The 60,591-nt window shown below is 43.1% G+C and overlaps 5 protein-coding genes across 11 annotated transcripts; 2 read left to right on the forward strand and 3 right to left on the reverse strand.

Annotated features, from left to right (window-relative positions):
- Positions 1-2,010: 2,010 nt before the first annotated feature.
- On the reverse strand, positions 2,011-8,742 carry PSMB1 (proteasome 20S subunit beta 1). The gene is made up of 6 exons (XM_032985198.2): positions 8,535-8,742; positions 7,391-7,498; positions 5,899-5,980; positions 5,328-5,457; positions 3,687-3,793; positions 2,011-2,287 (listed from the first exon to the last, which is right to left on the reverse strand). Exons 1-6 carry the CDS (start codon positions 8,633-8,635, stop codon positions 2,102-2,104), a joined length of 714 nt encoding a protein of 237 aa, XP_032841089.1. The 5' UTR covers positions 8,636-8,742; the 3' UTR covers positions 2,011-2,101.
- On the forward strand, positions 8,743-19,828 carry LOC104367400 (TATA-box binding protein). 5 transcript variants are annotated; one of them, XM_032985195.2, is made up of 8 exons: positions 8,743-8,838; positions 11,573-11,816; positions 12,447-12,778; positions 14,071-14,158; positions 16,197-16,288; positions 17,246-17,413; positions 17,707-17,801; positions 18,639-19,828. In XM_032985195.2, exons 2-8 carry the CDS (start codon positions 11,763-11,765, stop codon positions 18,716-18,718), a joined length of 909 nt encoding a protein of 302 aa, XP_032841086.2. In that variant the 5' UTR covers positions 8,743-8,838; positions 11,573-11,762; the 3' UTR covers positions 18,719-19,828. The 5 variants fall into 5 exon arrangements, with proteins under 5 accessions (XP_032841086.2, XP_042652071.1, XP_032841088.2 ...); XM_042796137.1 differs by lacking the exon at positions 8,743-8,838 and adding an exon at positions 8,946-8,979; XM_032985197.2 differs by lacking the exon at positions 8,743-8,838 and adding an exon at positions 9,416-9,486.
- A 1,380-nt stretch (positions 19,829-21,208) lies between these two features.
- PDCD2 (programmed cell death 2) lies at positions 21,209-27,465 on the reverse strand. Of its 2 annotated transcripts, none has more exons than XM_042796135.1 (6): positions 27,025-27,465; positions 26,684-26,938; positions 25,337-25,474; positions 24,193-24,308; positions 22,328-22,441; positions 21,209-21,646 (listed from the first exon to the last, which is right to left on the reverse strand). In XM_042796135.1, exons 1-6 carry the CDS (start codon positions 27,320-27,322, stop codon positions 21,467-21,469), a joined length of 1,101 nt encoding a protein of 366 aa, XP_042652069.1. In that variant the 5' UTR covers positions 27,323-27,465; the 3' UTR covers positions 21,209-21,466. The 2 variants fall into 2 exon arrangements, with proteins under 2 accessions (XP_042652069.1, XP_042652068.1); XM_042796134.1 differs by having other exon boundaries at positions 25,337-25,522; positions 27,025-27,462.
- A 342-nt stretch (positions 27,466-27,807) lies between these two features.
- On the reverse strand, positions 27,808-48,903 carry LOC104355779 (dihydroxyacetone phosphate acyltransferase). Its single transcript, XM_042796133.1, has 16 exons — positions 48,798-48,903; positions 45,550-45,738; positions 43,613-43,789; positions 42,632-42,761; positions 39,236-39,363; positions 38,712-38,787; positions 37,947-38,098; positions 37,726-37,856; positions 36,817-37,040; positions 34,221-34,466; positions 33,444-33,523; positions 30,847-30,987; positions 29,860-29,959; positions 29,680-29,773; positions 28,428-28,489; positions 27,808-28,106 (listed from the first exon to the last, which is right to left on the reverse strand). Exons 2-16 carry the CDS (start codon positions 45,727-45,729, stop codon positions 28,063-28,065), a joined length of 1,965 nt encoding a protein of 654 aa, XP_042652067.1. The 5' UTR covers positions 45,730-45,738; positions 48,798-48,903; the 3' UTR covers positions 27,808-28,062.
- A 143-nt stretch (positions 48,904-49,046) lies between these two features.
- On the forward strand, positions 49,047-56,606 carry LOC104356548 (uncharacterized protein C1orf131 homolog). Of its 2 annotated transcripts, none has more exons than XM_042796143.1 (7): positions 49,047-49,175; positions 49,349-49,641; positions 52,169-52,225; positions 53,349-53,444; positions 54,149-54,235; positions 55,202-55,254; positions 55,913-56,606. In XM_042796143.1, the coding sequence occupies exons 1-7, from the start codon at positions 49,115-49,117 to the stop codon at positions 56,040-56,042; spliced, it is 777 nt and encodes a 258-aa protein (XP_042652077.1). In that variant the 5' UTR covers positions 49,047-49,114; the 3' UTR covers positions 56,043-56,606. The 2 variants fall into 2 exon arrangements, with proteins under 2 accessions (XP_042652077.1, XP_032843029.2); XM_032987138.2 differs by having other exon boundaries at positions 55,205-55,254.
- Positions 56,607-60,591: the final 3,985 nt, after the last annotated feature.

A 60,591-nucleotide genomic window follows, 5' to 3' on the forward strand; every position in this document is an offset into this window, starting at 1 on the left:
ACTGGCACAGTGTCAGGAAAACTCATAACCCTGGTACCTTCTGCTGCATCTCTTCTGAGATTGCAAATGAGACCTGAACACTCTGATCACCTCGTATTCCCCCTAAAACAACTTACCGGGATAAACCTAGATGCCTCAAACTAAACCAAGTACTTCCTAGAATCTGTTGGACATGCATTTATCTTGGATGTAAAATTTACCCTTAAATATAAAAGCATTCAAATTTATCATTTTTTTTTTTTAAATTGAAACACTGCAACGCTTCTGTATGTTTGGCATCCTGTAAGCACATTCAACTAATTCAGGTACAAATTAGGTAGTTCCCCTTGTTTATTGCTTTTCCCTTTGCTGTTTAGGTCATGCATATGGCAAACACACCGGTCCCAAAGGCAGGCATGTCAACTTGTTACCCTCAGCTGCTTTTCTTTGCAACTTAAATACTATTTAGTTTCACTAGACTTCACCAACTTTGCATAAAGCTGTAACAATCTGTTGTGAAACACTTGAGGAATTCAACATCAATCAAAGATAGCCCAGCTTAAAGTGCTTTAATTGAATTTTATAGAAGTAACAGAACATGTATTTCATTTGGTAATGCTGATTTGTACTTTAAAATAGACACAAACTTTCTGTTCATAGAATTATTGCACCGTGTGCAGTTTGCTCAGTACAGAACAGCATATAGCTACAGTCATTTATACAACTAACCTAGTCCGTTTAAGATGACTTTTGCAAATCAGGTTAAGAATCCCGTTAAGACACCTGAACGTGTCTGGAAGTTCTGACTTGTGCAACCAACGACTTCAGCTGCAGCGTTTCTCAGAGAGATGCTTCGCCCCTGCCTGGCTGCCCAACCGCCCAGGGGTGCGGTGTTCCCCCCCTGACTCTGCCCGACAGTGGCACCCAGCGGCCAAATGTTATCACGAACCCTTTGGTAAGCGGCTGCTGCCAAGTTCCCAGCCGCTGGATTTCCTATATACACAGCTAGAGTCAGTTTAAGACTACTGAGGTTCAAAATGCTACTCACTGTTGAAACTGTCTAGAAAGCCTGAGGCTGCCACCGCTGGTGAAGGCTAGGCAAAGCTCAGAAAAATGCACAGCACCTGAAAAGCTGCACAGGAGGCAGCAAGGCACGTGCAGACAAGAGACCAGGTTACTGTTGGGTTAAACACATCGGCAAAATCGTTCTTTTCAGAAAGGAGTATGCCACCTCAGGCAACAAGGTACTTTATATGTCCTTTTCTAAATAGCTACAGACTGTGAGAGGATTCCTGGGCAAGATAAGATTATCTTGCCCTCGATGATGCAGCTCTACTAGTACTGAAGCCAATTTGGAAGAGTGCGATACAGCACATTAGGCAAGGAGTCTACACTTGATGCCGTTTCCCCAGAACCAAAAGCAGTAGTAGGGCTAACAAAGCCCCCAGACATTAAAAGGCAATCAGGAATCTCCATACTAAATTATTTTTCATCAGTAGCCAGAAAAGGATGATGCTTCAGATTTTGGGCATTAACTGAACACACACATGTAGAGGTGAGCCCAAACACAGGATCCAGGACCAAACTCTGAAAGGTTTCATTTAACATTCTTCCCTCTTACACAGAGAGACTGTTTTGAGGTGACTCGTATTTATAGCCTCTGTAAGTAAGTACAGAGAGGTCAAATGTCAGGACAGCATGTCAGAGATAAAGGAGAAGATAGGAAAAGCAAGCTATGACGTGCAGAGAAGACAGCATGAATAGAACAAACGCTTCACTAAACCAAGGCTGAACTGAAAGAACTGCCAGAAAAGTCTGTGAACCTAAATTTTAGGAAATTTAAACACCCCCATATCGTAGCATAAGGGATTGCGAGAGGGGGATTAAACAGACATTGGAATCAGATTGATTAAGATGAGACAAATTAAATTGGCTTCTGAGTCTTAGCCATTCCCTTACCATGAACTGCTCTGGTTTCTAAAAAAAACTATTACTTCTAACAAAGATAGAAAATATTCAGCATTACAGTAGTTTAGCTCCTTGAAAAAATTTAATAAGACAAATGCCTTAATAATACAGGGAAATTGTACATCATAGATTACATGTTTATAAGTGAACTGAATTAGTCTTTCCGTAATTGGACAGTTTCCTCTTTGATTCCATCCTTTGTGACAATGCAAATCTTAAGTGCATCCCCAGTGTACACATCTCTCTCAGCAGCAGAAATAAAGACATCTTTAACCAGCTGCAAAGCCTTTTCCAGGGTCAGAGGTACATGTTCCACATTTTGCATGTTCTTGAAGCCAATCTAAGAAAAGACGAAAATGCATTTTAAAGGAAGTACGATCCATCTAGCAGGAAAGCTGTTTGAGTCTCTGCACTAGAATAAGCGGATTTAGACAACTTGAAGAAATGGCTGGTCTGTTTTAGAAACCCAAAGCTGAAAAAAATATTCCTCCACACAGTTTACAGCTGCATGATCAGATCTCTGCCAATGCCAACACTCTTACAAAAGTAACTGGAAGCAGATCCAGCATTCAGCCAGCACGGCTCCTCCTGCTCACTCAGCACACACAAGATCACAATGAACATTCAGATCGAAGCTGATCTAATTCTTCAGAAACTTCTCACTGGGTTAGCAGTGTCAGAACTGCACATGTGCCTTTTCTCTAGCCATTTGTAGTTAGGAACATTTCTTAAAAGCAAATATACCTCAATATACATAGAATTCAAAAATAACAGGCTGGTGGAGCATAACCTGTCCTATTAAATGGTACATTTTAGCTGATAAACTTAAGTGTCCACTTAAGCATCAGAACAGGAAAAGGAGGGGAAGAGTCACTTTGCCTCAAACTCATAAGCCACAAAAAGCTACTTATGGCAACTTTGTTTCTGTAGAAGGTATTTTATTTTCTTCAGTTAATAAAATTCAAAACTAAGTCAAAGCGGAGAACCTGGAGTTGCTTAGGAATAGAATCTTTTTCTTTTTTCCATTCTCAGCTAATGAGAACTAAGAGCGCTTATTGCCGTTTTTTTAAGCACAAAAGTTGTGCTGACATCAGGCTCAACTGATGAAATACCAACACCAGTGTCAGAGAACGAGTAAAACATGCTTTGGTATTTCTTTTATTTCAACAATTAACAGCTTCAATTAAATACGAAAATACTCTTCAAGTATTTTTAGACAGATTTAACTGAGTAAGTTTCCAGCAGTTTTATGTAAGAACATTCTTAGAAAATGTTGTCCAAGTTGTACAAAACTTAAAGACTTTTAAACAACTATATGTTAACTGATAAAATGTATTACATACACCTACTAATTCTATCTTCTTAATTTAGCATTATTTCATGCTAAGTAACAGGCATATTTATGTCATCAGTTAGGAAAAAAAAAAAGGAAAATCAAACAGCTTCTATGGGAAACATAATTCCCCAATTAAAACATTTACCTGTATTTTACACAGGCAGTCCACTGTTTGTATCGTATTAAAAACCTGAACATATTCTAGAGCAAAACTTTGATTTCTCCTGAGAAGGTAAAGCCACACAATTTATAAAGGTATGGATTAACAGTCCTACCTGTAATAAATTTAAAACTTCTCTCAAAAGTAATATTCCCCAGAAGTAAAGGTACATTAATTTGAACATCACAAATGTTTACTGAGATAATAAGGAGAAAAAATTGAAAAAAGAACAAACTATTTTACCTGGTTATCAAGCAAGGGTTGCAGCATGGCACTTGCTGATCCACCTGCTTTGAAAGAATCTCTCTGGTATGAGCCCACTGGATCAAAGCTATATACTGCTCCCTTCCCTGAAAAAAGGAAAAAAAAAAAAAAAAAAGTATGTAATCACAATCCAGAAGGCTTCTCAATACTGATAAGCATTTATATCAAAAACTAGCTCTCTCCATAAACAGTCTTCGGAGTACCCAGCAAGCCTTTACCAAGTAACACTGCAGTGTGTTCAGACGATGCTTTGTACAGTAGGCCCATTATGGTTGTGACCTGGTACTAGATGCAAGGTTATTTCCAACACTGAAGCTATAATCACGCTCTAATGGATATTTTCTACAGTACTTATCACAGAAAAAAGTGCTGATGCAGAATAATCAAAGCAGGAGAGTGCGCTAGAGCGCAGTGCTGCACAAAGAGCTCTGCTGGTTCTAAAGCCAGCACAAAGAGGCCGTTTAGCCACTGTTTTGAATGATACAGTTTGTGAATTACCTCCAGAGAGAGTGCTTGGATGCCTCTGCATCGCCTCCCCAGAACCAGGGACAATGCTCTGGTCTCTTACGCACTTCACTCTGGAGGCAGGCCAGGCTTGCGCCAGCATCAGAGATGCAGACGCGCTGTAGCTCTGAAGCATCGGGGCTCGACAAAGACGTGCTAGTCAAAACGCAGCACCTGGCCAAGCTCAGCCAGGCTGGGCCTGGTGTGATGAACTGGCCAGTGCACTTGGCAGCACGGCACAGGTCGCTGAACAGCCCTGAGAAAGCTAGCAGAGATCCAGAAAGTAACACTCCATCAAAACAAATGAATCATGCTGGCCTCAAATGAAGCCCATGCACACAAACCTGCACTCTGATTCTTACCAACTGCTACAGAACCCTCACGATCCGAGGCCTACCATTCCACAGGGCCGACTAGTCCCTTTTCAGACTCCATGCACCATAGACATGTCTTAGTAAGACTGGGAAAAGCAGTATAACTTAACGGTAACAACAAATTGTGGGGAATGACTGAAATTATCCAAACAAGACCACCTCTGAGCTCCTGCCCAAAGCCAAAGAACACAGTATTTTAGCAACTCAACCAAATCATTGGACAAGAGCCCCGCAAGCCCTGGAAGGGCTGTATGTTAAACTACAGCTTCCATGTAGAAGTCATGATTTTTGGTAAGAGTTTAGTTAACATTTAAAAATATCTTTGTAGAAACCTGTCTCCGGAGTAAGTCTTCATATTTAATAACCTCTACCACATTCAAAGGCCTGACTAAAATATATACAATTTTACTGCTAACATCTCCTTTAAAGACACTGTCTAGAGTGAAGTGTGAGAGGTAAGCAATGGTAGCAGATTTCACTTATAATCAAATAATTATAAGATAGCTTTTAGACTTCCAGACCTTCAGAAATGGAAGATCAAGTTAGTAGTGGAAAGTAGGAAACAACTCAGATGCATAAAAGGCATCTGACCTGTGTAGGTACTGCAATGCCTGAAGGCAGGTGTTAGGAATAGGAACACAAACTTTGTTATTCCATTGGTACACCTGAGATGTAAAAGGATAGCTATTCACCCACAGAAATTTAGCCGCCTCTTTTTTTTTTTTTCTGGTTCAAGCCTTACCTTCTTCATCAAGTCCACCAATTATGTTGTAGACATAGTAAGGAAAGAAACGTCGAGAATACAGAATTGTAGACAGCATTGCTGCAATAGCCCCAGTCGTCATGGTCTTGTTATTGGAATGCTTGTACATCTGCAAGTGGTACAGCATGTCCAAGAAGAAAGTCAAACACTAAGTTTTACATTCAATCAGAATTACATTCTCTGTTACTTCACTACAGAGGACTCTGATGCTAAGCAAGATTATTAACGAGCGCGGTAACTGAAAACACACCGGTCTAAAAGTAAAGCCTTCTTACACATCAAAAATTAACATTTCTCCAAATTTTTGCAACCAATAGATGTTGTCTCATTAACACTATCCTCTCCAGCTCTTCCATTCTTTAAATTTGTGATGTTACACTTAAGAACACAGCATCAATTTCTCCCTGCCTGATCTTTCACTAGCAATACAATTAGGATACAAACACTTGAAGAAAAGCAGCAAAAATTATATTAAAAACATATCATATTATTGGTCTCACACATGATACTAAGAAGATAAGTTTCTAAATATAATAAGAGAGTTAGCTACCTTTAATCTTGCTTCAATAATTTTAGTAAGGGTAAGGCAGTCACCATGGAAACCACTGCATCCAATGACTGTTTGTTCTGTTCTGTAAAACAGAAAATTTTTTTGTGATTTTAGATTTCGTATAAACTATACCACTTTCTTACACAATAGATTATTATGAAAACACCAAATGTATTTTCATTTTCTTTAATGCTATCAAAACCAGTTACCTCAAACATAGTAACATACTTTGTGGACAAAAGGCAACTGCAACCTACATCTTGGAGAAGACTCATTAAGTGCAGGACCACACAGATGTCTGTCTTCAATTCACTGACTTCCACAGCAAAACTGACAAAAAATGTTCTTAATTTTTTCATGCACCCCTAACTAGCTATTACCACGCAAGTCGTGCTAGAGGATCTGTTTTGAGGTGGTGAGCCTGTTGCATCATATCACTCAGCCCAGTTTTACTCCATCCAACCAGAAGACCGCATTAAGATTGTATGATGGTTATGCAACATTCATGCTGTAGGTGGTTTCTGCATCAGCACAACAAAAGTTGTTACCCATTGCAGGGGCATTGCAGAAGGTTAGCTCTTTGCTCAGTTTCAAAACATTTCATGAACACTAACTATAAGAACGCACTTCTGAAATTTAAATTCTGGTAAAATGGTGAGAGTCTACCAACAGTCTATCACAAAGCAGTCACACAGAAAACAGTTTAAACTGAAATCTTCTCTCAGCCTGTCACTAGAATTACACAAAGCCATGATGTGCAGTATGCTGATTGTACCACAGTAATTTCCATTTGAATGGTATCAGAGCATCAAAGAGCAGTAAGGAGTTAGCCAGGAGAAATGCAAGTTCATATGATCTTGCGTCACCAATAAAAAACAAAACAAAACAAACTGTTTACATAGCTGATGGCAGCTTACTAGGTAAGCACCTGCTACAGTCAAAATTACTGTAAACAGTATGTATTTTTAAACCAAGGGGATGATATCTAAGTGAGTCAAGATAAGCACAAAATGAGCAGAAGTTCAATAAGGGAGCTACTGAGAGGTTTACCACTCCTAAAACAAACACCTCATTGAAGTGCCAATTGGTTGACTAGAGAGACAGTAAAACTGGCAGCAGCAGGCACACTTGTGTACTAACACCCAAGTTACAACAGGATTGATTAAGTTTTGCTACAGTTAAGACAAAAGTTCTTACAATTATCCAGCCAAAAAAACAACTAGCTTACAGTAAGCCTTGTCTCATGCTAAAAATGTTCTGTAATCAGCTAATTTCAACAGCATGCAACAAGAAATCTGGCTGTATTTACATCATCACATCACATCTTGCATTACAGCAAGAGTCGCCATGACTTCAAAATAAATTTTGTTACTATCCGTTTTTTTCTGAGAATTCTGCTTAAAGAAAGCGATAGATCATTCCAGGCAGGTGACGTGCTCAGCAATACAAAAGATCTTTCATCCGTTTTAATTCTTACGAGACATGGACTTACAGTTTGTAGCATTTTGGACTGTTCCGGCAGTGAATTGCATAGCCTTCACTCAGTCGTGTGTCAGAAGCAACAATGGAAAAGTCTTCTCCGGCAATCGCCAACACAGTCCTTAAAGAAGAATATTCACATAATCATTACTTTTAACACAAATATTTTCTCAGGCAACTGAGGAACAGACAAGATAGTTCTATATCCAGACTCACGCTTTGTCAAGCATCTTATATTCCTTGTTATGTTTCCAACTATGCATATCCCTACGTGTGACTCAAGGCTGAAAGAACATACTAGACACACTGAAGAAAATATATGCAAACAATTCTCTACTTTGACTAAAAACTGTAGCGACTTAGTAAAAGAGTTTCTATATAACCCAATAACCAGACTCAGTGGACTAGTAATTTTAGATGCCTGCTAATGAAAAATTCACCCTTCTAAAAGTTTGGTTTTCCAAGCAAAAACACTCCAGCCAAGTACTAGGCATCATTATCGTTATACTTAAATTATCATCACTTTTCAAACCTGATGTTATCCTATTTGATTTAATTCCCAATAACTAGTGTTGTGATTGCCACATGTGTGCTACCATTAAGTAACAAGCAGATGTACTTTAAAAATCAGTTGGGCATTATTAAAAAAAAAATCTAAATAACACTATCCTGGCCATATTCTGTCACCAACTCAGAGCAAGTGTCTCTAAAACATCACCTTCCTTTAACGGTTACGACAAGGTAGCTTTCAACCCAGTTACAGGTTTAAAAGCTGGTAACACGACCATTACACAGTTTTCCTGAGCCACTATAAAGAAACAACTCTGCGGGAAACAGAAGCGGCTTATTTTGACCCGTAAAAGTTCAGGGAGCCCGAGCGTGCCAAAAGCCACGCGGACACGCAAGAACACCCTGACGAGCTGCAAAGACCCTCGGAAAGCTCATCCCGGGGCAAGGCCGAGCCCATCTCTCCCCCGTGCTGCCACCCTTTCTCTACAAAGGAGGGCCTCGCAAGGGGGAACAGAGTGCCGGGGGGGAGGCGAGAGTAAGAGGAGGAAGACCCAACTCAACCCGACCCCACCGCCGCTCTCCTCAGGGCCTCCTCCCCCAGTAAGAGGGTGCCTCAGCTCGCCCCACACCCTGCCGCGACTCCTCACCCTCCGTTAAAGGTGTAGGGCGAGAAGCGGTGCTGCAGAGGCGCGCCGAGTTCATCGCCCATCTCAGGCCCGGAGCCCGCGTAACCAGCGGTGGACAACATCCCGGCGACCCGGTCGGCTGCTGTCTCACGGCAAAATGGCGGCACCGGAGCCGGAAGCGGCGGCCCACCGCTCTAGGAAAGCGGCGGTCCCTCCTCTCGTCTGCCCCGGAGGACGCGCGGGCGGAGGCGGAGGGGCTGCTGCCGCCCCTGCCTCCCGAGTGAGCGCCCGGCCGCGGGAAGCGGGCAGGGTGACCGCCGCCAAGGTGAGGCGATCCAAGAGCCCCGTGCGCTGGGGCAGGTGGGGAGCGGGGTGCCCACTGCTCTGGGGAAGGGGGGGGGGGGTGGGGAGCGCCCTGACAGCCACTGTGGAGAATAAGGGTCGGGAAACACCCGAGGGCCTTGAGGTGGGTCGTGGGGTGTGTGACACGAGTGGGAACAAGCAGGAAAGGCGGCGGGGGTGGAGGGGGGTGGGCGGGCGTGTGGCCGCGTCCCCCTGAGCGCTGCTGATTTCCGGATGAAAGACTTCACAACTAAGGGTTGTAAAGCAGGTATGTTTATTCGGCGCCGGGCACGTGGGCGATCGCTCCGCCACAACAAGCGTGATCGCCCCCCTGCCGCGCTAGCCTTGCTTATATGTTACAAAGTGTTGCATATTCATGAGACGCCTATACATATTCATAATCTATCCCCGCCTGCTCTCCCTGCTTATTATAATTAGGTCTCCTCCTCCTTGCGGCTGCGCAGTGAGTTCCTTTGGTCCTGGGCAGGGGTCGTGGAGAGCTGGGCAGTGGTCATGGGAGGAAGTATCTCCTCTACCTCACTGCCGAACTTTTCATCCTGAATTACTGCGCAGTCTCTGTCGCCTCCTGGACCCGGGCCAAACCACAGAGCTAGTTTGTGCTGGTTGTGAGGTGATCTTTTGCTAATACACACTTATTTAAGGAAAGAAAGGGGGGGGGGGGGCTTTGTCTTGAACAGGAAATAGAGGTAGAGCAATACAAACAATGTATCTTGTCTCGTGCAAGCATAACACCAAATTTGGTTAATATCCCATTTCACTGCTGCCGAAGCCCTTGCGGGAGCCGCGCACAGAACCGCGGCGGGGCGGCGAGTCGCACACCTATAAAGCGCGGCACAACCCCCTAGCGCCGGGAGCCGCCACCGAGCGCTGCCGTGGAACAGCAGCCCCGCCTCACCGTCGGCTCTCACTGATAGATGGCGGCGGGGGAGGTGGAGCGGTCGCGGGGCGGAAGTGACGCGCTCAGAACGCGCCGGCGGGGCGCAGCTCGGCTCCCGCGGGCGCTGCGCGGCGGGAGCGGCAGCGGCAGGTACCGGGCTCGCCCCCTCCAAGCACCCACACCCCCCCCGCCCCGCCCCTCCTGGGGCCCGCCGCACGTCCCGCGGGAGGGGACGACGGGTGCTCAGCGCCGATGGGGCCGCGATGGCGCGGGCCGGGCCTGGAGGGCGGGGGCGGTGCGCGGGGCCGAGCTCGCTCCGCACCGCCGGGCCGGGCCGCGGGGGGCGGCGGCCGCCGCCCGCCCTCCCCCCACCCCGCCCCATCCTCCTTCCTCTTCGCGGGTCCCGGGGGCGATTGCAGCGGTCACCGCCTTCCGCGTGGGCGGGAGGGGGCGCCGCTGGGGCCGGTCTGCGGGCGCGGGGTGGGGGGGGGGCCTCTGCCCTAGCGCTGCCGTGTGTTAGGGGAGAAATGCTGAAAGGGGGCTCGGATCGGGGCCTTCTCCGGGGCGTCCCCTGCCTCCTGGCTCTGGTCCCCTGAGAAAAAAGTTCCCCGGCGTTTGCGGAGGGGATGCAAGCAAGGAACGAGCCACTGTTAGGTGGTTACAAGATGGAGCTCTGCGTAAGTGGTGTCCTCACCGCGGGTTCTGGCCTGCCTCGGGGAATCGAGGCTTCTTACTAAGCAGCTGGGCTGTCGAGGGGTTGATTTGATTTCTACTATGGTCATGTTTAGGCTTCGAAATTACCCCCCCCCCTCTGTCTTCAGGTTGTAACACCTTTGTGCTCTGGTTGATAACTTTGTTGAGGATAAAGATAATACCAGCTTACGGTCGCGGGGGGAAAAAGTATGCCTTTTCAGCTGCAGTATAAATATTAATGTAATTCTGAACACTAGTACCTTAAAAAAAAAAAAAAGGCTGAATAGGTTTTCTTCAGATTTTGAGGTAGTCTGCTTCTGGCCTTAAAATGACCTTCAGTATTTCTGGGCAATAGGTATCTAGTTAAGAAAACTATAAATTCATGGAAAAATATTTGATATCAAGGTATAACATTTAAATTTTCCACTCGTGGTGTTTATTTTCATAACAACAACACAGAGGTATAGTTCAACACAACAACAGAGGTATAGTTAAAAAAAATGTAATCATGCATACAGTTCACTTGTGTACCTGAAATTGGCTTTCATGTGGTTTTTTTTGTTTTGTTTTGTTTGTTTGTTTGTTTGTTTTTTTGTCTTATAAAGCACATATCAGTTGTTTGAAAACTGTTAGTGTTTTATATTATGGAAGTGGATGGAAGAGGGTTTCCTAGTTTTGATTTGATCAGTGATGCTTTTCCCATAGAAGAAAAAATATTTTTGGAAGCCCAAGCCTTAAAATTGCCAGGAAAAGACTTACAAGCAATGTGTCGGTAAGCTTGTTGGTTAGTAGTCAGGGGAATTAAATTCTAAAAATATCAGTGCTTTTCCAGCTAAAGCAGAGCTTGGAGTAGAATGAGCATTAACGGTTTGTGTGGGAGGATTCAGTTAGACAGAGGCCTGCTTATTTGAGTCAGGTTACCTGCCAGGGCCTGAAGCAGAAGTGTGCTCCAAAGTTTCTAGAGTGTGCCTGAAAAAGGTTATTTTTATGGATTGTGCACATATGTGTGACTGTTCTTGCATGTATTTGTATGTGGGTGTCTGTTATCTAACTCAGCAGCTGATAGGTTTGCTTTTGGTTTTGTGTTTAGACGTTGTTCTCAAGATACTACTTTTTCTCTTTTCAGGCTTTGATTAGTATTTTAGACTTATAACACACATTTCTCTGGAGCTGATGTTTTCCTAACACTTTCAGCTTGGCTTAAAAAGCTAAATTGCTGGAATGTTTTAAAGGGTTAAAAACTCACTAGGATTTGAAGTTAATTTAAATTAATCGAAGGAATTACTTCTGGCCTCACCAAAGAAATAACTGGAATCATGGATCAGAACAACAGCTTGCCGCCCTATGCTCAAGGCCTAGCCTCCCCTCAGGTAAAAACAAATTATTTAATATGCAATTATGATCTGATTTTTTTGTGTGTGAAAGTGCTTTCCGTTTCCTGCATGTAACTTCAGGTTTTTTGTTTGCAGATCTGAAAAATTCTGCGCAGTATCGAATAATACTAGTATAAAACAGAATTTTAAAACTGTCAATTTGTATATCCAGAGGTGTAAAAAACATGAAGATATGTGGGGGTCCTGTAAATTGAAACATGACTGATGAGCTAGAAATACTAATTTAATTTTGGTGGCTGCCCTTTATCACACATAATGGACTGTTGCTGTGCTATGAATGCATTTGATACGATGGACACAGTCATTGTTCAGACAGTTGCAAGTTAAATTGTGGGTCAAAGTTGAGACACACTTGCAAGGTAGCATGAAAAGCATGTCAGCATCACTGACTGGAGATGAACAATGCTGGAACTGACAGATCCCTAGAGGTAATATTTCACCCTGTAGAAGAGCTGCATTTTCAAGGGCACTCTGTTTTTAGCAAGTTGCTACTATACGCCTCAGGTTTGATATGATCAACCTACGTTGTTTTATTTTTAGACTCCTCTTGAAAACAAAACGGAGTCAACAGGATCGCTGGTTTCTGTTTCATGCTTTCTTCTGCAGGGTGCAATGACTCCAGGAATTCCCATTTTTAGCCCAATGATGCCATATGGCACAGGACTGACACCCCAGCCTGTCCAGAGCACCAACAGTCTGTCCATCCTAGAGGAGCAGCAGCGGCAGCAGCAGCAGCAGCAAGCAGCACAGCAATCTACATCACAGCAAGCAACACAGGGAACATCTGGTCAAACTCCCCAGCTCTTCCACTCACAGACTCTGACCACAGCCCCTTTACCAGGAACCACACCTCTGTACCCCTCTCCAATGACTCCAATGACTCCCATAACTCCTGCAACACCGGCGTCCGAGAGCTCTGGGATAGTGCCGCAGCTACAGTGAGTGTCCGGTGTATTAGTGCAGCATGTCCTTTCTCAGACAACCCTTTAAAGGCTTAGGACCAAAGCCACATCAGGAATTGGGTACTGCCTTTTGATGGGAAGGAAGGTCCTGAGAATTTATGGGTCTCCTCTAGCAATATGAGTAATTTTTGCTGTTATTTTTAGCTTAGTTTCATTACTAAACTGCTTAGTAATATAAACAGTTTCTCAGCGATTTGTCAACTATACATCTTTTAAGCATACCGGTGGAGGATGTTACATATGACTTCATTTAGCACCTTCGTAACCTGGAGACATATTCTCATTTGTAATTTACTGGATACTTGTGACCTCTTCACAGAAAAGCAAATAATAGCTCCGCTTTGCAAATAGCTCCACTTTACTGTACGTAGTTCCTGTATTCTGCTTTAATATTTCACTAATAAAGTTCTGTCACAGCTGAGGGAATTAGAAGGGTAGAGAAGAAGAAATTGGTTGCTAATCTAGGAGCTAGAGCTGAGTTGTACTTAATATTCCATGTTCCCTTTTCTAGTTCATGGCTACAGCTGAGTTTGTAATAAGGGGAAAAATCCCTAGAATGAGTTCTAGGTTTAGGTATCAAAATATTTTCACAACACTCGAGTTTTAAAGAGACTTTTACAGCAATTTACAGATGGCCCAAAGAGAAATGATTGATAATGTGACTTTTTCACTGAAAGAGTAGTTCCTCATATTTCTTTTTTTTTCCTGTTGAGGACCTTTAGATTTCAGGGGTTTCCCAGAAAACAAGCCTCCAAGGAAATTTTGCACCTAGGAACTTCTCTTGAAGTTTCTAGAGACCTGCAATCCTGTCACCGGGCAATGAGTTTACTTCCTGGGTCATTCCCACTTAGTTCTGCACCTCTTCTTCCTCCCTGTAGGCCATACCAAGGAAGATTTCAGATGGTACTATTGCTGTTTCATTTTCTCCTGTTTCCAGCAGCTTCCCTGATTGTGATGGGGGCTCTTAGCATCAAGAATTTTTCCTGCCTAACTGAAATAGAGATTCTTCTCATGAGACACTTTTCATAATAGCTGGCAGATAAGGAGTCATCAGCAATCATGCCTTAGGAGCTACTGCCCTACAGAATGATGCTGCTGAGCCAAATCACTGCTCATTGCTCCTGTTGGTAGGAATGTTGTCATTCAAACTGACTTGGAGAAACAAATTTAAAAAAAAAAAAATAAAAGTAATCAAGATTGGTTAACAGTGAGGAAGACACGCGAATTCTTTATTGTCTTTTTAATGTATTTCTCTGAACTGTCTTCAGGAATATTGTGTCCACCGTGAATCTTGGTTGCAAACTTGACCTAAAAACTATTGCGCTTCGTGCCCGAAATGCTGAATATAATCCCAAGGTAAGAGAAAAGTGTTAGAGTTCATCCCATAACAGTTATGTCAAAGGCACAGGTTGTGGGCATAGTTTGCTGTAACAGGTTGAAAAACCTTCTTGCTAGAGATGCAGTTTTATACTGTAGTTAAAAAATAAATCTTTAATAAACCTAGAACATTCTGTCAAATTAGTGAAAAGCATTTTTATACTGATGTAGTTGTGTTTAACACGAGGTTGTAATTTGCTAGATTTAGAAAGAACACAGCACATTTAGGAAGAACCTAACCAACTGTGTAATCCACTGGCCAAGTATTTTGTTGTAGAACAGGTCTCTGCTACTACTCATATGGGCATGTTTCTAGTGCACAGAAAGTTTCTTTTTCATATTACTGTGAAACGTCTGATGATGAAGTCTTGTTCCCTGTCTCCCAACAAGGAGGAAGGAAGGAAGAATTCAACTTCAGGGCTCCTGCCGGAGCCACAGTTGTTCTGTATATCCTGTAGCTTCCTCCACCTGGTTGCTGCCCTGGAATTCTTGTGGTTGCAGTGCAGTCACTCATTTTTTACAGTCTTGCTTCCCCTCTGAGCTCTGTTCCTTCATGTTGTCCCCCAGCACTCCTGCCATCTCCTTGCTCCCAATGACTAGGTTTGGTGGAAAAGCAAAATGAAATTGATGGTTTTTTTGCATGTTGACTTCTAAATTGGCTGCTGCTTCTGTATAGCAGTCTGTTAAACCATGGGGGATTTTTTTAGCTTGGGGAAACTTTCAGCAACAGCAGAGGACCTGGAGCGTTGAATCAGGAAAATTATGTCACTTCATTTTTCTTTTGGGTGGCTCCTCTTGGAAATGTTATCTTTTCAACCACGGTAGTTGGACACTGTTTCTAATAAAAGTTTAGATGTTGTGTAGTTCAATTGACTTGCCCTGGGAAGGTTTTTTTGTTTTGGTTTGTTTTTTTTTGTTTTTTTTTTTTTTTTTAAGTATTTGAGATTTTGCTGCTGTTTACCTGAACTCTGCTCTCAAAGATTAAAGCACACATGCAGGCATTTGTGATAAATAGCTGTTACTGTATGTTTATGTCAGTGATGCTGTTACATAATTATATGTGAGTAAGGTAGTGCAGCAAAAGTCTGAGCATGCCATGGTAACTCTTAAGGTAGGGGTAGGTGGCTGTGTAAAACTTGTAGGCTAGAATGATCAATACGAAATGCTGTTTTCCACAGCAGAGAGAGTTATGTAACACACTCCTGACTTTTAGTCAGTACATTCATCTATCAAAGAAGTTGATTGCCTGTATTATTTAAGCCATATTTTGACAAATGTGCTGTTAGGTAACCCACGCTACCGCCTTGGTTATGTCAGCAGAACAGTTTATGGGACTGCATGGTGAGCTGGTCCAAGTTAAATATAACAGGCAAACAGGGGTTTGTGTGTATGCCCATGCCCACAGCAGTTTCCAGTATCTCTTGCTTCAGAGAGTTTAAGAATATTTGGAAATGCAGGAAGAGATGTTACAGTACTTGAAATAAAAATCTAGAGCTAACTGGGTGGCTGTGTTCTGCTGTGGTAGTTGCAGTGGCTTCTGTTTACGCAGAACTTTGATCTCCAGCTGTTCTGGTTTGCTGGTATTCTAACACTGATTTTTTTTTTTTTTTTTTTAAGACACAGAAACAAAACATCATAAAATATTTGCAGATAGATAGTCTTCCGTCCTCCTTATAACAGATAAAATTTCAAGACATGGAGGAAATTGATTTTTTATTTAAGATTGTCTCTATTGCTCTGCTGCAAATATTAGCATAATTTATATGTTGCATATACAGTAATGAGAAGCATAGTAAATTAGGAACGCAATGGTAGAAATGCTTCCTGTCTGGCACTAGCTCTCAGCGTGTGTTTGAAGCTACTTATGATTTAAGCATTTCAAGTAAATCTTGAGTGATCCATGTTTGAATTTAATATTTCTTTGCAATAGTATTACTTCCTAGTTAGATTATGCAAATTTGATTTTAATGTAATGATTACAGCAGTGTCTCACTAAGTCTCAATGTTTACATTTCAGCGTTTTGCTGCTGTTATTATGAGAATAAGAGAACCACGTACTACTGCACTTATATTCAGCTCTGGAAAAATGGTGTGCACAGGGGCAAAAAGGTATGTTTAGGCATTACAAGCAAACTAATTCAGGCTGTTTGTATTCCCTACAAAAGGGGAAATTGTAGTTCTGTTTTTGAAGTTCTTTAACACAGTCTGATGAACTGGCTTGCAGAGGTTGTTAAATTAACTTTTGGCTTTGCAGTTATATTTTTTTTCCTAATAGTTTAAAAATTTCAATGACTACACACTGGAACTGCTTAAACTGTAGGGGTGGTGGTAGAGGAAGTGTGATTTTACATTTGAGTAGTTTCATTCATCAGAGGCCAAGAGCTCGAAGTCTCTGGTCCCTGTAGTCTGATGTGTTCTTAACATGTGCATTGAAGCATAAGAATTGAAAACTAAATATAAACCTAACTCCAGTAGGCAGAAGAGAAACTGCTCTGAAGAAGTCTGTTAGGCATCCAGAAGAAATAAGCTAATGAGCAGAGATTAATGAATAAAGCTGTGCAGGAGGAAATGCTTTCTCTGCCTGGTGACACTTGAAGATCCAGTTGCCTTATGCTGCACTAATAGAGACCAGATCCTCAGCTGTTGAGTTCTGCAACAGCGTGTAAGGCCGTGCAGCTGTGTTAGACCCAGGTTTGAATGCCTGGGCTGAATCAAGCAGAGGATTTGGGCAGTTTACAGATTTTTATAGAAAGACGCATTTTCTAGCAGTAGTAGTTCAAAGTTTTTTCTATACTGAAAATTTAAGAATGTGAAATACATGGATTTATAATTTACTATTTTCTGGCTCATGAACAGTGAGTACACCATTAGTGGTGTTCAGGATCCTAGTACCGAAATTAGTGTGCGTATCAGTGCTAGTTGTCAATTTTGGACATAAGAATTTTTCATGTGACCTCCTCCTCCAACACACATCTTTTTCCCAGTTAAGTATTTGTGGTTTAATGCTATTTGCTTCAAGTAATACTTAACTGAAAAAATAATATGGATATCCTTTTCTCTCTTCAGTGAGGAGCAATCCAGACTGGCAGCAAGGAAGTATGCAAGGGTTGTTCAGAAACTGGGTTTTCCTGCAAAATTTTTGGATTTTAAAATTCAGAACATGGTGGGCAGCTGTGATGTGAAATTTCCCATCAGATTAGAAGGACTGGTACTCACACATCAGCAGTTCAGCAGGTAAAAAAAAGTCTTGCTTGTGTTTCATTCTTGCTAGCTTAGAGAGTGACATCTCTTTAGATTCTTCCCTAGCACCAGACGGAAACCTGCCCCTTTGTTCCCATCGCTGCTCTGCCTTGGGTGTAACTGAGGTTGCCCAGTATGAATTCATCCGAATGATCTGCCCTGCTACTCCCTGCAAGCTTCAGTGAAGTCTGCATCTGTTCTGCCCATTCCTGTGCTCTCCTGCAGGTGAAAGACTGGGACGTGTGTCTGCAAGCACATTTAAACACTGTCACTCCCTTCTCTTACAGCTACGAGCCAGAATTGTTTCCTGGCTTAATCTACAGAATGATCAAGCCAAGAATTGTTCTGCTTATTTTTGTTTCTGGAAAAGTGGTTTTAACTGGTAAGTGAAGACAGTATCCTACTCCAGTAGGTTAGATGTAGCCTGTATTGCAGAGAACACGCAATGGTACCGGAGGTATGTGAGCTGCTGGGTACTGTCCTTCAGAGATGACAGTGCTGCGAAAGGACAGCACAGTGTTCTGTGGATGAGAATGCACAGAGCAAACCCCGTGTTTGGCTAAGTCAGTATAAGCAGTGATTGTGAATCCTAGCCAGGTGCATGGACGCCCGCATGCAGGTGCCCCAGAAGCCGTAAGAACGCAGGTATGTTTCTGGCAAAATCTGGAAGCCTGTTTCTGGGTGCTGGCTATGTGTGACTGGGCAAACTGTTCTTTGACAGCTTGGCCGGCGGCTGCTGCCACTCTCCTTTGATACAGCAGCCAAAGAGGGAGAGGTACCCCAGCTCTAGCGTGGCCCTGCAGTATGGCAAGTGGCAGCCTCTGCAGCAGTCTCTGCTGCTAGGCCTTGCCCCCCCAGGGGTTCACCCTCCCAGAAAAAGCTCCAGCAGTTAGACGTTTCCTGTAGAAATGGGGCTGTGCTTTGTAGTTGGCTCTCCTGCGGGAATGAGGTAGAGGAAAATGCTGTTGGCAAGCGTATCATTAGCATCTTTGTACTTATGCAAGTTTTACCACTTCTCGGAATAAACAGTGAGGAGGCTGGTAACATGTGCTCTGTAGGAAATGTGTGTTTAAAAAAACCCAAAAAACACCAAAACCTAAAAATAGGATTTATGGAGACAGGGTTTTTTCTAGAGTTGCATTCAAATAAACATTCTGAAAGCTTAAATTAAGTATCTGGCAAAAGGTACAAACTAACTTAATTTCCTCTCTTTCTCTAGGTGCTAAAGTACGAGCAGAAATCTACGAAGCATTTGAAAACATCTATCCTATTTTAAAGGGATTCCGAAAGACAACGTAACAGTTTCTACATCTTTCAGAGAAATCGGGTATATTTTAAAAGGTATTGCGTATGGCACAGCAGTAACAATAAATGGACTTCCAGTGAAGCTGTAACACCAGGTCTTGGACTATTTCCCAGTCAGTGCCTACTTCCCTGATGCTCAAGGGGATCTGTATTCTTGATTATGTCTACTGAGTTACTGTGAGTTGCTTTACTGGGCTGTTCCTGGAGCAGTCCCTCCAAGTTTTATTTATATTTTAGCTTTCGAATAGTTTTAATGCCAGTTCTATTAATAGAAAATCCGTAAGTTGGTTTAAAAAACAAATGCAACTGTGTCACTCAGTGTATAAACCACTTAAATGGCCATGTATATATGTTTTAACTTCCTTCCATATGACCATAGTTTTTATAATTTTCAGAACTTAAGCTTTTAAATTTTTTCAATTTTAAATTTCTTTGGTGCCAGACACATTCCCTCTTTCCAGTATTAAGCAAGACACAATAAATTTATTAATGAAAGTGGCTCACTGTACATATATATATATATAATACATACCTTCTCTTTCCTCCTTCAGCTCCACATGTACAATAAACCCTGTTTGTACAGTTATGGGACCTGTCGTAATGAATTTTAAAACTACCCAGCTGGTAGAGTGAAATACATTGAAAACTTTTAAATTTAATCTGGATTTTTCAATAGCACATGCACTACTGTAAGTGACTTGTCATTTTGAGAGAATCGGAACAATGCTCTGGCTTGCTTACCAGCAGTTGCATCCTTGGCAACGTCTAGCTTGACTTTCTAGTACGCTAAAGCAAAAGCAATGACTGGTTAAAGAAGTGTGTGTTCAGGCATGTGTTGCCTTGTGTTCAACAGCTGGGATTTATGCAAGTCTTAAATAGTTACACCTGACTGAATTGGAACAAAAGATCCCTGCTTAGCTTCTAGAATGTCTTCAAATTACTACTTTTGTATTTTACCAACTATGACAGTCTCACTAGATTAGTGTTCCTGTAAAATGTCAAAGCCCTTATGATTACAGTCAGTTTGTACATAATCTTCCCGCTGAACTGTCCTTGAAGCGGAACGAGCTGAGAACTAAAAATAAACTTTTTTTTTCTCCAGTACATTTCCAGTGATAGTCACCTCCTTTCTATGACTTGCACATTCTTTCAAACAGCTTTTACCTAAAACTAACCCAAATGCAACCATGGTCTATTTACTAAGTTGGTGTGTCATTCCAGACAGAAGTTTTGGCTGTTTTTCTACTGCTCCCTTTGGAAATGCTGAGTGACCTTAATCCTTACTCTTCTCTATTCTCCCACAGAGGTGTACACTGGTGTTTCTCCACGCATTGTAGTAATTGGTTTCATGGCTCTTATCAGAAAGCTGCTGTTTAATAACACAGCTTTGCCAGGATCACTTCCAGAGACCCAGACACCACATCCCTTCAGTGCCTTCCGCTGTGAGCTAGCAAGCGTTCCTGAGTGCTGTTAAACACGCCTGCAGGACTGTCCGTGCTTTTGCATGACCCTGAACTATTACCAACTTATCTGCAAAACTCATAACTCTGCAGGAAAACCTGGAGCCTTAAGTACCTGTGGGATGGTTTTCAGTAAAAATCAGTCAAACTGTACTATAGCGACTTAAGATACTGCTGGCTTCTCCATGACCTACCAAGGCTTAAAATGACCCTTTTAGAAATTAAATTCTGTGATAACAAAACAGCTTTTATGTAAAGCATTTCCTGCTTGCTCATTTGAGTATTTCCAACTTCTAAATTAATACCAACCCCCCCCCCCAACAGTGGGTCTATGGCTTTTATAAAATCACCTTCAGAATCACTGGTAAGCAGACATGACTGCTTCGAGCAGGATCAGGGAGTAAGTAATTGAAGTAAATTCTATATTGAGCCACACACACACACACACACACACGCGCCTTACCTTTTCTGCAAATGTAGCTATATCCACAGGAGTGGTTAAACAGCTACCACAGTAAATTCAGCATTATGGTTTCACTTTTCTCTTGCCCCAGCTATAGGGCAGTGATATAGCAGAGGAATGCCTGAAGAGGGCACTTATTTTTAAACTTCACCAAAGAGAGCAGACTTAGGGTACAACTCAGCCAAGTAATAAGACAAACATTTTCTGGTACAGATGGATCTTTTTAAAATGCTTCTGCACCATAGTCCCATACAGAAATAGTTTTAACTGAGGTAAAACACTTAATTTTTGCGCATTCTATCTTGAACAGCCACTCAGAACATGTAACAACTGCCAAGCTAGATTCAGTGTACCTTTTGAGAAAGAGGCAGATTGAAGTTCCACAGTGAAAGCCTACACAGCTAAGACAAAGCTGTGACTTCTCTACACCTCCTGAGCATAAGCACTCAAGTGATCTTACAATAGCCTGCTTTTCTCTGTGAATTAATTTGAGTAGCACAAAGAAAATTGTGACAGACAACATTGTAAGTTCTTGCAGTTCAGTCATCAACAAAAGATATGTTTAAGCAATCCAAAAATGTTTCATCTTTATTTAAACATTTAGAATTGAGATTTGAAGTGAAATCCACTAAACAGATGCATCTGGCTTTGTTACCAGGTTGAAGTTAACGCTCCCGTGAAGCACAAGAGAGGGGCTATCAAGGTCTACTTTTAGTAACTCTAAGAGTGACAGTTAGAACTATCAGTGACTTCAGTTTAATTACCTGGTTGCAAAGTGCAGAGGTACAATGAAACAAAGCAAGTATTTATTTAGATGACTCAACTCAGTAACTCAGTGAAAAAAGAGCTTGCAGAGAAGTCTTGTTTCCATATGAACTCTTCCAGGTACTGGTCTCCCTCACCGCAGTTGTCAGCACAGGTGTACACCACCAGCGTTCCCCAGTCAATGCTCTCTCCAAGGCTGTCAACCTGAAGGTGGTTCAGGAGCTGTGGCATAATCTTCAAGGAAAAACAAAGGTTCAGAGGCAGGCCACAGCTCTCTACCTTCTCCCTGCATCTCTTCCTGACAAAGGGCCCTGCCTTCATTGCCAAAATCCCAATCAAAGCTACTAAGTAACACAGCAGCTCAAATAAAAGAAATTTGGAATTCCCAAAGCAGTGTAGCAGATGCACAGGGAATCAAAGGCACGGCGCTACCTATTTTACCTGCCTACAGAAGTTTTACTTGACCAAGTGTTGCCTGATTTGTAAGCCTCCTTCCATTTGAAATTACCTTCAAAACTATGTTTTGCCATCGCATGACATTTCAGCATACATATGCTTCTAGTATTTAGAATTCTACAGCTGAGTACTTCCAGCCAGGCATATTTCCAATTCACGTTGTGGAAGCTTTATTTAAAAAATATAGAATACTAGACTCCTGTTACTTAAAAGTTGGTTCCATATTCACAAGTGCACCATTTTATAGATGGTGCAGAGTACCAGATGGGAACCTGCCTTCTGTATGTGAAAGCCTTATGGGAAAAAGCAGTTGCAATAATAATTAAGGGCTCTGTACAATTTAGCATAGTTAGTCTACAGCAACTTCAACGACCTTGCTCTAATTACAAGCCAACACCTATACAATTAGATCCTGTTAAGTCTGAAATACATTACCTATATTTAAATTCATTTACATACCTGGAATTCAAAAATCCTCTTGGCACCACATACACAATTTGGAATATCTTTTTCTTCAGGAATATTTTCACCTGATACCCAGATTTGCTCTCCTCCTCTGCAGTACCTAAGAATCTGAAATAGAGCAGAAGTTTAAATTTTCAAGACTGTCTTTTCATCTTGGTATAAAATTGGTTTTTACTGACATAGATAAAGCTGTAAGATGGTGCAGAAAAAGATCAGTTCCTTTAAGTAATACCCGTGGCAAAGTCTATCAGTTGCCAAAGTGGTATTCTAAATAAGACAGGTTCTTTATATAAGTCTTCTTAACTATCTGAGTCACACAAGTATTTACACAGCATTTTTTCAATGATCCAGGGATAAACTGCAATGATTTGTATTTCTCTAATTAAAGGACCCAGTGTCCTGGGTTGAGTGAGTGGTGGAGATTTTTGGTGGCAGGGGAGGGGGCTATCGGGGCGGCCCCCTGTGAGAAGCTTCTCAAAGCTCCCCCAGCTCCACGTCAGCTCCACTTCTGTTTGGGAAATTGAGCCAATCGGCTGCGCCTCTGCGATAACGTATTTAAGAAGGGACGTGGTGACGGGCAGTCGGACTGGTGAGGAGGAGTTGCTGCAGCTGCATGAACACCAAGGTCAGTGGAGGAACGGAGGAAGAGAGGAGGGGGGAGGTGTGCCGGAGCAGAGACCCCCCTGTATCCTGTGGGGAGACAGCAGGGTGGCCCCCCCCGCCACCCATGGAGATCTACGGTGGAGCAGACACTGATTTGTGGCCTGTTGCTCCTGCTCGAATGATCAAGGTTCTGTGCCCGGCTCTCTGTCCCTTCTCATTGCCGGAGGGGAAGGGAAAGAGAGCTGCTGCATGGTGGTTGGCTGCCAATCAGGCCTAAACCACAACACCCAGAAACACCAGGTCACATAGTTTATAGTCTTGAGATGGAAGAAGAACAGATTGGTAATTAGCACACAGAAGTGTTGAGAAGTCAAGAGTGCTCTTTCGGTTTGCAGTTCTGCATCTAAATGTAAGGGGACTGTCCTAATGTCCAAAAAGGAGGTATTTTCAAACATTCATATCCTTTGTTGTTCTGTTACTATCAAAATATTTATATAGCAAATCGGGCATTGGGGATGGTCAGAGAGGGAGTTGATGCACCTGCCCCAAGCAGAGGAGGGAACAGACTTGAAGTCTCCTACTTTCTATGTGTGCGTCTTAACCCCTCAGCAACCAGGAAAAACATGGAAAAAATTTCCACTTCCTCCACCACTTTCATGGATTTAGGCCTGTGTTTCCTCTGAATGGAACCAGAAACCATGTGTGTGTTTGACAATGTGGCTTTTTTTCAGCCTCCCGCATTAGCAAGAAATTGCATGGGGGGAGATTTCTATTTTAAATAGTTGAAATTTTAAAGCCATCACTAACTTTTTCAATCTTAAAAAACGCCAAACCAACCCCCCCATGCAGCTGGTGGCAGTGACAGAACTCCTCTCTACAGTTTTGGTTCTGCTGAAAGGAAAGCCAACAGGGCCAAAGGCTGGGGAAGAGTGCAATGGTTCACCACTTCCTTTGGCTAGAACCACTTCACAGGACAGCAGGTCCTCTCCCCACACTGGCTTCAGTGCCCCTCTGCCTTCTCATCCTGGCCAATTTCTGTTTGAGGTAGATGAGCAGGTGCTACATTCTTACTTCAGCATGAATCAAGTTCTGCACGTAAGGAACATTACAGTATGTTGGTTAAGGTGTGTGAAGGACGAGGAGACATCCCCATCACCATTTCTAACCCTAGGTATAAAATGCAGTGAAACATTTTGCAGGTGCAGCCGGATGCTGTGCCAAAACCTGCAAGTTCTAAGGCTGCCCCATCCTCTGACCTGCTCTGGTTCAGCATCTACTTGTTCTTTAAACATCTGGAAGACCTTGTCCTCTTCAGACTCATGTTTTGCCATTGCTTCCAGTGTCTCTTCATCTGAGGACTGAAATGCTTCATCTGAGCAAGAAAAAAAAAATGCTCAAAGGTTACAGGCTAACGCAAGACAGTCAAAAATTAAAAACAATCTTGCACCTCTTAAGTGCATTTTGCTCTCAAGAATCGTTCCTGGTGTAAATCACTCCAAGATTTTTTTTTTTCTTTTTATGACATATTAACATTCAGTCACACACAGATCCACTTGCTACTTTTAGCTGCATTTTAAACATCGATGTCAGTACTTGAATACCAGAAAGGGAAGGAGTTAATCTACCAAAGTTTATAGCTCCCAGTGGGTATCTCTGAGACTGCCGAACCCTCAGAACGTGACATTTGGAAAAGGCCACCCGTGCCATGCGTGTGCCAGGCTTCAGTTTCTAGTATGGATGAGTGTATGTGACACCCCAACGTTCACATCAACATGGGGCACCGAGCAGCCTCGAGACAGCTTCAGACCACAGTAAGGGACAGCAGGAAACCCAACAGCCTCCCCCTGTAACACCACAAGCTCCTCACCCCGGGCATGAGCAAAGCCGGTGTGGTGAGCTGCAACACATCGTGAATTCGGGGGGGGTGGGGGAGGAAGGGACCTGCACTTCAACTGCTTAATTCAAGGTCAATTAAAACAGCCTCAGAACAGTTTTCTTCTAGCACAGACATGGGAGATCTTTTCAAGTATTTTCTATAAATTAAGACTAATTAAACCAAGTCAGGCCAAGACCATCTAACTCAATCTCCTGACTCCAACAGGGTCCAGCAGCAGGTGCTCCGGGCCGTTTCTCTCAGCTGAGTTGTTTCTGACCTGTGGGAAACACCCGGTGTAACTCCCCACTACCTGCAGCTTCACTGCGGCAACGGCCGCTTCAACAGCTCCTGGGGTTGGGGCTTAGGAAGTCTCTCCCCTAAAAGCAACTTACACTATGGGATGTCTACAAAAAAACTCTCACTAGTAGTTTACAATGAACACTTAAAAATCACAGTATTTTATATTTTAAAGATGTGAGACAGGCTTCATTAGGAAGAATTACAGACAGCATCTTATTTCTTACCTGCACTGCCTGTAGCTCTGAGTTCCTCTTGTTCTTTTGGGTCTTTTGATGTATCTGCAGCTCCTTGTTCATCATCGGGATCTACACTGCTGTCAGCGGGACATTCCGGTTCCTCAGGTTCTATCAAAATCTCATATTCTGGAAAAAGGAATTCATTATGCTCTGGAATTGCATCCGCTGATTCATCTACAAAACAGAAAACAAACACCACTTCACAACATCATCTCGTATTTCACATCCTTCTCCCCAAAAGCTGCACAGCAAACTACATAGCAAAAATACAGCACAAACACTCCATGAGCCAGAATGATTTACATCACTGCTAGACCTGATTTAAAGCAAGATTTTATATTAAGGACAGTAGAAAACTACAATAGGTGACACGTTGCTTTGAATCTCTGTAAACCCAAGAGATACTCAAGACAGACTAAACAGCGTTAGCAGCCACATTTTAAAAACCAAAACCTGCAGTTTGACAGCTCTGAGCACATTTCATTCTAACCAGCATATGCACCCAAGCCAGGTGTGCACAGGGGCCCTGAAGCCATACCATTTTTCTTACTTTTTCAATGCATATTGTGAGCAGGCAAGGTTTCCACAAACGCATCAAATACAGCTTCTGTAATGACAGTATTAACCAGATGCCAGTACATGTTTCAGGTTTCCACTGCTTCAATTAAATGTTACAAAAGTCTGACCCGTAACTGGATTTGCACAAATCAACTTCTTGTGTTCTGCTTATTTCCACTTCCTACTAAGTTTCCAGAACTAGCATCCCACAACGTACGACAGGACATACACAGCACACACCAACTTTCATTGCCCCATTATTAACGTGATACTTCTGGAGACTAAAAAATTACTTTGAATACTCTCCATTTGTCGCTTTGTCAACCAGCAAACAAACATGCATATGAATGAGACAAGAGAGCAGAAGAGGGGATGATTTAAGAAAAGGGTCTCTCAACCAGCACAGTCAAGGAAACTACTCTTTTCATCACCTGGCCGTCACAGTACCCTGTGAAGGCATCACCCTCACACCCTCCTTTACAATTTTTGAATAAGCCGTCTCAAAAGTAGCCTGCACAGGGAGAAAATTGGTCTAGATCCTTCCAGCTTTTTATGACCGAAGGCGGACAGAAAGAGGTCTTTGAAAGAGACCTGCCCGGAGCAACAAAGCTCCCGCCTTCTCGCCTCACATCAAGGAAACCCGTAAGAAGAACTACCGATCCTTTCCTTACAAATCACCAAAGGCGGCAAAAACCACGGCCCCCTCTTCCCTCGGCGCGTGCCCCCGCCGCTCGCGAGCGGCGGGACCAACGGCCGCCCCGCCCCGCCCCGCCGCACCTATGGCGGAGAGCAGGCCGCAGGAGCGCCGGTGCCCTCGCCGCCAGTCCAGGGCCTGGTGCTCGGGGCTGCAGTAGTTGGCGCAGCGGCAGATCTCGCAGGAGCGGGGCCCCGGGCAGCCGCACACGCAGCAGAGAGCGGCGCCGCTGCGGAGCCGGCGGGGGGGCGCGGAGGCGGCGCCCGGCGGCGACGGGTCCTCCGGGGGCGGCTCCTCGGGGTAGATGTTGTTCCGCCGCGGCAGCTGGTTCCGGAACACTGCGGGCGAGAGGCGGCGGTCAGCGGAGAGGCGGCGGCCCTCGCCCCCGCCTCCTCCTGTCGCCCCCGCCCCCCCCCCCCCTCACCGCAGAGGGGCCCCCGCGGGCCCGGCAGGCGGTAGCAGGCGGCGTTGCGGCAGGCGAAGACGAAGAGGGTGCGGTGGAAGGCGTCGGGGCGGTCGGGGAGCGGCGCGTAGAGCTGGAGCAGGAAGGCGCGGGGCTGATGGCAGAGGCCGCAGCGCAGGGCGGCGGTCCCCGGCAGCCCGACCTCGCCCAGCCACGCCGGCCGCCCCCCGACCTTGCTGGGGAAGTAGGGGCTGCGCAGCCGCCAGCCGCCGCCCGGCTCCGCCGCCGCCACCAACCCCAGCTCCACGCCGGCCGCCATGGTGCCGCTGGACGGGGAGGCGGGACGGGCCTCGTCTCGCGCCGCCCCCAACGGCTGCCGCCGCGTACCGCTGCCGCCGTTCGCGGGCGGGCGGGCGGGGCGAGCACTACCGGTAACGACGCGGCTTTGCCTCAATTTTTAAATGTAACATTCATGAAGCAATTAAAATAAGGCCAAAAAAACCCACAGAAACCCACACACAACACAAAAAACCAAAAACAAAACAAAAACCCCCACAAACCAGTTAGCATTTCTGGTTATTGGCTAGGATTCAGTTTGTACTCATCGTTCCTAAGGGCCTTACCTCACATTTAGCCAGCCAGCAACGTATCTTTCTAAATATTAATTTTAATAAGCAAGTCTTTTAATTTTCTGTTACATTTTCACATCCATGAAATATTTGAAACCAATCACATTCTTTGTTACAAGTCTAGAAAAATGCACTTAAGTAGCCATTACTGCGCATGTTTCTTTACATATTTATCAAAAAAAAAAAAAAGACAATGTTTAATCTGTTTAAAAAAAAAAAAAACAAACCAAAACAGGGTGAGGACACACATACAATTCTTAACCCACGGTGGCAACAGTTTCTCAGCGTTGAGGGAGTGCAGGCGGCTGCAGGTGGCCCTGCTGCCCCCCAGGCGTGGCCCCCCCCCCCGCCTGCCGCTGGGTGCCAGTGGGTGCCAGTGGGTGCCCTCCCGCTGCAGGCGCTGACAGCTGCTCACGGCATCAGGAGCCACTCAGAGTCGTGCGGCCACAGGTTTCTGTACAGGTATCCTAGCGTCTAACAGGGAAAAAATAATAATAAAAAAAAATAAATCATCAAAATGCTGTAAATACTGGTCCATTAAGCTTCTTTTTGCTTTATTTTCCTTAGCTATCATGTTGCACAGTATTTCAAATAAAGGAGGGTGATTCAAAGCTGCAGTCGGTGAGTGACACCGGAAAAAGTAATGTCAAAAAAATATCATTAGGATTTTTATGCAGATAAATATACAGTTCTAAGAAACTACTAGGGAAAAAACACTACATCTAACGTATGTGCATTGTCCAAAGTAATTTACAACTTGAGAAGCCCTCTTCAAATTCATTACAGAACACTTACCAAACATATCCAGGATTTTATTAACAGCCTCTTGATTTACATTGTAAGCGAATCCACTGGACCTACAGTTAAAGAAAAAAGCCTGTTTCTTCAATGAATATTTCTTATTCCAGTCATTTTTATACGAATACACTGAGCATCTTCATAATTAAATCATATTTTTCATCCTGCCAGCATACAGATTAATTTTAAGGACATGGCAGATTGTACTTGAGGACAGGTGTGCTTTCTTTAGTCATCTTCTTGTTCAGAGTCCCCATGTCTGTCTCTTCCTTTTTTTTTTTTATTAAGGACAATTGCAGGAAGAAAACATTTGTTTGTTTTCAATCATATAATTTTAAAGACTATCTCAAACTGAACCAATCTTCAGCTGATGTCAAATTCTGTTGCAGTCAACTGATTTATCCCTCTTACTTGCAAGGGGAATTTAGCTATAGACATCTATTTAGCACAGTGACATGGCAGGGGATGTAACGATGACAGTACTTGGTGCGCTTTCCAAGAGCACTAAAATCTTTAACCAAGGAATTTCCTGAACAGAGGCATAAGAAAATAGCTCAGGTTCATCAGATGCCAGCTGAGTTCTCTGAAACACTCAAGACAATGTGGGGACTTGTATCAGGGGCTTCCATGGTTATACTTTTAACTACAGTAAAAAGCACAACACAAATTAATCTGATAACAGGAAATGCATGTCACTGTATCTTTGTATAACAATAGCTGTTTTTTAATCTTGGGCCTATAAACTATGAACTGCATTAAAAGACTTTAATGACTAAGCTTTCAGTTAAATTGCTTTGAGATGTCAGCAGTGAAACCCCCCAAAAATTAGCAGTATTTCTGATAATTTCTTACACTGCCCAGTGAGACTTACTGTAACACACAGAGTAACTATTCTATTAAAAATAAGCAGAACTAGTCTCTTTGCTTATCAAAGCATTGAAGGAAACTTTGAAATCCAAAAGGTAAGGGGAGTCAGAAGAAGCCTACTAGTGAGAGAGTTAATTTGGTTGCTGGGTTCCACAGGAGTGTTCTCACTATGAGAGGGTGCCATTCTGCCTCTACAACGTGTACAGAAAGGAACTACCTGGGTCTTCACCACGACTCCGGTAACTCCAGTCAACCTTCAGTTGGCTGGTGCTCAGGCAGTTGAGGTTCTGCTGTTCCACTTCATACTAATAGCTCAGTCATTAAGAATTGCCAGTAAGACCACACACTGACTTCTGCGTACCAAAAAACCACTCTTACTTACATTTTCTTCTTCTTCACTGCACCTAGTTGCACAAGAGCTGCTAAGGCATTTTTCTGCATGTCAGAAGACAGTGCTTCGTAACACTGTGTATTTCCTACGGAGAAACACAATTAAAAGTTTTATCACTGTCCATTAACAGGCTACACTTGTAAAATCATATTGCATAACAACTGTACACACCCTTCTCAAGAAGCTGAAAAACAAAGCTGCGTACTCCAGGTATAAACTGCTTCTCAGTAAAGGCTTCTTTTGTTTCCTTTGAGAGATATCTGTAAATTAACTAACATTAAAAAAAAAAATTAGCACTTCTTTGACTGTCAGATTGTTATGAATTACAACAGACATGTCCTCATGAGTAAGTAATAGTTACACTTTGAGAAGTGTAGAAGAGGAACTCAAGGTATCATTACACAGAGCAGCTGATATTTTTTATTACTGTTTAACAGGTATGAGAATCCTAATATTAAAATAAGATTCGGTATTACTGTAATAGTCACCTTAGACATTAATTTGACATGACGTTAATTTGACATGACATTAATTTGACATTCCTGTTTTCACAATCAAAACCAGTATAATTTTTTTAAAGCAATACCTGTTTTACAGACGTGAAAAACTGAGCAGATCAGTACAGTTCAGCCCGAGTCTTAGACCTGATCATTAACAGATTCCACTAGGTTCAAACGTCTACAGTCCCATCAATCTTATCCTGACATACTTGAGATTTTAGCCTCCTGCTTTTGTATACATTGCTTATTACAAGAATGTGTGTAGTCTTATTAAAACCTTGGAAAACCAAGAGACTTTAAAGAGATATGGATGCAATTAATGACTCCCAAAAAAGCTATCAGATATGAGATGGAAATTAATTTCCGCACCTGGCAGGACAGCCTACATGAAATTAATTAAGCAAGAGCATTGCTCGTAAGAAAGAGCAATGAACCTGGTAGCAGCAAACTCCCTGTGAAGCTTATACACCCACAGTGGCCCATCACAGGGATCCTGGGGAAAGGGTGGTGTTTAAGATACTTATTACTGCTATTTCACAACTCTTGCACTCCGCAGCCATGAAAACAGTCACTACTGATACTGCAGAAGTATCCCAGCTCTCCTAGTTTCCCTATAAGACACCAGAGAAAAAAAAGACACATTTTCTGAAGAACATACCTGATAACCTTCCACAAAAGGTCTGAACATAGTTGACAAGAAAGATACTATACCACTTCCTTTGTCGGTAGGGTAAATTTCCTGTTGACTTGTTTGAATGGCATCACATTTTGTGAGTAGAAGACATCCTTCCTCAAAATCCTGGGAGAGAGAAGCATAACTGAAATTTTAACATCTATGCTAAGTGCAGCTACCTTTCCCCACAAAATTAACAATAAAAAACTCACAACAGGACACCACTTCCATTTCTGAACTCAGTTCTCAGGAGACTTGAACCAAAATTTTCCTACATACCAGAAAGACCTTTATAAAAAGGCAGTGGGAACATGTTCTTAAACGCAACAGTATCTGGATCCACAACAGGTCTAGGAGCAAAGAAAGCAGCTGTGGCTGCTATTACAACAGCCAGCCTGAGTTCCCTTGGGATTTTGTCAAAATAGGGTCGGGTTGCCTGGTTTAAGTATTTTTCTGGTGGTTTTACTTATTTATTTATTTATTTATTTATAAAGTCAGGGTTTGCCTTTATCTCACATCCACTGTTTGAGATAAATGGTGACATAGTTCACTGATCCACCCTCTGCGAAAGATGGCCAAAAGCTACGAATTACGGAAACGTCAAAGACAAAACCATTTTAGTGCCAATGTCGGTGTAAGGGGGACGGGAGACAGGACACACACACAAAACCACGAGAAGATGGGACGCAGACATGACAGACACGTGGACGACTACAGGGCTGGGTTGCTAAGAGATCCCCTAACATTACAGCAACTATTTCGTTTGACTTCAGTGAAGTCAGTCACAGCCAGTCACCTTCTTGTTCTCTGCCTGGTTTTGGTAGCTGCAAAAGGCAACATTTGCTAACAATGAAAACCAAACATAATGGTGCCAATCAGCCTATAAAAAAAGGCCCAATTCTCTTCTATATAGAAATCTATGAGATTTTAATATAGTTGCAAGTCTTGAATACTGTTATGAAAATTGTATCTTTTTTTAATGCAGGGAAGATCACAAATATCATCATCCAGTATTTGACCTCAGCACTGATAAAAATCACATCTGATCAGTTTTAAATCCAAATGAAAACTACATGTGGATTTACCAGTTTATATTGGGTGGGTATGACACTGAGCCAGTTTTTTTACCAATAAACTTGTGCTCACCTACATTTCAAGCTGGCTGGACTAGAGCCAGCTCCAGCCCAGCAGATGCATATAAACTGACACAGCAAGTCCTGCAGAGAGCAAAGTGCCGCCCGCAGTTTTCACAGCTTGCCTGTGTCCAGCTGTGTTAGGAGAGCACGCAGACACGCTGAGCCCTGTAACAAGGCAGTATGCAGGAACAATACCGGCTTTGTCTGAGCAATGGCTGTATGGGGCAGGGGGTGAAACGAGGGGAAACTCTTTTCAAGCAAATAGGACGCAACTAAAGCTTCCGTAAGACTCTACAAGGGACGCTGTTACGCCATTAGGAAAGCTCTCACTTCAAAAACCTTCACAGGCTGCATCGCCCCAACCCTGTGGAAGAGTCTGGCTGCAAAAATTTAAGGCAGGCTTTCACAATAAGCACTTCCCTCATAGTGCTAGCAATGTACTACCTGAATCTACATGAGATAAATGTCAGCAATGAAGAGCTGAAAGGGCTCAACCATGAACCATCAAAATATTAAAAGGAACGTCGAAACCTTCAGAGTTCAAGGTGTAAGAGGAACGTTAGCCATTGTGTGAACACTACAGGGTAGGTACCACCACGCTGTGCAGTCAGGAGAGGCGGGTGCAGGGGCATACTTTAATGGATGAGGCACTGGGTGTTGGCACAGCCCTCTGGCAGCCCTTGCCATCACAGACCACACACATGGAGCTACACAAAACAACCGATCACAGCTGCACTAGAAGGAATATAATCAACCAGAGAACAATACGTACTTAAATTTGGAATTGCATACTCTATTTGCCAAAGATAACAAGGGCATACAATGGTTGATCATTAATCGGTATAATACCTATAGTTTAACTTTCTGAAAGAGGAGCAGTGCCCCTCTGCTACACAGTCTGCAAGAGCTTTTAGGAAAAATTATTCTGGGGTACCCTCAATGAGAATTCCTGTTTTGTTTCTGCACTGACAGAACATATCCACCCTGTGACACAATTCAATTAAATCTAAACACTTTTTTCTTCACAGCCTAAGGTCTATTTCATAACTGCAGAGCAAGAGGACAGAGTTTATACTTCATTTAAAAGTCTGCTTTACATATATTTTTATATCCGTGCTGGAAGACTGGTAGCTTTATGCAAAAAAAGTTAAACTTCTGCTACAGTCCATTTTAACAGTTCAGAATTGGGCAATTTCAGGACTTTTCAGTTTTTAACTGGAAGGGGGAGGCGGGAGAGAGTGAATATGCAACCTTGTGGATTCAGACAATGATTTGCAACTAACCAAATGACCCTCTTTTAATTTCTCCCTCCCACGTACTGATCAAGTTGGAATCACTGGAGATGTTTATCACAAAGCACTTGTTCGGGAGAGGCCTGAAATCAGATGCTATTTTAGTTGGCTGCGTTACTATCAGTATTCTTGTATAAAGGGTGTTTTTACTTACCTTCAATGAAATGCCAGGAAAGAAGATGAACTCATCAGAAAAAACATCTCTCAAGAAGCTGAAGCAGCTGTAAACTTCCTCTGAAAAAACATATTGTACTGCTGTTTAAAAACATAATTTAAAACATGCAAGTGAAAAGCCATTTAAGCCTTATTTTAGAGGGAGTACCTACTTGAAATAAAATTTGGATTTGACATTGAAAGCATACATACACACACAGCAGAAACCACCACAACAGAACAGCAAATACTCAAAGCATTTTACTCAATTGTTACCAAAAGGAAAGAACAGGGGGTTGTAGCTTCTCAGAACGTGCATTACATACCACATAATCAGATGCTGCACAAAACTAAGGTATGTAATTCTGAAAAGTTTATTTAAGAGACAAGTATTGGGAAACACTGGAATCCTTCAGCAACAGTAGTGGGAAGAGAAGAAAGACTGAGAACTGGCTGAACCGTATGCAAGTGTGAGCTGTGTGTAATACGTAACCTAAAAAGCAGGTCTGCCGAATGCCAACAAAATAAGACATAGGAACTGGGATCAGCTCATTCCTCTAAGCGGAATATACCTACTTTCTAAAGTATCAAAGGGTAAACAAAGAAGGCAAGCAAAATATCCTCCGTCCCCTTCCCAAAACGTCCGCCTTATGCCATGGGACCTTATCCAGAGTATAATGGTCTCAGCTCCCACTAGCAGTTTTAGGAACTTCGTGTTCCTCTCACAGCTGACAGCGCAAGGAACAAAGCCAGTGGACTCAGAGCTACCCAAATGTACCTTTTCTGAAGCTGCGCGTCATCTGCAAGGCAACTGCCACCAGAGACGGACGCACAAACACGTTCAGCAGCTGGTTTCTGTAGGTGGCACACATGAGGATGGCCAGAGCACGTTTAAAGACAATTTCCCCTACAGCTCCATCTTCCAGCCCTTTGTCGTTTAGGACCACATGGCCATCGACAAGGCGAGCAATGTTGGAATGCAGGGTGAGGCCAGACACGACTGCTTTTTTGGCACACAGGTCATCTAGCAGGAAAATACAACACTCAGGAAAATGCAAAAGGGAATACAACTCTACTGAAACAGCCTAAAAATACACCAGTATTTTGTTAAGTTTTATCACTGAAGACCAGTTAGTACACCTAACATTCAGTCAGAGAGATGTTATAAAACAATCCATACTAGGGACTGACAGCCTAGGCACAGTATGAGATGGAGAGAACAAATTCCAGACATTTCTGTCATTAAAGCACTTTAAATTCTTCCACTTGCTAACAATGACAAATACTTCCTTTGTCTCTGGTGCAAGTATTCCGAGCCTCCAAATAAAAGAGGTTAAATCTGTTTGATGGATACATTCATCAGTAAGGAAAAGGAAACCATACTTTTGCTTAAGCATTTCTGACACTACAAGTTTTGAATCAAATACACAAGTCTTTATAATGTTTTTCCTCAACTCTCACATACAAGGAAGCCCTCATCCCAAATTACGTTTAAAGAAATCCTAATATAAGTATCATTACATAATATACCTGCTCAAAGAGAAACTAGACTGTACTCAAACCCAAATCTCTTCCTGTTTCATAAGACAATCCTTTCAAAATGCATAATTCATGGAAGTGTGTGGCTTTGCTGTTTTTTTTTTAAACAAAGTTCTTCGAAGGCAGGCACGAGTTTCACAAACCTGTGGGCCTTGGTCAAGCTTTTTTCTCGTTGTGACACACTGCAATCTTAATTCAGATAAAGAGCAGCATCTCAAGTCTTGAAAATACACTCACTTTTTCAGAGTGTCTTACACTACCAAAACATACCCTGCATCAAATACGAACTCTCTGGCAAGCAAGGAAAGAAGCAATAAAACCCTCTTATTGAACACTAAAATACACTTTACATGTTCACAGCACCACAAGCATATCAAATCAATATAGCCTCTGACAGGAAAAAAAAAAAAAATCATATTCTTCCCCCTTAACATAGATTTCACATAGAATCTCCTTGTATCTGATTTGCTCCTTCACCCTACTTTGTTCCAGTTTTGCTAAATATCCCAAGTTTCTCAATGCAGTAAGAGGCAGAAGTCTGAGCAAGTAATTCTGCAGTTCCTGTTTTTAATATAAGATTTCTAACGGCCCAACAAATACTCTGCCTGTAGCAACCAACCAGCATGACAAAAGGAAGAACAACTAGCTGTCTGGAGACAGAAGAATGGACAGGGTACATGTAGTTGCCGACTGTGTGACATTGACAAATTAGCCTTTAAAGTGTATTTATTCTTTCAAATTTCTGTAAATCCAAAACAAAACAACAAACCCTGTCTCTGTGCAACTGATGCCTAGAGCGGGGCCAGCATGCTCCAACAAAAACTGCTCAGCTGTTGTCATTCCTCTATTTCATTACCATGCCTATTTGCTATTCCCTGACTACATCAGAACTCTACTAAAGCAAAAGCTTACTCATTGTTGCTAAGAAAACAAACAAAATAAATAAGCAAACCCAAATGCGGTATGTTTTTCAGTTTACTGTGCACTAAGATTCTAAAATGATGTTTAAATATTGCCATGAAATTCTTCCTTTTACCAGGCTGGCAGAACCAGACTTTGTCTGCATTCATTGCAGTGCAGATCCCTGAAAGGAGAAGCGGTTTTCTTCCAGATATGGGAGAGTACAGTTATAACTGTACCCTGCTCCTATTTCTTTATTGCAGTAGTGAGAGGGACCCTTGATTATATCTGTGGTTTAAGTCTACCTACAGTGAAAAGGGAAATGTACTTCCATTACATGTGATTCTTCTTTGCTGGCTTTACCACTTATGCCCCGAGGCTCTAAAATTAATTACCTGTGTCACCAAGGCTTTCAGAAAGTTTGTAAGGAGAATCACTCTTTCAGCAGTGTGTGTGTGTGTACCTGTGTGTGTGTCTGCGCGTGTTTTGATTTTTCTCTCACCCATTTGTTTCTGCTAGTTCTTTGCTAAAATAACAACTTATACTATAGTCAGTACCAAGTAATAAATATAGCGTTACACCAAGTTAACTGCCATAGATCAGGTAATTGCCTGTGACTTACACAGGGTCCAGACAGACACTAGGCAAATCTCAGTACTCTAATAGAAGAACCTTGTCATTTCCCCCTAATTCCACACTTCAGGATATAACAGTAAAATATCTATTGTGCTTCCACCTGTTTTTCAAAGTATTATCTTCTACAGGCTAAGTCAAAACCTGTCAGGTCTTAGCATCATTTTTACCATATCCTAAAATACATTTACAGAATGTTTTTCTCAGAGCTGTAAAGCTGTCACCATACGCTGCTTCCACAGAATTATAATTTATCCTTTATAAGCAACAAAAGGAATAGAAATAACACTTTCTCTGCATACCAGGCCATTCAATGAATCCTCCAAAAGTCTGTGTTAAGCCTTTAAGCCACAGGGTTTTTTCTATTAGAAGTTCAAAATCCATGGCTGGCAAATTCTGGAGCAGGACAGCGGCAACTAGCACCCACGGACTCAAAACCATGTTTTCTATTTGCAGGAGCTCCATTTTATAAGCAACGTCACTGACAAATTCTTGGATATCCTCAGATGGCTTTTGGGGAAGATGCCTGAAAAGATCAATGCAGTTCGAGGTAAAGAGCTCCAAAAACTGGAATATAAATCATACCTTTCCTTATTTCTTCTCTATTGCTCCCAGATCCATAACTACTTTACAGCACCTGACATCTGGAAGGTGATTCTATCTATGTGCTATGTGGAACAGAAGTACAGAGCAAGACATCAGTAGCTTCATGACAGCATTTGAAACACAGATTTCTGTATTGATATTGTATATTTGCTATCTTAAAAAAAAGTTCAAAAGCATCATGTTTTACATAACAAATTGAAAAAGTCATCCGATCCAGTCCTAGTTACAGCTCACTGCCACTTGACCATATAACATTTTGCAGTAGTAAAGCAAGGGAGATAAAGGCAGAATTTTTTAAATAGCAAAACCACCAAATTCTCAGAAGACAAAGCTTTGTTTAGCCCATGCATCACCATTAAATTTAAAAATTGCATCTTCCCAACACAGTACAAAGCTACACGAGTAACAACCTGTTTCAGAAACACCCAATCACGAGCATGATAAGCCTCTGCTCAGACAAAACAGGTTCAGCGGTCTAAATAGTCAGATGGAGGGGAGGTGAGAGAAGTTGAAAACAAAGTACAAGAGAACATCTTAATTATTTTAAATGGGTGAGGACTAAACAAACGCTTTTCTTGTGCATATACCATGGAAAGATGTGGTACCTGGGAACCAGATTGTAGGGGCACCGATTGATTCTCCCAGATGCCAAGGTTCTAAGTGATACTGGCTGGCCCACGTAGATATGTATGGAACCAAAATTGTCACTGAGGATTCTTCTGGCTTTTAACAACCCCTACGAAAACAGGAAGAACAAAACTCAAATTTTGGTGCTACAGGCTGTGAACGCATCCATCTATGTTCTGCTCTTAAGGAATTTACATACAGATGTAGATTCTTTGGGCTTTGGGACTCCTAGGAGTTCATATGCATAGAGAGATTCTTCTAATATTCTCTCATAGCTGATGCTGATGGGAACAAGGTACGTGTCAAAGACTTCACGTTTAAAAAATGGTTCCATCACAATGCTGAGAAGACCTGTAAATTGAAAGGAAAAAAGAAAAAAAACAAAAACCCAAAACAATCAAGTGAATCACTTGTCTTTTTTGAGGAGTGAAAAGCAACTGCAATTTAACATTGAAAAAGATATCTTCCAATTTTAGAACTTCATATTTTAACAGGTGTGCACTGTGCCTGTTCTCTCTTCAAGCAAGCAGAAGCACAAGACATTGCCCAAGCTTTAAAACAGAATGTAAATATAAGCAGTGCATTTGGATAGCTATTTGCGCTCTTTTCAACAGCACTGCTCTGCCCTTGCACAGCATCTTCCTTCTAAAGATTCCCTATTACTTCTACAGCTAGCTTACAGTATTTCTCTGCTAGTCAGGGGACATCTATTTTCTGTAAAGAGAAGGGTGAAGAGTTATGCAATAAAGTAGACAATGGCACAAAGGGAGAGAAAGCAGTAGAGTGCAAAAGACACGTATTGCCATTCTTCGTGTGGCCTTGGAAATCCAACCATCGTGTTTTCTACCACTCTGACAGACCTCACCCATTTCCCACCACTTTAACATCCCTTCCTGTCTGAAGACCTTACAAAGCACACAGCCACTAATAATCATAAAAACTTCCAAGTTTTCAACAAACCTACCAAACTTGGGAGTCAGAGTCTTGGCGGTGCGGCTTCTAGTCCCTTCCAGAAAAAATTCAATTGGGGCATAGCCACTCTTCAAAAGCAAAAAAAGACTGGTCAGAAAAATAAAACCATTTCTTCTTTACAGCCCACAAATAGTTTTAGGTACTTAAAATGTACGTAAGGTTTTCTTAATGGACACCACGCACGTCTAACTTCAGTCATCACTAAGCCTATATTCATCCACTGTATTTGCCACACCATATAATTAAATTAACAAAAATACCGTGTCTGTCATGAGATATGGGAACATGATCCAAAGCAACTGATGAGCAGCAATTTGTTTACCACCTGCTGCTGAACTATAATAACAGAGTACACACATGCTCTTCACCTACAGCAATTCTTAGGTAAAACGCATTTAATCAGATCACAGTGAAGACTTTTAATCACATTGCTATAACATCGTGCATATTTCACATGAATCATTCCAACAGAGTATTTCTTAAGCATACGTTTTGACAGTTCAGTAATTTATTTACCCTTAACATTGTTTTTACATATTCAGCAAACACGGCCCAGTAGAGTCTGTTCCCACCAAAGGAACGTCGCATGAAGAAGGCACCTGCTCTTCGGAGCAGCTCACCAACTATCTTCATTCCTAGGAAATCTGAAAAATAATCAAAAAACAAAACCACACACACAAAACTTACTGATTAATATCAGCCAGCAGAATCAACCACTTCCTGCCATACATTGATTCAATTACCAGAATAAAGATCTCTTTCAAGGATCCTGTTGTGGCAAGTACCTATGTTTGCTTTCTGATTGTCTAGCAAGACTTATGTAGGCATGAATGGCACATTATAGTATACTTTCAACTTTTTTCTGTAAACAGCATTCACTTAGAGCGTTTTATTTTCATAATTTAGATGGCCAGATTTCAACCATAATAAAGAATACATTTTTGAAGCACATTGTCTCACTCGTCTTCAGAAAGATCACCTATCAGTGCACGTATCCAAGAAGACAGAGAAATTAACTGACCAATTACACTATATTATACCACTTATGATCCTGAGTCATCACTCTGGGAGGCGTACAACAAATCAGCTAAAATTTTTTATAGTTTTCTAGTTTTAAGCAACAACAGTCAACACTTAACTTGTCAAAATCAGGAAACATTTAACATTAACAGATTTATTAGGGAAGCATTTAAAACAAATCTATACAGCAGCTGGCCATGTGCTGCTTCAACCTCCTTGCTACTTTAATCCATGAAACACCTGAGAACAGATACTCACTCAGCAAAATAAATTCATGTTTCCAGTTGCAATGTTGACAATGACTGCCTTGAAGATGTCATATAATACATCACACACACACATATATGTGAGATATAGATATAGATATATATATATATATGTGTTAGAAAAAAAATAGATAAAAAGAAATTGGCTACAGGACCCTGGGCAGGAATAGTAGTTGTCAGAACCTCCCATGTGCAGAGGTCCTCCTTCTTCCCTTACTCTCATACTACCCTTCCTCTCTTACCACAACATAAACTCTAGCTCCTCTCTCACTTCCACCCTCCTGCCGCGTACTCAACCTCCCAACCAGGATGCTGGCTGCATGCCCAACCCTTCTCCCCACCACACTGCTATTCTACAAAGTGCGACCGAAACGCATCTTTTCACGTACCTCAAAGCCCACACCACCTCACCAGCTCTGCGCCAGTGGGCTGGGTTTGTGTGCGTGTGGCGGGGGCTACAGCAGTGGCCCCCTGTGAGAAGCTTCTCGAAGCTCCCCCAGCCCCAAGTTGGACCCACTTAAGCCAGGGCCGAGCCAAATAGCAATGGTGGCCGCGCCTCTGAGATAACATATTTAAGAAGGGCAACCTGGGAGAAGGAGTGTGAGTTGTGAGGAGGAGCTCTGAGGGAGACACCTATGTGAACACTGAGGTCAATGAAGGAAAAGAGGTGGGGGGGGTTGGAGGGGCAGGGATGTGCACCAGAGCAGAGACCCCCTGCTGCAGCTCGTGGTGAGAGGGCAGGGCCACCCCCTTGCCACCCATGGAGGTCCACAGTGGAGCAAGGTGCCCGCCCACCCACAGCCTGTGGAAGACCCCACAGCAGAGCAGGCAGCTGCACCCAAAGAAGGCCGGGACTCTGTGGGAAGCCCCCACTGTTGTAGTTCAGCGCTGGGAGGACTGCAACATGCCGGGGGGATCCCCGCTGGAGCATCCTGAGAAGAGCTGCAGCCTGTGGGAAGGACTCATGTTGGAGAAAATTCATGGATGACTGTCTCCCATGAGAGAGATGCTACGCTGGAGCAGGGGAAGAGTGTGAGGAGTCTTCCCTCTAAGTAGGCAGGAGCAGCAGAAACTATGTGTGAAGAACTAACCACAGTCCCCCATTCTCTGCCCCCCTGCACTGCTGCAGGGAGAAGAGGTCAAGAAATCAGGAACAAAACTGAGGCAGCGAAAAAGGGAAGGGTGCAGAGAAGGTGTTTTTAAGATGTGGTTATACTTCTCACTGTCCTACTCTGCTTGTTAAGTGTTGTTGGCAGCATTTGAATTAAATTGATGCTCTTTTTCTTCCCCTAAAGAGTCTGTCTTTTGCCTGTGACCATAATGGGTGAGTCATTCCTCCCTGCCCTTATCTCAATTTCTAAACCTTTTGGCTTTTTTTGTCCATCCCAATCCTAAGGAGGAGTCACTGAAGGAGTGATGGAGCAGCTGCCGTGGTGTACAGTTGCCGTCTGGGCTCAATCCACAACAGCCTCTAATCTGATTTACTCCCAAAACCTGAGACAGAAACACAATCCCAGCACCAGCTAAACTCCTGCTAATATACTGTGTGAGTACCTACTCTGGTGTTACTGGCAACTGTTTACCTTCCCTTAGCTAATCCCCATAGATCTTTCCATATGCTAATTGAAGCCAGGTGCTAACAAACAAACCAGAGGCACTTACCACCTGTATCAGGAGCACATCTCTCCTTGTTCAAGGCAGCTATGAGACATCAACTTCTGAATTCACCAGAATCAGAATCCAACCTGCACCACTCACTCAAAGAGCAGCAGAATCTCATCTTCCCTAGCAAGCATTCTCCCAGCTTCTGCTGATTTTCTACCGGTCTTCCTAACCTCTTGACTGGAAAAGTAAACTACAATAGAGTAGTAGGTTCCCAGATCTTTGCTAGCTTGCCTGTGCGTATCAGAGTGCTGCACCACACCTGAGGTTGTTGTCTGCCTGCTTAGAAGACCTTGTTGATACCCAAAACTTCCAAGATCAGGTTTCTCAGTTAAGTGCTGCTGGAGTGCCGATTTTCAAGAAGCACATTAACTCAGAATATATTTACTGTTAAAGTCTTCGAGAATTGTTTCCCGAAAATAGACTGGCTTCATCTGCTTTAGAATTCAGTACGTCCAAAATCGTGACCTCTGATGTGAAATTTCATTTCCCAGCCAGCTCTGCTCTCAGCACTTCTCCTAACAGTTCTGCCAATCATCCAAGGGAATCAGTTGCATCAGCAACAAGCACGAGGTGGCTGGCACTTTGTATCTGGCTACGACTGCACTTAAAACAGTATGAAGTATCACAAAAGGTTCCGCATACACAGTAGCTTCTGGGCACATTTTTGCCTGTTCCCAGGCCAAAAACAGCAATATAGAAATCTTCTTCACAACAGCTATCTTTGCCCCAGCCTTGGGTCTACAGATGGGGTACTTGTGGGCAAACTTGCTATGAAAAAATTCACCTTTGATTGGACTCAGCACCGATGAGAAGCTTTCAGATGCTGTAAGCATCTCACCCCGGGAGGTATTAACAGGACATATTTGGAACAGAAGTTAAACACAACTGCTTATAGTAGCAGCTCCTTGACTCCTTGCTGATTCTCTGAATCCTGGAAACATTGTTAAAAGAACATACTTGCCTATTCCTGCAGCAATGACAGGCAACACCAAGTCATACGTATATAGCAAATAAGACAGCATCAAAAAGTCTACATAGCTTCGGTGACTGGGCAGTAGAACAACTGGATGCTCCTGAATGGCGTGTTGCAACTGAAAAAACAAAAAACAAACAGCAAGAACAATATTGTTCCAATATTTACAGACTGACTGTTGAAATTTGCAAATACAGAACTTCACAGGGCTTAAGGCAAACAGAAGCTGATTTGTTCAGGGGTGGTTTCTCTGACCACATACTCCATACCTTTTTCAAAATGGAACCATAGGAAATTTGCAGCAGTTGTTTCCAGACTAGCAACTTGTGGTTCACAAGCATCACAGGACTCAAAAGCCAGGGCCACCCCATTACATGATAGTCTAACTCAAATCCCTTTTGATGGGGATGGGAAACCCAATAAAGGCTCTCAGGGCTGACTTTGCTGTCTTCCAGGGAATGTGCTGCACCCGTCAGAACAGCTGCATTCTACAGTGAAACAGGGAGACAACAGCTCCCTAGCAAACTGAGGCAAACTTAAAGCATCTCCTGCCTCAGAGGTGCACAATGTTTCACCACTCTTAGCTGTATGAATGTTTTGCAGAACAACCAACCCAGTCAGTCACATAACATTAGGTTTTCACCTCCAATTCAGCTAAATGCATTATTAAATGTATAGTGTCAGATAGAAAAACTCTCAGTGGCTGATCTAACAGAATTGCTGACACACGGTATTCCTCACCATAGGAAGCATTTGGAAAATGTACAAAGTCCTGCTGACTGTTTGCCTCTAAAATACTTATGTATAATTTTTTCTCCTACACTTATTAAGAAATGCAATAATAAACAGAAGTGCAGTCTTTTTTTTCAAAAGATATTTTTCATATTTGTTACCTGGAGTGAAGATTAGAGTCATTGGCCAAGTGACTGGTATGAAAATATAACTTTTTTTTTCCCCACCAGTACTCACTCTCTGCATTCCTTCTTCATTCACACAAACTCTCTGGAAAAGCTGTTTAAATATTTTGCTCAACGTAAACGCAAAAAATCTGACAGCTCCTAATTGCATACTGTGGCCCATCTCATCCAAGATTTCCATGGCTTCTTCTTGAATAATATCGGGTGATTCTCCCATCTCTCTTGCTAACTATAGAGAAACAAAACAAAATAGCAGTCAGATGGTTTTCCCTTCTCTTTACCCATGCACACCATTCTATGTGCCATAACAATTAAGGCAGAGCTATTGCAATAGTCAGCAAGATTTTACTTTATGTGATAGGTATGTATCTAATCATAGAGAATCTCTTCAGTTTCAGACAACAAGAGAAAGACAAGCTAGAGCTGTTCAAAATCAAGAATGAGCTTAGGTGCCAATGGCAGGGGAGAGAGTGTGCAACAATCCGCCCCCCCCCACCGCCCCCCCCCGCCCGAAAACACTATCTGAATGTTTTCCCTTGTAACATCTTCAGAGGAGATTTAAGTTCAAATAACATTTCCTATATCATTGATCTGAAGAAGGCCGTCTGCAATTTTGACTAGTAAAATGAAACTTACGTTTGCAGAGATATTCACAATAAATCTCTGAAGTGCACTTGCATTAGATTTTAAGATTTGGCTGAAGAACCTTAGCCCTATCATGCTTCAATTTCTTTGTAATGTATTACTTTGGCAATGGCTAGCTGAAACGCATGCAAAGCACTGTTTCTACCAACTTTGCATCTCAATGATCTTTTTCCTGTTGCTATGCGCATTCGCTTTAGATGTTTCTTAAAAAACAGATTTAAACAATGGTCATCATTCCTATTTGATCCATTGAAGCTAGAAATACTTAATTGAAAAGTTAACTGTTACAAAATGACTAACATGCCTTGTACTGAACACAGAAGAGGAAAGAGGAGGAATGGCAGAAGAAAAAAAAAAAGCAGCAGTTCAGAAAAAAACATCACACCAATTTCTTTCTGTCAAATCCTATGTAAAATACTTATTTTCAGTAAATGTTTTAGTGTTTCTGAAGTTGAAAGATTCATTTTTTTAAATTTCATATTACTTTGCAATTCATGATGGCAACAGCACTACTTGGTAGGACATGGTTTAATTTGTCACATCGTAACAGGTTTTGATATATCATGGGTAACATTGACCATTAAAAAAAAAAAAAGAGAAAAATGTTATGGTAGCCACTCACTCAGGACTAATCAAGACATCTTATATAGTTCTACTGACCTGGAATTATTTTTCATGAATACTGAAAATAGTTACTCTGATAACTAACACACACTCTTATTTCAACACAATGTAAAATATGAGCCAGTTTGACTATAAAGTATTTTATTCATTACAAAGTAGTAGCTGCCCTTCATTTTAAAGCAAAAATACGGTTACATCTTAGACATTGTTTCTAACTCAAAGAATTCTCTGTGAAATTTAATGCTCATTTTAGAGAAAGTAGCATTTATGACTGATTCATAAATACATCATTAGCCTATAAAATTCCTACAAGACATCTTCAAAGCACAAAAAGTCTACTAAGAAGGAGAGTGCTTCCATCTTTCACAATCCTGATCTGTAGTGAGGACTATGGAGGAGAGGGAAAAAAAAAAACAGTCAAACACATATGCACATTAAGTAAGTTAGATGGTGAAGTGTCATATATGCAAAATCAAAACATGATTTAATGAATGAGCTATCTAACAGCTTTAGTGGTAACTCCATGGTAAATCAGTATCTGTTTATCTGTTTTTGCTGCCAAAAGAGTATGGCTCTCGACTTACTGATTTATTGGACCATCTTTCTAAACTTCAGCTATCATGTTTGACAAGGTCAGCAATAATCTTTTTTTCCCTGCTGTCACACAAAGCTTGGCTGTGTTCAAAGTACCTCATCTTACAGCTCAATGTCCAGACTCACCTGCTTGATAACATATTGAACTTGCTCTGACTGGAGAACAGCATTTTTAATAGCATTTGGCTTGCAAGGTGAAAGTCCCTTGTAGATCACAGGAGTGTAACATTTCATTGCGTATCTCAAGTCGCTGGACAATCGCCTTTCCTCCAAGATATCTTCAAACTCATCTCTTTTCTTTGACATGAGCTCCTTCTGCTGGGAACACACAAATAAAGAATGAGACACTGTCTCGAGCCATTCAGTGGTCTGCTTGGCTACAGTACCAAAATAACGGCATGCAATAGTTTTGCAATGTTTGGGGGTTTTTTTTTAGCTTTCTATAGTGTCTGCATTCCACACCCTGAATGCATGAACAAAATATTACCTGTGTAGAACAATGCTACAGAAAGAAACTAAAAAGAAAAGGAAAAAAACAAAACAAAACAAAACAAAACAACAAAAAACCCCAACCCTTTCGAAATCACAAAGATCCCCAAATCACCCTATGCCACGTTACTTAATTCTGCCCAAGAGGAAGAAGTTGAGAGAACACCTGGGCTTTGAAAGCTAAAGTGCCTTGCCTCAAGCCTCTCTATGATTAATAGGTATTAACTAAACCACCTTTGATTCCAACTCTCATAGCTGCATGAAGACAACGCCATAATGACATTATAAAAACACAATCATCAACACAAAAAAATAATCCCTGTTACTTCCAGTTGCATCCGGCACTGTAGTGATTTGTGCTGGCTTTCACCAGGCTTGGACATAAGGTACATAAACCACAGTCAGACAGGAACAAAAAACAAAAACAAAACAATTATCAGCCATGTGAAGATAAAAATGTTATATGCTGCACACGTAGGTAAAAAGAGAGCACAGCCTCTGAGTAACCAACACCACTGCTAGGCAGGAAAACAAACAGGTACATCAAGAACTAATTGGGGATCCATCCTGCTGCAGAAATCTCAGTGACAAAATGCTTCCCCTTGAGTCAGGAGGCATCCCCTGAGCTGGAGAGAGTCTCCTATTATCTCCTATAACACCACAGTTTATACGAATGACCCCTCAGTCTTTCCAAACTGAAATCGTATTTCTCTCAACTTCAAAACAGCAATAGCCACCAGACAAGCAAGGCACCTGGAGCAAGCCTCCGTGAAACACAAATATGAAAGTATTGGTTATGATCAAGCTTATTTATTAGAAGAAGATGCTAAAAATAAAAACACTTATGACTTCCTCTACAGCACCACTTGAAGGGTAACGCAGGCATCCCTTTCCTTCATTCTGCCTCCTCTCCCTATAAACAACCTGTGCAGAACCAGTCTGATAATGAAGGATAAAACATGTTGTTTCATGGTCTCTTACAGTGACCTTTTCTGGTATTGAGAGGAAAGTTTGGCCAGCAAATGCACAGAACACCAGGAACAGATAAGCAAAACACCCAGCAGTAGCAGCTGGGTTTTCAACCTTGCGAGCGGGAGTCAGGTTTCACTGCCAGTGGACCACAGCCACTCCAGCAACACTATCAAAGCAGCTGACATTTAAAATAAGAGCAAACATTTAGTTCCTGTCCATTCATCGAGACAAGAATTTGGCAAAACAAAACAAAAACACAAAATCAGGAATATCTCCACTTAAGAACCACAAAAAATCCTTCCAAGCCTCAACTGTATCAAAAGCCAGTTTCGTTTTATCAGAGAACACAAATCCAACTGTAATGTTTGACCTTCTCACATTCTTTTTCCCACACATAAGAGTCAAATTTGGATACCATCCTTCTACAACAGTAACATTTGGTAGATAGTCTAACTTTTCTTTTCACTACTGTAGTTTAGAGAATTGTCCCACAATAACTGCAGTACAAACTCTCCAGGGACTGTTAAAACTAATCCTATACAATGTATTAAACTCAAGCCCATATTAATTTTGAACTTTATGTGTTTTTTTCCTGTATAGTCTAGCATTAGTTTTCAAACTTTCTTCTTCCAGCTTTCAGCTAGTTGGTGTTTTGCAAGAGCCAAGTAAGCTAAGAACTGTTAAGAAGAATGGAAATAGTTTGTATTAGCCATCTGTTGCCACTGACACCTTATATCAATCCACTTGATTAAAAATAAAACAGGAAAAAAAAAATCCCTTAGGGTCTGTAATAGCAAAAAAGATAGATCAGAATAGCATCGGAAGATATTAGTTGGCTCTAAGTATACACCTACTTAGATCAGTACTGGACAAGTCATTGCTCAGAAAATATAAGCAACATTTATGTCAATTACCAAAGTTTAAATCCTGCAATGTGCAACTGCACAAAACCCAGACAAAGAAACCCAGCACTCAGCTCCGGTATCATCAGCCACATCAGCAGTCACCACGCTGCTACAGCTGTTCCCCAGCGTGGCTCTGGTGACAGGAGTTTTGCAAAGGCCACGGCCAATTTAAGTCACCTCTCTGCCACAGCTCCCCATTTGATGCTTCCAGATTTGAAGTGCAACCGATTCCTCTCCATGGCAATAGTTATTTTCATGCCCTCTTGAAGCAGCGCAGAGGAAGCCAAAACACACACTTTACCAACCACTTAAGAAGAATAACACTGCTTTTGCACCCTATGGCCAAGCTGTTCTTCTAGCTTTGGTTGCCAACTGGTAGAGAGTACATTTATAAAATATGCCGTTGGAAACCTTGACATCAGAAAATTCAGTTACGTGCACTGTTACTGTGACACTGGTGAAGTACAAAAGCAAAACAGCAGGATCCTGGAACTCCTCTGCTTCCCTATAACCTTTGAAAGCAACAAAATGAGGATGCTCATGATGCGCTTGGGATACCAGCATACAGCCAGGGAGACACAGAAGAGGGCTGTGGGAATCTCTGCCAAAACCAGGAGCTGTTTCCCTCTCTCCCCAGTCACCTCCTCCAAATGTAACTGGGGGGTGCGGGGAGGGAGGGGGTTACCACCCCACACCCAAATGTCCTTATCTGAGGCTGGCATAGGAGCCACAGGGAAAAAATAAGGTCAATGAAGTAATTTCCACCACGTAACACAGGAAAACCTGCTTCGGCCACTCCATCGCTGTGACATTTTCTAGGGCTGAATTGGTCGTCGCTGGCAAGTTTCTGTCGCCGCCGAGGGCTCCCCGCGAAGCCCCTCAGACGCCCACCGCCCCCGCCAGCCTTGCCGCCAGGCCCGGTCCCTGGGCTGCTGGACAAAACCTCTCTGGAGAAGAGTCCCAGACGCCTCCGACCCTTCTTAAGCCGGCTGGCGTTTGACAGCCTACCTGAGGGGAGAAGCGGCGCTCGGGATCGGGAGCTCCGACTGTCGCGACTTGACGCGACAGGCACCGTGGCGGAGCGGCGGGCTCGGGGCCCGCAGCGCCTGGGGAAGGTGAGCGTGTGAGGGGAAACGTCCGGCTCCCGCTTGGCCGAGACTTGCCGCCGCCGGGACCCAGGACAGGCCTCGTCCCCTCCCGAGCCCGGCGGGGGCCCGGCCCGGCTGCCCAGCGCGCGGCGGAGGGCGGGGGGAACGCGCGATGGGCGGCGCCATCTTGGGGGCGACGGGAGCCGCTCGGGACCAAACGTCCTTCCGCCCGCCGCCATGGGGTCGCGGGAGCCCTGCCGCCGGCTGGAAGCGGTGCTCGGCGCCCTCTACGACCTGGGTGGGTGAGCGGGGCCGCGCCGTGGGCTGCCGGTCGTGGGGAATGGGGCCGGGCCGGGCGCTGCGCCGTGGCCGGCAGCACCGCGGCCTTCCCTGGGGGTCGGGCGTGTTCACTCTGAAGCGGAGCGACGGCGGCCGCACACGGCTGACTCGGGGCATGCGTTCGGCACGCAGGTGAGGAGCGCGGTGCTCGGGGCGCGGCGAAGGACAGCGAGGCGAGCGTAGGGGCGGCGGCGGCGGCGAAGAAGAAGAAGAAGGAGAAGGAGGAGGAGGAGAACCGAGGACCGCAGCCGGCGGCGGGCGGGCGGCGGGGAGCCCGCGACTTTTTTGGGGAGCTGCGGGCTGAGCTGGCCGCCGCCGGCCCGCCGCCCCCCGCCACGCCGCCGGCCGTGGAGGTCGTGGTGTTTCGCGGGAGGAAGAGGAAGGGGCGGCCCAGCCCCTCGGTAGCACCCACCGGAGGTGCCCAGGTAGGACCGGGGAGCGGGTGGGCCCCCCTGCCCCAGGCACGCCCACGCCTGCAGGCGTGGGTGCTGCTGTCCCCGAGTAGGAGCGGCCTTCTAACGGGGTGCGCACCCTGGGCACGGTGCCCGTACCGGTGAATATCTTGCTGCTTCTTTAAAGCACAGATAGATGGGTTTTTGTGAAGCCGCACCAGAGAGTTGCTGCTGAGCAGGTACTGGACTGGGATGCCCTTTCCTGGTGACAGTTAAAACCAAATAAAATCCTCTGCGTGTCTGTTGGTTTTGCTTTTTCCTGTCTCCTTAGTCTGCCACCATAAATTGTGAGATGTCTTCCATAATGCCCCCTCCAGTGTCTAGTTTCTTCCCTCTTGCTAATACAGCTGCCTGGAAATCTGGGATCCTTTGGTGATCTGTGTGCTCAGCTTGATGGCATCCAGTCCTGCTGATTTCCAACAGGGCTGCTGGTAGGGGTGGGAGCAGGACTCGAAGACTTTTTTTCCCAATTTCCAGAGATCTCTGGATAACTATCCTATATTTGAACTAGATGTATCCCAACAAAATAAATTGATCTGCAGATAGGACTGCTGATACAGCAAGAAGTGAATGAAATGGGAAGCAAAGCCTCTTTACTTCTGTGCCTAAGTGTTGTGTGTGCTGCTCCGTTCTCGTTAACAGGAGTGGATGTGAGGTGCGAAAGCTTTCTTCTCTGGCATCACAGCAGCACTTGGCTGTTCACCAGCAATGGGGGAAGGCATGACAGCATTAGATCTCAGTCCTCTGATATGGTTTGTTGGTACTGAATTTATTCGTGCTACCAAAAACTGTAGCTGAGTTGCTACAACAGAGAGGCCTGGATAGGCTTGACTGGAAGCTGAGCTGCGTCCCATGCCAAGCAGAGGGTCCATTGCTAATTGATTGGTCTCCAGATTTTATAGCTTCTCTGGTTGTTTTCTTTGAGCCATGTTTATGGCCATAACATCAGAAGCCCAATTCTAAAATAAGGTCTGATGGACAAGCACATGACTGTCTCAAATTCAGGAAGATTTACTGGTATCTGGGGTTTGACTGCTTGGAATTAGGAAGTTCAAGAGACTGACCAAGCAGTTGGTTGAATCCATAAACTTTTGTGCTTTTTCTGGAATGTTTTCCTCTAAAAATTGCCCTAGATAATTATTTTCTTATGCTTTATTATAACTTAAATTTTTCTTCCTGAAAAGACTGGTGTTAAGCATGTTAGTAAAATGGTCTGAAAATAACCATGTTTATTTGTCATTGAAATGGACAGTTTTATATAGAAGCTTTTTGCAGAGTTGGGAGAAGTTTGGGTTTGGCTCCGCTGAATGCAGAGGGAAGCCCTGACGTAACCCTGGAACCTGAACCTGTGACTAAGTATGACTTAAAGTCCTGGAGAGTGAAACCGAAATGCGTTAAAAGCATTCAGGTTCAGTTGTAATATATATGTAGTACTCCTGCTTCCTTGGAGGGGATAGTGCTCTTGAGAGCAAACAGGGAAAGACAAGCAAGCGGATACTCTTGAACAGACTGCAGTTTCCCTGCCCATGCTGCCTGCACCAGAGGCAGAGCATCCACTCAGAGAGGTTGTTCAGCACGTCCTCTCCAAAATCAGGAGTCAGACACAATCTAAAACAAACCTGGGAGATTTGTTACTGTCCCATGTGGGACACTAGCAGGTGTGGAGCTCTCCCTGGGGATTTTGCACTTCTTTTTCTTCCTAGGATACAATCTGTCCCCCCTTGGAGAGTTCCCCTCCAAACTGAGAACTGCTGTTGAAAGGTCTCCACGTAAATCACGGAATAGAGAAGATGGAGTTTTCACTGATCTCATTTTGAGCAAGTAGTTTCTTTAAACAGCTTAAGTGGGGTCCGCCATCTCCTGACAGTGTCATCCTTTGGAGCCGTTTCTCTTGCATTAGTTAAGCTGGATATGTGCTCTAATATATGTCCACACAGTTGCAAATTAAGCCTCTGCGTGTTGCCACCGGCTGTCAGTATATGTGCTATTACCACTGCACTCTCTGTCTCAAACAAAATGACTTAAGGTTTGTGTCCTATCCTGCATCAGCAGTTTGGTATGGATTTGGAAATGGAATTATGCGTGACGTATAGCTCACATGTGGCAGTTTTTATTTTATAAAATGTAATTTATTCTTGAAAGGATAAAAATTAATTGCAGCTATTAATATCTTTCTGAATTATGAAACCCTTTGTAAGTGTTAGGAGATGATCCAGGCAAGAAAATGAAGGACAAAGCTGTATGCACTGTGCTATAATGGTACCCTATAAATTGTGCAAGGTCATTCCAGTAAGATCCTGTAATATCTGAATATTAAAAATGTCACTGAGGCTGTCTCTTTTCATAAATCCGGGTAACAAAGCTGGAAAAAATAGTGCTGGAAAGCTGTATACTCTTCCCAACAACTCTTTCTACATTTCACTGCTTTCCAAAAAACTATCACAGTGGACATTTAAACCGGTGTTACTTGTTATATTAATTCCAAATGTTTTGTTTGTAGACCAAAAGAGTGGATGAAGATAAAAATGTGAACGAACAAGAATTTAACTTTGAAAAAGTAAGTCAGCAGGGCCTATCTAACCTCACTATTTTAGTGTGCAGGTATGTGTATCTATATCCTTGTGAAAGCTACGGTGGGACCAATGGGAAGCACTTCCAGAAAAGGTTATCTTGGTGAGGATTTCCCAATAGGTAATTTTGGCCGTATGCCGTGTCAAAGGAGAAGCATGCTGGCTCTTGTCAACTGCTTTGTGTGAAGAGAGGCATGTTGCAACTCTGTGGCCTTTCTTTCAAATCTGTCAGAGAGAATTTGAGGAGGATCACTGTATGTTACCTTTGTAAAGCTATGTGAGTACCCATAATGTTTAACATAGCTCTTTCAGGCCCATATTGTTAATCTTGGATTTCTGATCTCAGGTGGGATGGGAAAAAAAGTGTATTGGCATCTACTTTTGAAACAGCAGATTACTTCTTTCCATTTGTCTTCTTATTCTCACTTGTTCTTATATGAGCATAACTAGCATTGACCTTCTTAGGTACTGATTTGTTTACAGATCTGTGCAAGTGGTTTTATATGCCTGATCTCTGCTCAGGGATGTGCTGTGATCCAGTGAAATGTTTCACTGGAAATTCTGCATGGAGCTTTGTACTGCTGAGCACAATGGGGATTTAACCACTGACTTTAAAAATAGTATGAATTCACCACAGGTTTTGCCAGGGTATTCTTGTATAGTGTCAGCTATGCATGTGTGTGTAGTCAAACCAACTTCATCAATGCCCGGCTGTGTTTCTCACTGGTTAAGTGCGCTGCAGCCAAGAAATGAGAACAGTCTGTAAATGTTGGGTGCTGTGGGTAGCACATTTCATTGTTCTTCTTTGTGCAGCACAACATGATTCCTTTTTATATGGAGGAGATCCATTCCATTGTGTTGTTTTATGTGAAATGAGGAGGTTCAAAAATTGTCCCCCTGACAGTCTTCACCATCCAGAGATTAGATGGACAGTGGTTAACTGTTCTGCAGTATGGCTCCAAACTCAGTTAGTTTTATTTTATAGTATGTTGATTTCAGGTATTATCCAGGGTTTCTTTGGGAGTATGACTTTGTTGTAGTCTGTCAAGAGCTATTTTACAAGAGGCTGGGCAAATTATGAAATGCTTGCAATTTTCTGTAATGTTCTAGGCTCGTCTGGAAGTACACAAGTTTGGAATCACTGGCTACAAGAAGCAGGAACAACGTATATGGGAACAGGAGCGTGCTATCATGCTGGGAGCCAAGGTAATTGTCACTTGGTTTGTGCTGAGCAGTCACCCAGCTGTTACAGTGCAGGAAAGCAGTAAAAAACTCTGGGGGGTTTTGGCACCACCTTTTTAAAACACAAGATCCCCTACCCTGACCCACTTCATCCTTACTTTTACATATTCTATTCTGTCTTGTCTATTTTCTGTTGATGTTTGTAAAATTAGTCTGGTTGTGTTATCAGAGATGTTGTACAGATGAAATACAGCTGATTGGGGTGGAAGACAACACTTACCAATTTTTAATCAGGCCATTCAAAACTAAAATGTTGAAGGGAAGGGCTTGCTTTTTAAAGCTTCGCTGTCCCGGTGAGTTAAAGATGGCGAAAACTTTTCAGTTTGATTCATCATCAGTAATACAAAAGAGAAAAAGAATTTTGTAGGTCTTTTTTGGTGGGTGTGGAGGAGTGTGGGTTTTCTTTCTAGCTCAGTGTATATGTGGAAATCCTGTAGGTTTGATGTAGAGCATAAACATCCCTCCTTACTGTCTCCGGCATGAAAGATGTGGTTTCGATGTGTCTACCTTACATCCCTTCAGTCCCTTCCTCTCACCCAAGAGGAAATAAACAATTTCTGATGTTCCCCTACCACCATCTGAAAAATATTGTCCATGCAAGTGTGTGAATATTTTTTAACCTACTTGAAATTTTCAATCAGTGGTATCCCTCCCAATCTTTATTTCAGCCCCCCAAAAAAGAACATGTGAACTACAGGACTTACCAGGAGAAAATGAAAGAGAAGAAAATGGCAAAGGAGTATGATAAGGGAAAGGTTTGTGTAAAATTTTCTGTATAAAAAGGCAACATGTAAGAGCTAGCCCACAAACCTGACAGATAACGCCTCAGGCGCAGGAGGAGTGCCTGAGCTTGACACCTGCTGCTCCCCATGGAGTGGGTTCCTGATGAGTAGGACTCATCATGTTGTAGTGGGTTTCACTGCCTCATCCTTTATGGCTGATAGATTGATGACACAAAATCAGCAGTTGGTTTTGTTCTTTTTTTTTTTTTTTTTTTTTCCGTGCCTCCTAAGAGAAAAAAAATGGCCTTCAATTAAAGTTTGTTGCATGTTGTCTAACCACAGAGAGCCAGATCTTCAGCTGGTTTTATATCAGCACAGTTCCATCTAGGATCTTGCTCATTGTTTAAAGCAAGGGTGAGGTTTCTCTTGCATCCATCCTGTAGCACAGCCCATCTGGCTCCAAGCCTACTCCCTGCCTCCCCATGGAGTCTTCTCATGTAGGTGGGAGCAAGGCGGGTAATTGCTCTGTCAGCCTGTTTCCTGCCACCCTCTTTCCCAGGGGACCTATTTCTCTGTCACATGGCTCAAAGCACATCCAGGGCATGGCCAGAAGTGGTTGAACCCTGTTATTTGACAGGTATGCTCAATCAGGCAACTAGGCACACCTGCCTGGGAGCAAGTCTTTTGACCCAAGGATCTGTCACATGCCCAAGAAGCAAGCCTGTCCTCCTGCGGTGGGGTTTGTGCCTCCCCACGTGGCAGGGGCAGCCTGTTGGTCATGAGAGGGCTGTAATTCCCGTAAGGTGACAGGAAGGGCTCTGGGCACTCCTAGCAGTGCCTCCATAACGCATTGCATCACTTGGCCTGTCAGAAGGTCTCCCAACCTGCTTTAAATGCCTGCTGCTCCGTGAAGCAAAGGGTACCACGTGTTTTGAGTGCAGACGGTTGTTTAGCCAAGATGCTCAGATCTCTTTTCATTCAAATATGTATCTTTAAAAGCAGGAACATAAAGGTGATTCTCTCAAGAAGAAGAAGAAAGAACAGAAGGAGAGGTGAGCTGTTTTGAACATGGTTAAAATGAACTTGCTTTGTATAGCCTCTCCAGCATATTTCCCCCCGTGTAACTATGCACAGTCTTATACCAGAAGGCGTGCAGTCACTGTGGAAGGAACTTCTCCAGCTGCAGAAGAACTTGGTCACAAAATGATGATGTTGCTCTGTGTCTAGCAGTTTCAGAGGCTTTAGTTACGCAGCTTAACTGAAAATATGTCAGTTCTGCCCCGACATGTCTAAGAACGCAGCTGGAGGTGAGATGGATGTGCGGACCCAGGATGTGCCACGTACTCGGAGCACTTGCCCTGAGATGTAATTAATGCAAAACACGAGATACAGTATACAGAGGCTTGAAAGATGAAGTGGCATTCTTAGTCACAGTATAGCAGGTTCACTGAAATGTGCTCTATATCTTCTTCTTCTAGCCAAGTGTCTTTATGTTTCTAAACTTTCTGAAATGTAAATCATTCTGTAATGTGCTGCAAATTTTGAATGGCTATGCAGGTAATAAATATTCTGGGGTCATTACCTGCTATGATTTAATATTCCATAATACCAAACACCTATTTCATAAATAGGTGACATTTTTTACCATATTAAGCTTTTTCATGAGTTTCTGTTGTTTCTCTTAATTATTTTTTTCTCTTCCTATTTCAGGAAGGCCAAAAGGAAGAAATCAGTGCCTAGCATTTGGCCTGCAGGACAAGTTGGAAAATTCAGGGATGGGACCTTGATTCTGCAAAGCCATGACATAAAGAAAATTAAATCATCTAAAGTTATCAAATGAACCTATGATACAGAGCAAAATGGACAATATACATAAGATAGAATTCACATTGCTACCAACACAGATTTACAGAGCCTGTCGCCTTTCTGCCATGTCCTAATTTTTTTACCTTATTTGTTGTTGCAGGATTTTCTACATTCCATTCTGACTTGGGAAGAATATGAAAATTTACTGTTTTATAAATAAAAATAAGACTTTATATTAAGAACTTTACACAGGCTATTTTTATTAGTCAATACACGCTAAAGAAAGCATGTAACTTTCTGGAGTCAGCTTCTTGGCCAAAAGTAAAATGTCCACTTAATCCAGTAATTAATGGATTAAAATATATAGCTCTTCACTTTCATCTGGAAGGAATATGGAAAAAACAATACCTTACTTGCTCTGAAGCTGAAGTTGTTATTCTCAAACATTTATTGGGCGTACATCTGTTTCTGTGACTTTATGAATTGTTAGTGGATTGTGGAACTGCACAACTAGTTTTCCTGTTCGGCAAAACCTCTCACAGTTTCAAAATTATCTGCTTTGGAATAAAACCAAGATTTTCTGAATTTTTGTCCCAAATTGAGTTACGGACTCAATTTATATAACTCTGCAAAGATTTCCAAATAAGCACTGTTTCAGATGGTGGCTTGGTGGCTTGTTTTTAAAAATAAACCCATGTAAGACTGAGCCAAATGAGGCATAGACACTTGATAGCTACTGGTTGTTCATGGTTAACTCATGTTTATTTTAATCAGTGTTCCCATGCCTCATAAGGCTTTTCTGTGAATTCTTTGTCAAAACTGAAGTTTTAGTGCTATTTAGATTTCAGTAATTTGGTGTTTCTGAAAGAATAGTTTTGTCCTCTGCATCTGAATATTTTTGTTTTTAAGGTTGTGTTAGTAACCTTTCAAAGTGTCCTCTCCATTCTACGTCAAGCTTAAGAAATGAATATTTTAGGGGGAGGCAAAAGTAAGGTTAGCTGCTAAATGACATACAAAAAAAGTTCACGCTGTGTTGTTTCCAGATAAGGTTATCTGGAGCTTGTTTGAACAGCTCTGGCAGTGAAGCAGGTGTGTATAAGATGGAACACAGCCCTTACTGGAGAAAGTTCTTTTAGGTGTGTTGGTGAGATTCAGCGTTCCCCTGTGGGCTGGGGAAGCTGTTGGAGAATGGCTAAGGGAAAAGGGACATGGATCTAGAGATCCTCTTTGCGACGAGAGTCTCTTTTAAGTTAGCATGAGTAGGCCTCAGTCAGCAAGAGTGAACAACAGCGAGAGTGAGTCCCGTGGGAAAGTACTGACTAAGGTTCTGAGATGAAACATTCTCTATCTCGTCAAGGTTGGGAAGCATTCCTTGTTCTTCTTTAATCAGGGGAGGATGGAGAAATGAGCATTTTTTGTTTCTCCTAAACTAACTTATCTGGGTCTTTCCCAGGGCTTGGGCCAACAAGCCCTGGCACGGCTTGCTTGTATTTTATCCAATCAATGATTGACTAGTAGGCATAATTAAGCAGAAGGATTATGAAAGGCTGTAATGGAAATCAATAAATTGAAGCATGCTTTATCACTCATACTGAGTCGGCTGCGTTCTTCCTCCTTGGCCTGCGTCCTCGGCTCGCCCAGCCCGGCAATTGGCGCCCGAACAGGGACCCTCGAGAAAAAGGGTCAACCGGGAACAAAGGGTCTCTCGAGAAAAAGGGACCCTCGTTGAGGTGAGAACAAAGGGATCCTCGAGATGAAAGGACCCTCGTGAAAAAAGGACCTGGCTGAAGGAAAGGAGCAGTGCGCTGGGAGCAGCGACCGAAGGGCAAAAAGAGCCACCAGAACATCGCGTGCTGTGGTGTGTCGTCTCCGGCCTGAACCGATTGAAGTTCACCACTGCAAGGGCTACAAGCTGAGGGCTGCAAGGATATTATAACAGGTATTAAGGTACATGGATTTTGAAGTAGCCCTAGATTTATTACAGAGCTTTTTAGAAAAGCGTGGGACAGATAGTAGTTGCATTAAACAGCTAGCTGGTCTAGTAGCAACGGGGAAAACAAAGGGGTGTTTTAAGAACTCTGATCTGTTGTTTGATGAAGAGGAGTGGAGGAGGTACGGAGATATACTGTGGGATATGGTGATAGATGATGATAAACTTGCTAAGAAATTAATGAAACCTTGGAGGGAGGTAATCAATAACATTAAGCGCCATAAGGTTGAAAAGAACATGGCTGCTGTGGCTTCTCAGAAATTAGGACACTCAGAGCCATCTGCCCCACCGCTAAACGCGGGAGTATCTAGTTTTTTGAGCGAACCTGCCGCGCCAAAACCGGAGAATGATTTGTTGTTTAGTACAAGCAGGGTACCAGCGCCACCTTGCTGGCAGTCTGTACGTGTTACTGAGAATTTCGCGGAAGAAGTGAAAGGGACCGGTGAACAGATAGAAGCAGAAACTGTTAAGGAGCAAGTGATGTCGGAGGATGTCGGAGGGGAGCATAGCAAGAGTGTTGGGGGTAGACGAGTTACGAGAGTGAATTGGAGAAAGGTTATGGAAGATGCCGTTGATGCGGGGGATTTTTCTCCCTCTGCATTTCCAGTCATGTTTAACAGAGATGAACATGGTGATCTGCAGGGGCAGTATAATCCTATTAGTTGGAAATTGTTGTCGCAGTTAAGACAGACGGTATCGGAATCAGGCTTGCATGGAGAACGTGCAAAACAGTTTTTGAATTACATTTGGGGTAGTACGGTTCTATGTCCTGAGGATATTAAGGTCATTATGCGAACGATTATGACTCAGTCGCAGTTATTGTTGTGGCAAGCACATTGGCAACGGTTTTGTGAAGCAGTCAGTTCAACAGCCAAGGAATCCGAATGACCCCTTACAGGGAGTCACGGTAGAGCAATTGATGGGATCAGGACCTTTTGTGGAAGTACAAGCACAGTTGCAAGTTAGGTCCTGAACGGTGCATAGAGGCAATGCGAACTGCTAGGGAAGCCTTAGAACATGTAAAAATGTCACAGCCGTCTCCATCTTATATGAGTATAAAACAAGGAAGGGAGGAGTCGTTTGCAAATTTTGTGGATCGCATTACGGCGGCCATAGAACAGTCAGATGTACAGCCTTGGATGAGGGCTGCTTTGTTAAGACAATGTGTAATTCAGAATTCCAATAGAGTTACTCGGGGAATTTTAATAACATTACCCGCAGATGCCACGACTGAATTGATGTTGGACAGAATGAGTCGAGTCCCTGTAGGACCTCAGGCTATGTTGGTAGAAGCAATGAATAAGTTAGGGAGAGATATCCTTCAGGCTCAGCAGCAAGCCTTTGCAGTGCAACAACGTGCACAACAGCAAGTTTTTGCCGCTTTGGCGTCTCTTCGAGCTGGCGTTGTAGAATCAGACGGACGAGCGAGGGCCAGTGACGGCAGAAGGAGCATCAAGTGTTACCGATGTGGCCGAGAGGGGCACTTGCGCCGCGACTGTTGTGTGAAACGAGTCTGGTGTGAGACCTGCAATTCCAGCAGCCATAACACTGAGGCTTGCCAAAAATCAGGAAACGGGAGAATGAGCGCGTCCAGCCGCCTGCGCTCTGACAAAAGTAGCAGCCCCAGCCACCAAGGAGCACCCGTCTCCAGTGACAACGGCCTCCAACCTGCAACCGTCGGCAGCCTCGGATTGGATGTGGCAACAGCAATAAGTATTACCTTACTCGACCAAAAGCCACAAAAGGTCCCTACCAGGATAAGAGGGCCACTGATTATAAATGGACAATCACATGGAGCATTATTAATAGGAAGAGCCTCCAGCAGTATAAAAGGACTGAACATTATACCAGGACTTATTGATGCTGATTTCACAGGAATTGTCCAACTTATCCTGCAAACATTGTTTCCACCTTTGCATATTCCAGAAGGGAAGTAAGGTTGCTCAGCTGGTACCGTTGAATCAACTGACCTGTGGTATAACTCCGGCTACGTCCAGAACCAGAGACGACCGAGGTTTTGGTTCCACAGGACCAGCTGTAATGTTGACAATGTCAATGAATCGCAGGCCAATGGCAACTGTACGGCTTGAAGCAAGAGGACATTTTCTAACATTAGTCATGTTATTAGATACAGGAGCCGATCTGACACTTGTGGATGAAGCAGTATGGCCTACTGCCTGGCCGGTCAAACCAATGGCTAAAGGAGTCGAAGGAGTGGGAGGTCATTCTGCAGTGCAGTGTCAGTATCGATCGTATTTGGCTGACCATAGATGGAAAAAGAGTATCTATTCATGTTACCGTTATGCGTCTGCCTTCAGGAGTGAATGGCCTTCTTGGTCGTGATGTGCTGGATCAGCTTGGGGTCGTACTTACAACGGACAAACCTTTTTAGGAACGGTCACTGCAGGATGGGCTTTCCCGATTCCACTTCGATGGACATCTAATGATCCGGTGTGGATCGAGCAGTGGCCGTTGAAACTGGAGAGCCTTACAGTCGCCCATCAGTTAGTACAGGAACAGCTCGACCAAGGACACCTGAAATTGTCCACGACTCCGTGGAATACTCCTGTTTTTGTAATAAAAAAGAAGTCTG

This window comes from Tyto alba, unplaced genomic scaffold, assembly GCF_018691265.1.
Source record: "Tyto alba isolate M040663 unplaced genomic scaffold, T.alba_DEE_v4.0 Super-Scaffold_22, whole genome shotgun sequence".
Lineage (NCBI taxonomy): Eukaryota > Metazoa > Chordata > Aves > Strigiformes > Tytonidae > Tyto > Tyto alba.

Coding starts and splice junctions, on each gene's coding strand:
- LOC104356548 (XM_042796143.1), top strand. CDS start 49,115: ATGGGGTCGCGGGAGCCCTGCCGCCGGCTGGAAGCGGTGCTCGGCGCC. Junction 49,176..49,348: donor CGGCGCCCTCTACGACCTGG/GTGGGTGAGCGG, acceptor TTCGGCACGCAG/GTGAGGAGCGCGGTGCTCGG. Junction 49,642..52,168: donor CACCCACCGGAGGTGCCCAG/GTAGGACCGGGG, acceptor TTTTGTTTGTAG/ACCAAAAGAGTGGATGAAGA.
- PDCD2 (XM_042796134.1), bottom strand. CDS start 27,322: ATGGCGGCCGGCGTGGAGCTGGGGTTGGTGGCGGCGGCGGAGCCGGGC. Junction 25,523..26,683: donor CGGCCTGCTCTCCGCCATAG/GTGCGGCGGGGC, acceptor TCTGTTTTGTAG/ATGAATCAGCGGATGCAATT. Junction 22,442..24,192: donor TAGATGCTGAACCAGAGCAG/GTCAGAGGATGG, acceptor GCTCTATTTCAG/ATTCTTAGGTACTGCAGAGG.
- LOC104355779 (XM_042796133.1), bottom strand. CDS start 45,729: ATGTCAAAGAAAAGAGATGAGTTTGAAGATATCTTGGAGGAAAGGCGA. Junction 43,790..45,549: donor TTCAATATGTTATCAAGCAG/GTGAGTCTGGAC, acceptor GTTTCTCTATAG/TTAGCAAGAGAGATGGGAGA. Junction 33,524..34,220: donor GACGCGCAGCTTCAGAAAAG/GTACATTTGGGT, acceptor ATGTTTTTTCAG/AGGAAGTTTACAGCTGCTTC.
- PSMB1 (XM_032985198.2), bottom strand. CDS start 8,635: ATGTTGTCCACCGCTGGTTACGCGGGCTCCGGGCCTGAGATGGGCGAT. Junction 5,458..5,898: donor TTATTGAAGCAAGATTAAAG/GTAGCTAACTCT, acceptor TACCACTTGCAG/ATGTACAAGCATTCCAATAA. Junction 2,288..3,686: donor AACCCTTGCTTGATAACCAG/GTAAAATAGTTT, acceptor GTCTTTTCTTAG/ATTGGCTTCAAGAACATGCA.
- LOC104367400 (XM_032985195.2), top strand. CDS start 11,763: ATGGATCAGAACAACAGCTTGCCGCCCTATGCTCAAGGCCTAGCCTCC. Junction 14,159..16,196: donor ATGCTGAATATAATCCCAAG/GTAAGAGAAAAG, acceptor TTTACATTTCAG/CGTTTTGCTGCTGTTATTAT. Junction 17,802..18,638: donor TGGAAAAGTGGTTTTAACTG/GTAAGTGAAGAC, acceptor CTCTTTCTCTAG/GTGCTAAAGTACGAGCAGAA.